Source organism: Rhipicephalus microplus, chromosome 7 (assembly GCF_043290135.1).
Source record: "Rhipicephalus microplus isolate Deutch F79 chromosome 7, USDA_Rmic, whole genome shotgun sequence".
Lineage (NCBI taxonomy): Eukaryota > Metazoa > Arthropoda > Arachnida > Ixodida > Ixodidae > Rhipicephalus > Rhipicephalus microplus.
Genome location: NC_134706.1, coordinates 22,920,881 through 22,992,969, shown reverse-complemented (window position 1 = coordinate 22,992,969; position 72,089 = coordinate 22,920,881). Strand labels below are relative to the sequence as shown.

Here is a 72,089-nt window from a genome sequence, read left to right as displayed (position 1 = left end):
AGTGCAAGGTCTCCTTCCCAGTGGCATGTATATATATTCAAGCCTGGAGCAGCGCGTGTATTTCCCTCCGGGTGTCTTGGACCACTGCGCTTGGCTTGTAGCTTAACTTCAAGATAAAAAGAAAAAGAAGAAAAATATATCATACGGATATGTGCGCCTGCAGAGGATGGAGCAGATGCCTCCGGTAGAGCAATGTCAAGGGGGGGAGGAGTCACTGAATCTGAAGGAGGTGGAGGAGTGGCAACAAGTTTAGCAGGTTCTTTAGGTTCAGCAGATGCAGCGGGTTTTTTAGGCTTCCTGGGTGTCCCGGCGGTACGTTTCGGAGGCCCAAATCTATGCCTCAGCGGAGAATGGAAATTTTTACGAGGAAGTGTTAATGAAACCTTAGGTTCTGCACTGGCACCAAACGCGCATTCATCCAGCATCATCGACAAAGCAACAATGCCTACGGCCATAGCTATAACAATACGGATGCTGAAAACTTTCGCCATTGTTCCTGCGCCTGATGTGCTGCGCGTTCTAGGAGTGACACAGACTTATATACATCTTGAGCAAATCAAAGGCGAACAAAAAAAAAACTAGAGCCTTTATTGGAAGAATATAAATCCCACTTCACACGCATCCATTTCAGCATCAAAGGTAAAATGTCATCACATTCGCTTTCCTCTCTCCGGCAGTGTAAAAGGCGAAAGATTCTTGTTCTTGCTTGAACTGCATAGTGGAAATAGTTATTATATGTATACTATTTTATGAATGGGTTCGGGCCACCATGTGTGGCTATAAACCGTACTGTTTTTTTTTGGGGGGGAGGGGGAGAGATAGTCCATATCGCGACACTCGAACGCAGAAATTTTGTTCGGTCTATCTGTCTGCCTGCCTGCCACACTAAACGATTGGGCCCCCCGGATAAAGTTTACGAACTTGCTGACTGTCCTTTTATCTAGAACTGGTGGCTGCGTTCATACTTCTGAACAAAATTCATCAAAAGCACCTGTTACGCCTATGAGGCGCAACACCAATATATAGGTATTAGGTGGGTGTGCTTTTTTTTACCGAGAAATATTCCAGCTGTGGTGGTCTTGTGGCTAAAGTACTCGGTTGCTGACCCATAAGTCGCGGGATCGAATCGCAGCTTCAGCAGCTATATCATCTATGGAGGCGAAAATGCAGTAGGCCCATGTGCTCACGTTTGGGTGCACGTTAAGAACCCCTGGTGGCCTAATTTTTGGAGCCCCTCCACTACAGCCTCTTTCATATTTGTATTGTGGTTTTGGGACGTTGAACCCCACATATCAATTCACTAGGATATACACAAACACGTATTTTTATAGACTGTTGTCTCTTAGGCTGCGCTGAAAAAACCACACTGTGCCCGAAAGAAGGCCAGCAGAAGATTCAACAGCATTTGCATTGAAGCATGCAGATATGCGGCCAATTTCATCTTTAAAAAGCAGCATATCCACGGAGTGAATGATGATGAGTGGGATGAAGCGTCCATCACCCCGTCCATGGATCCGTCCATGAGTCCGTTCATCTATCTGTCCATCCGTTCGTGCGTACATTCGTCCGTACGTCCGTGCGTTCATTCATCCTTTCGTCCGTCTGCTAGTCTGTCTGTCGGTCCGTCTATGTGTCCATCCGTGTCTCAATTCAGTGAACAATCCAAGTACCACAATCTCCCATCTCGCAATGCCTTTGGCACACACCCACTCTAGAGCGGGCACGTGTCACCGGTGGTTACATACATACATACATACATACATACGTACATACATACATACATACATACATACATACATACATACATACATACATACATACATACATACATACATACATACATACATACATACATACATACATACATACATACATACATACATACATACATACATACATACATACATACATACATACGGAGGAGTGACAGACCCACGCCACAAAAACTTCGCCCCTAAAACCTCACAGGGATTCGGTGGATGCATGCGCATAACTGGGAGGGTGAAATAGACATTTTATCACATTACTCTGTGTCATTCTGATACACACAAGGAAGAAAACATTCCTTTACTAGCCCAAAATGATGGCGGCTATAAGTCTCGCGTCAAATTGTGTATAAGTGTTCCCACTGTCAATGTGTGTCATAATATTGCAGTCGCAAATAGCTATGGAACATAGCGAAACAGACATGTGAGGGAGAGACTTCTGCGTTCCTTAGAAGCCATCAGTTTTCCATGTAAGAAGCTAGTGCGAGGTTTTTCATATATGCGTGATATTTTTTATGAGTTTTTATTCGAATATCACCGTGGCGAACAACCATTTCAACAAATACTGTGTTGAAGGAGCAGAACGTTTACACAGAACCTTCGTTATAAGTAATCTACAGGAGGCGCAAATGAATAATTTGGTTCCATGTTGCCAGGATCGCTTGAACGTTGCGTTCAGACGGCATGTAGGCTAAAGAGGGGTAAAAGGAGACATGGGGCACAACGCCACCTTTTAGACTTTGCCAGCTTTTGTAACTATTAAAATAAATACTTTTGTTTGTTTCTCTAATACAGTAAAAAGTGCTGGTCTTTGTCCACCTTTTCAAGTGCAAAAGTTAATGATTTCTCACAGATTTTGCGAGGAAAAAATTGTGCGGCTTTTGCCATTGTGTCCATGACCCGTCAAAAATGGACAAAATTCTGCTCGGCCAAGTTTTTCGATCCGTGCATAAAGCTGCTCCTGCAGCAATACAGCAACGAAAACATTTATTTTGTTACTGTGTACTCCGAGCTACATAACGCCAAATGTTTAGTTCGTTTAGTGTCCGGAGACAAGGCGGAATTTTCCAAGGGGTGAAGTTCTTTAAGCCGTGTCTCGTGCGTCCTCGATGCATGTAGTTGTATGTAGCCACCTCTCGTTTAGTTCTTGGAATGTCCACTTGTTTATTGTACTTATATATGATGAATGTAATAAGCGAAGATGCGAGATGGCGGAGTGTTCACTAGATGGATGAACGGATGAACGGGCAGACATAAAGACAAACAGACAGACAGACGGGCAGACAGAGAGCCGGACACGCGGATAAATAGATCGATCGGTCGATCGATCGATCGATCGATCGATAGATAGATAGATAGATAGATAGATAGATAGATAGATAAATAGATAGATAGATAGATAGATAGATAGATAGATAGATAGATAGATAGATAGATAGATAGATAGATAGATAGATAGATAGATAGATAGATAGATAGATAGATAAACACACAGGCAGACAGGCAGACAAAGATAGACGGACGGACGAACGAGCAGACGGACAGACAAACATACAGATAGACATACGGAGATGGACGGGCGGACAGATGGACAGACAGGCAGGCAGGAAGGCAGGCAGGCAGGCAGGCAGGCAGGCAGGCAGGCAGGCAGGCAGGCAGACAGCGGACAAACGATTCATGGCTTACCAATAAACCCCTTCGAAGGTTCGACCTACTCGTCATTAAAACCGTCGATATGCTGTGATATTTTCAATTCTTCCATGTGAGAAGGCCAAATTCTACAAAATGCCATTCAATTATTTTTCCTAAAGTGTGTAATAATAATTCAACCAATAACTCACGCTCGTTCTATTGTTACTGAATATGCGATTTGGTTAAGAGCCTCTGGGTGGCGGGGAACAGGCCGATTAGAGAAGAGGACGTTCGGCTAGCGAGATAGGCCTCCGGTGCATGACACCTTCGAGTCTGCCGGTAGGCCACAGCGGAATAAACTTAGTCCCAAAAATAACACAGTGCTGGAGGTGCTGCGTACAACACGTCAACGAACCGCGCAGCCACAGCTGTTTGAGCTTCGCGGGAGCCGTCGTCTTGCCGGCCTGCCAACGAAAACAACCGTCATTGCCGAGAGCAAAGGTAATGGCTTCTCAACCAGGCAAAGATAACTGCCGGCTCAACTTCGGTATCCCTATATAGAACCCCACCCGTTCGCCGGAAGAGCAGGATAAGATGTGGATGCGTGGCTGACAAATTACGAAAGAGTGAGCTGGTACAACTGCTGGGATCCCACCAAGAAACTGGGAAGTTTCGCGCTGTTTCTCACGGAAACCGAACTTATGTGGTACAAAAACCACGAAGATACAACGTGGGATCATTGCGCTGACGAACTCAAGAAATGGTCCAGCGACTGTGATTCGAAAAAGAAAAGCCTGGAGCGCACGTTTGCTCAAAGAGCTCAGATTCCTGGAAATGCGTACCACCTACATAGAGGAGGTTCTGATGCTCTGCAAGATCATCGACACGTATATGTCTGAAGAGGACATGGTCTGACCGCTTCTAGCAGAGGACGTGAAGAATTTTTTGACAGGCAGGGAAGACCTCACCTCCGTCTCCGCCGTCCAACGTCACTGCCGTACTTTTGAGAAGCTGAAGACCCATGGTATTGCCCCGAAATTCGGTAGGCTTGCAAATGTAACAATAATCGCCAGTGTCGACGTGAGTCCACCCCCCAACCTTGCTTCTACTATCCGGGCAATAGTGCGCGAAAAGTTACAGCGACAAAACATACTAGTCGACGACATCATCCATCGTCCGCCTACCTATTCATCCTACTACCCGACGCCATTCGCTCCTCTGCCACCATTGGTATGTGCGACGGACATTAGCGAAGCTAGAACTTTGTGGCTACGCCGAGACTCATTCGCGTCTGACCAACGGTATGACCAACGCCTTCGTCCTGGCCCCTGCCCCACAGAGGCGGGCAGTTCCCGTTCAGCAAGCTGCTCCACTCTGTTCGGTTAGGCGACCCTACACAGCGGAGCACTCTAAGCAGTGGTTCGACGAGTGACCCCTACCCGTATGCTACAACTGTGGCGTCGTAGGCCAAATTGCCAAGTACTGTAACTACCGGCAGCACCAAGGCACGACCGCCCATCGAGATCCCACCTGTCCGGCCTTGCACCAGCACCAACGTTCCCTGGAAGCCCATCTCACGAGATACCAAGGCCGCTGCGAAACCGTTCTCCAGCGTCTAACCGCAGTCTGACACCCCCTCCAGCTCCTTGCTTCAATCGGTCGCCGTCTCCTAGGTGCCGCTACTGTTTGCCGCTGGCTAAAAATTAGTCGGCGCTACCATTGGACGTTAGGTCACTGGACAGTCTTCAATTTTCACAAAAGTGCCTCCTTTAATTTGCATGTTAAAAAATAAGCTTCGTGTGCTTATCGATGGTGTCTCAACAATGGCCTAGTGGGCACAGGTGCATCCATATTCGTAATGAGTCCAACACTCAAATTCTTTCCTGGACGGAAGGTTATGTTCCGTTGGGACTGTGCTGATTCGTTTTGTAGAGTTAGGGGAGATGTCTTACAACCTTTTGGAATCTGCAGAGTGACTGTTAGTTGGAGGTGCCAGAATTTTATTTCTGATTTTGCTGCTGTCTTTCATTCAACGCATGATAAGATTCTAGGACTCGATTTCCTGAAGCTTTGTGGCGCCACTGTCGATTGCCGCACAGGAGAATTACAGCATATTCAGATTTTCCAGTAGCGTTTCTGTAAAACCCACCCTGTCAGGAAGGCACCATTTGCGTGTATGGACGCAGCTGTACCACCCTTGTCGGCCAACTGTATTCCTGTCGTCAGTTCCCTGCAACTGAGACGACATTTGATGCCACCGTAGAGCCCATTTACCTCAGCTGCATAAAGAAAAATGTTCTAATACCCTACCGTACGTTGTTGGTTGTGCAAGGGCATACTGGTTTGTGGGTGATCAACGGCTCCACTGAACCTTCGGTACTGCCAGAAGGTCTACAACTTGCTAAGGTACGTCAACTTCAAACGTTCTCCCTTTGCCATCTTTGTAGAGAGAAGCGATTCTCCGGATAAACCTGATTCTGATCATCTGCACGCCAGGGACATTTTCATATTGGCAATGATTGACAAGTCTTCTTAGCACCAACGAGCGTAATGACCGGGCGAGTATTCTGCGCAAACATGCTGGTCTTTTCAATTTAGCACAGCTACAGGCTCCACTGTCATTCCCTGCTTTTCATGTAAGGCACAACATAGATAAGGCATCCCATAGACCTCTCCTACAAAAACTATACCGGGTATCGCCTTCGGGACGTGCAGTGATAAATGAACAGGTTGGCGAAATGCTAAAGAATAATGTGATTCAGGAATAATGTAGTCCGTGGGCCGTTCCCGTAATATTGGTCAAGAAAAAGAAGGAACATGGTGAGTTTGCGTTGACTGCCACCGTCTCAACGACATCACAAAGAAGAACGTATATGCGCTACCCCATATTGGTGATGCTATAGACTGTCTTTCATCAGCCTCCTACTTTTCGTCTGTTGATTTGAGGTCAGGGTATTAGCTAATTACAATGCACCAGGAAGACAAAGAGAAAACGGCATTTTTTACACCAGATGGACTTTTTGATTTCAATGTGATGCCGTTCGAACTATGCAAGGCACTTGCAACTTTTGAGCGCTTCATGGACAACACTCTGCATGGTTTGAAGTCGGAAGTATGCATGAGTTGTCTGGACGATGTCGTGATTTTTAGGCGCATTTTATGTCAGCACGACACACGCCTCGACCTCATTCTGAACTGCCTAAGTAAAGGACGCTTGGGGCTCAACTCAAAGAAATGTCGTTTCGGAGAGCGCCTAACACTCGTCGTTGGACACCTGGTGAACAAAGGAGGCATACAGCCGGATCCCGCGAAGTCAGCTGCAGTGGAGGTGTTCAAGCAACCTCACTCAGCGGAAGAACTACGCAGCTTTTTGGGCCTCTGCTCATACTTCCCTCGATTCATTTCTGGATTTGCCAATATCGCGCACCCACTCACGTGCCTGCTTCAAAAAAGCGTGTAATTTGACTGAAATCCGGAATCTGCATCCACTTTTTTTGATTTGAAGTTTTTTTTTGATATCCCATCTAATGCTTCGACACTTCAAACCTCTGGCTTCCACAGAACTTCACACAGACGCTAGCGATGTTGGTGTAGGCGCCGAGGAGGTTCAGCGCTTTGATATCAAAAAGCAGTATTTTTCCGCCGTAGCTCCCCAAAAAAGACTATCGTCTTTAATTAAAAAAGCCGCCCGTGCTCGGCACCCAACTGGTTGCAATGCGCCAATGCGCGCTTATCTCCCACGCCTGCTTTGCTTCACGCATGGGGGAGAAGAGGCGTTCGGTGCTTGTGCGCTCACGCTTATTCTTCAGTGGGGAGAATCGTGTGTTTTGGCCTTTCACCGGAATGGTTCCGTTAATTGCCAGGGCCATGAAGTTCAACTTCGCCCGGTGGGTAAGCCCCACTTGTAAAAAAAGCGTGCTTTTCAAACACAGCGAAGTAACAAGGAAGACGACGCGGAGAATAACTGGGCGTAAGCTTCCTAGTGCGGCTGTTTTTCGCCAATTTTGTAAGTTATCTTACTCGTCTTCTGTATCTTAGAAGCAAGATTTGGCCACCACCTTCGCGGTGCACCAAGCGCCATGTCTCCAAGGCGCCTAAGCCTTATCTTAGGCTACCACGACATCTGAAAGTTTTGGCTACTGATGATGGCCATTCTTCTCAGCGCCCATTAGATGAAGACGAAGTGATGAATGCGTCCGAACAGCAAAATAATCTCGTGTTTCGTGGACCCGAGGAGGACTGCGACGGCCCCTCGACGACAACCAATGCCAACGATGGATGTGTTACTCCAAAGAAGGCGCGAACTGATAATCAAGAGAATTACAGCGATGCAATGGTCATCGAATCCGCGGAAATGAACTGTGATACAGAAGCAGAAGACAGGCCTTTCACAACAGTCACGTACAAGAAAGCATGGCCAGCGGGGATACCCGTAATATTCCAGCTGACGGACCCTAGCGCATCAGTTTTGAAAGTGATTCCGAACAAATTGTCCAGTGAAGTAGTGTCTGCTGCTAAAGAGAAAGTGCAGCCGTTTCGTGTCAACAGAGATGGCAACTTTTCCGTAAGTGTCTCTACAGTTACTGCATCCTCCGGACTTCTTGCGTTAACACATGTTGCTGGTCTTGAACTGGCACCGTATATACCGCAGTCGTATGTGAGGAACCTAGGACAGATTAGACAAGTACCAGTACAATACAGTGAAGATCAAATTCTGAAACTGTACATCCACTCCCTACGATTTCAACATCACAGAAGAGTACAACACCTTTATCGTATGCGATCGCAGCCAATCGTGCTTCTGCTCAGAAAAACAAACGTACAACAAAAGCGGCCTGTAGAGGACGATCACCAAGCGTTCAAAGGCAGACAAGCAACAGCAGGACACCGAAACCGTCAGCAACTCAGAATGACAAGGCGTCTACACCTTTCACCTCGTCAAAGCCAAATGCACAAGAGCAACGTGCACCGAAAACAAGTGATGTCGATATGGTTATATTGATGTCCTTCCTTGCTTTGAAGGCAATTCTGCGCGTATTTCAACAGGCCAATGGCCTTCCAGAGGTCAGTACAGTCAGTTCATTAGAGCCTTTAGCAGTACAACAAGAAAAAAAAAACAAAGTGGCTCTACAAATAACAACTGTTTCCGCCACATAGCTGTGTTTCAGTGGAATGCGAATGGCCTTAGGTCCAAAAGCGCAGAGTTTAGGAAGCTGGTTGCTCAGTATAGCTTCCCCGTTCTGTTTCTAAATAAAACCAACATTAGCCTTGTATTTAGGACATTCGAGTATGTCACATATGCATCAAAAAGAAATCCAGGAATTCAGCACGGCAACTTTATGCTTACGGCACGACATACGCTCTTTTGTTTTATACTCGTCGAACTCGAACGTGCCAGAATTTGTAGGGTGCGAAATCCAATTCCAGAAACTTTCTATCACCTTAACTTGTGTTTACTTGCAACCATCGACACACATCCCCGAATCGTGCCTGGTTCATTTATTGTGTAAGGCCCAGGGACCTGCCCTCATCTGAGGAGATCTTAATGCGCACAATACCACGTGGGGCAGTACTCATACCGATTCACGTGGAAGAACACTTGAAAATACCATTGATCGATGTGGTCTCGTTGTACTGAATGATGGATCAATAATGTTTTAAAGAGGTTATAATTATGCCAGCTGTCCAGATTTGGCTATAGCCTCCTCTGACATGCACGAGATATGAACTTGTGTACAGACATCGAAACACGAGGGAGTGACCATTACCCACTTCTCATGCAACACCAAGGAATGCAAGTGCTAATGAGAACATTGATTTCGAAGCTAACTGACTGGAAACTATTTCGTGAACATACTGGACGTGACTTGATGGGAGTTAATGAACTGGACACATTTATGTCCTGCATTAAAAGCAGTTACTCCCTTGCGACAAGGTTTACAGCTGTCCCAGCAGGCCACTCCAGTGTAGATGCAGACTATGAGCACCTACTAGCATTTAGCAGACGAGCAGAACGTCGCTATCGCCGCACTGGGAGGCTAGAAGATTACAAGAAGAGTCAGGCCACACACATCCAATCTAATCGACACATGCAAAAGTTAGGTCACAAAAAATGGCACGATTTCTGCAATTCATTACCCAATTCACTCCACTTCTAAAAATATGGCAAACAAACACTGCTTTAAGTCATCCAGTATCCCAGCGAAATCCATTCAGAGCATTGGCCATATCTCTTGGATTATTCAAACGTGATATTTCTAATAAGTTTTGCACAATGCTGACTGGAACTGGGCGATTGGTTCACAACACTACTGCACTGCCCACTTCTGTAAAGCAGCAAATCCAAGATGCATACGCTTTATCGCGTGGTCCACTGAATAACATGTACTCTCTCCTACAATTGCGCACTGCTGTATAAGCTGCGTAAGAACAGCAACCGGTCTCGACAACGTACCGTACTGTGTTCTGTAAAATCTAGACCCAATGGCATGCCACTTCTTCTACGGACATACAATGACATGTGGACGAAGGCATACTTTCCAATATGTTGAAGGGTGACGAGATTCGCCCGACTGCTGAAGCCTGGTAAATCACCACTTTCACTTCATTCATTCCGACCAGTCAGCTCTAAAGTCAAGGAAAAAAAGGTTGACACAAGATTAGAGTGGTGGATTGAAGCTTACAACTCTCTTCCAGATGAGATGGCTGGCTTCAGAAGACGGCGATGCGCCATGGACTGCGTCTTTGACCTCGTTACATTTGTAGAACATGATACGAGGTGTGGAAACATGGCTGTTGCGGCGTTCACAGATATTGTTACGGGGAAGATTTATTCACCGTCAGCAGGTCTTGCTAACGGCTTAAAGAGCGCAGAGTCATGCAGGCCAATGGGGGAAGCACGAGAGACCAACCCACAACAACCACGTTGTCGTCTTCCTCCTTTCGGGTGCCATTTCAGCTGTGCCGAAGCGACAGTTCCATACACGTATCAATATTAAGAAAGTCGTTCGTCTCTGTCAGCCACCTTTCTGTGCTGTACGGGCTTACCTCACAAGGAGTTCATGGTCGTACCCTTCAATGGATCACCAACTTCCTGCGTAACAGACCAATATACATTTCAACCAATAACGGAGACAGCGATCACTTCAACATGAGCAGAGGTGTACCCCAAAGAAGCGTTCTAAGTCCGTTTTTTTTTCAGTGCTGTAATGGCAGGTCTTCCAAAAGTGCTGCCCGAAGCCTTGAACATATTCATGTAGGGAGACCACATATGCATATGGAAGTCTGAAAAATCGCTGTAGATGATTGAACATTACGTTCAACAAGGACTTAAGTTATTACTTCAAAGAGCGAGGCATGCAGATTTCTCACGCAAAATCGGTAGTTCTGCGGTCCACGTGAAAGACATTGAAGAACTTCAAGCTTTTGGTGTATGGCCAGAGAATCGAAGTGACATGAAAGCATCGCTTTCTTGGTGTTACCTTATATAGCCATCTCAGACGGAGTCAGCGCATTTCTGATCTAGAAAATCAAGTGAACTGCACCATAAATGTTATACGTTGCATCACGGGAACAAAATAAGGTGGTACATTAGAGTCTCTACTCCACGTTTATTGTGCACTAATTCGACAGAAAATTTCCTACTCTGCGCCAGTTCTCCACAACATCTCGCAGACGTCTCTACGCCGACTTCAACTGTTGCAAGCACGAAGCTTACGCATATGTCTGGGGGTTCTACAGACAACATGAAGTTCTCTGACACTGGCAGAGGCAAGAGACTCCAACTTTAGAGTAATTAGAAATATGGAGACATGTCGGCACCTCTTTCGACTAGTCACGCAACACCCCTCACATCCGATCATATCCAACATCGTGAACCATGCTGGGGTGCAAATACACCAGGTGTACCAACAGAACATTTGCAGGCTTCATGTGTCGACACAATGGCAACTGGACGAATACTACCCGCAACGGCTGTTTGAGCTACCAACTAATGAAACGGCAATAGATTGGCTTCGCAGCAAACATGAAGTGTCAATCGTTGCCACACGGCAGTTGGCATCACATCATCTGTTTGACAGGTGCCAAGGATACACTCAAGTGTACACTGACAGCTCCGTCACCAAAGAGAGAGCAACATCAGCAGTTAAAATTCTGGAAATGCACGAAGAATACGCATGTCGCTTGCGCCACATCTCCTCTCCAGAACGTTGGAGCTCATAGCAATTTCACTAGTCATAAGCTATATTAAACTGTCAACGACACCAAGAAAATGAGTGTTAATTACGGACTCTCTGGCAGCACTCGCTTGTGTGTAAAATGCCACTTCAAGACACATTGATGTGCGTATAATATAAGCGATACTAAAAGAGCTTTCAGAAGATACAAAGTTGAATCATCGAGTGGCATTTCAGTGGGTTCCCAGTCACTGTGGAGTTAAGGGAAATGAAATGGCGGATGAGTTGGTGAAAACCGCTCATAATTCTACGCAAACGTGCCTCATTTCGTTATCTCTATATGATGGAAATAGAATTTTAAAAACAACAAAACATTAATTATGCCTCTCTACCTGGTTCACAGACAAAACGAATTAATCGATCCTAAGTTATCTTGATCCTAATCTTGAATACCAATTAGACCGTGACCTCCCAAGACGTATCGACACACTGATACATCGCCTACGACTCTGAAATGCTTACACAAAGCACTTCCTGCTTCTCATTCAGCGTTCAACATCGTCAGCTTGTTCATGCGGCCACGACGACGAGGATATCTGTCACCTCTTGCTCGACTATCCGTAGCACGACCCACACCACAGGCGACTAGAACAGGAACTCCTTAAGTTCGATCCCAAGTGGCCATTCGCGTTGAATAAAATACTAGGTCCATGGCCATCCAAAACAAATGGCAAAGCAATGAAGGCGCTGCAACACTTCTTCGCAGAAACGAAGATTTGTGACGACTACTGAGCGGACAATCATTAAACGTGAGCGTGGCGTCTACGTGTTTGTTCTGCCCATAGAACTTTTGCTCTCACCCATGTAGGACTGTATATACGTAAATGTGTTTGTTTTTTATTATTTTTCTTTATTTGTACCAATCAAGTGAAAAGGGGTAGCCATCGCCAAGGAACGGTGCGAAAAATATTTTCTTTATTTTCGATTTAAATAAAAAATAGAACTGGTGCACCCGTTAGTTCGCACTCATATCTGTACCTTCTGTACCTGTGATTACGTTTCGTGCGTCGTTTTAACGCGATAGCAATTATAACTACACTCTCGGCTGGTTGTCACCGCCAGCGTCGGCGCCATGCACCGTGTATATATACCTCTCTGTGTGCTTGAAAATAGAAAAATAAAAAAAACCTGGAAAAGATGGCGCAATGAGCGCAGGCCACTACATCTCGCGGTGGCGTGCGCTTTGATTTGACACATGTACATTGTCTCGCTTAGAGGATGGAAGCGAAGCTCTCTCGCATGCTTTTATCTTGCGGTGGGGAGGAGGGGAGGATCATACATCTTGGCTGGCCTCGGGCTTCACCTGGAATAATTTTGTTGTTGTTAGCGGGCGCACAAAGGTCACTGCATTCATTGCAGACTCCAGTTGCGAAAAACGCGCGCTTTTCAGACACAGCAAAGTAATAACTGAAACGCTTGTTCGCGTGCATTCGTACCTGTCAGTACGTTTGGTGCGTCATTTGTGCCTGAGAAACACGGGACATGTTACGATCTACTTTCCATTCTGCGCGTAAACTTCCAAATGGTTGATATCGCGTTTATTACTTCATCGTTGCAGCAAAGCTGTGACTTTTCGTTTAAACAATGCGCTAAGCTTCAAGTTGTAAACCTTGCTGGCTAGCTCTCATCCTGTGTGTGTTGTTTTTGTGCGTTATTTGCGCGTGAGCAGCGCGCTGCATGTTTCGATCTGTTGGCCATTCTCAGCGTTAGATTCCAAATTATTGCTATCGCATTCATTGCGCTGCCCTTGCGGCGAAACTATGACTTTTTTCGTGTTCCCAAAGATGCTCTCAAGAGGCGCATAAAATAAGTTTTGACTAGGCTCAATGCGTCGAATCCAAGGACTGGGGTTCTTAGAATTGCGTAAGGGCCCACAAAAGTAATCTCAAGACTTTCTGTTGTAAAAGCTAAAGGAATGAATTTTTTCAACCTGTTTTGTTTCGCTCGACGCAGCGTCTCGATTCACTTCACAGGTTGGGGCAAACTGAGACATCTGGAGCATTTTTTATATAAATTCAAAATAATGTTTTGAACGGTGACAACATATCAACATATTTCTGCAGCACACAAAGGAAAGTTTCTTCATTAGTGTTTAATTGTGAAGAGGGAAATATTAATAAATAACTAAATATTTCTAAATTTTTGTCATGGTTTACTCCACTGTGCCCTACGTGCCGCTTTTCGAAGTGTTTCCGTGGTTGCTGTAGTACTGAAAGGCCCCACTGAACGCTTGAGCCGCGAACGCTGCAACACGAGTGCGCCAATTATTTGTATAAATCTTGCTATAAAATTGTATAAAAGTATAAATCCATCTATCCAAAATACATCTAAAATCCATCCATTCATGTGTGGACGCGGCGGCAATGCCAAATTGCATCGCTCAAACCCCTTCTTGTTTGCCGTCCAGGTTATGCTTGGCATGCTGCTTTCTTCAACTGGACCAACATGGGGCAACTCATCAATGGATTTTCAACGCCTACCCACGAACACTGGACATACCTGGCCTTATCATCGGGCACCGGATGGCGTTGGCGGTCACTTCCCAGCGAACGGCGCAACATTGTCCGAGACCATGACGTCACGGAGCTGCTACTCAAGAGACTGTCTTGGCGAGGGATCCTTCAGTGGGCGCGGCGGCAACGTCAAAATGCATCGCTCAAACCCCTTCTTGTTTGCCGTCCAGGTGAGAAAGCGATTTGTCAAATGCTTTCGTAGCAGTAATGTATGCCTGGTTTTGCTGCCGTGCCCACCCCTTTTGCTTGAATGGTTCTGTGATTTATCGCCTTCCTTGCGTTTGTTGCTGCTGCTGGCGGGGGACGTCGAGACTCATCCTGGGCCTCGAGACACTGTGCTTGAAGAACAGCTCAAAATAATTGCAAAGGATATCCAGGAGATAAAAAACGAAAAATGGTGACCAACCAAAAGCTTGCAGCTATAGATAAAAAGTTAGAAAAAATAGGCAAAATGGAAAAGCAGGTACTTGAATGCGTGGAAAGGGTTGATGAACTTGAAATTATGGTAGTATCTTTGTCTAAAAAAATTGACGAGTTTGATAACAGAGGCCGTAGGTCTAACCTTGTTGTGTATGGTGTCAAAAAACTTGAAACAGAAACGCACCAGGATCTGCTTGACGCTGTTGAAAAATGAATCTTTGAAGATAAGATTGGAATAAAAACGGCTGGCATAGAAATAATTCACCGTCTTGAGGGACGAAAGGCTACTGGCAGTCCTAAAAACAGACCTGTAATCTTAAAGTTACTTGACTATCGGGATAAAGACAATATACTTAAAAATTGCAAGAAGCTAAAAGGAACGGAATACTCAATTAGCGAGGATTTCTCGCTCGTAGTCATAGAAATTAGAAGAAAGCTCTGGGAAAGAACAAAGGAACACCGAGACCAGAAAGACAAAGTTTTCTTGTCTTACGATAAAGTCAGAATTATTAATCGCCTGTACACCTGGAATGACCAGAGTAACGACATAGTGGAAGTCGCAAAAAACGAAAGCAGGGACAACGAACAAGCCGGGCGACCTCGAAACCGCCCTCGACGCTAGTTGTGCTTAACGTTAATGCGCGCAGCCTTATCAATAAAATCGAACACTTTGAAGCAAACCTGATTGCACTCGAACCCGGCATTATTTGTGTGACTGAGACTTGGTTACATTATGATATTGGAAACTGTGAGGTGGCTCCACCGGATTATTTCATCATACGAAAAAATAGACCAGCTAGAGGCGGTGGTGTCACCTTGCTCCTAAAACAATTAAGGCATAAGTCACGCAGTGATGCCAGACGTTTCGGGTGTAGAGGCGGTCTGGTGTAGGGTTCAGCTAGGCCAGAATAAAGTCTGTGTTGGTGTGGTATATAAACCCCCCCCCCCCCCCAAGCCGAAGCGTCATATCTTGATCAGCTTCTAGATTATATGCAAGGTCACATGACGGGGAGTGGCATAATAATGGGAGGAGATTTCAATCTTCCCGATATTATTTGGAACTCTCTATGCCCATCGAGTGTAACAAACAATATATTGCTAAGTCTTCTGTTCACTTCCAACCTTACCCAAGTTCTTTCTCAGCCTACTCGTGTGCAGGGCACTTCAAGCTCCATCTTGGACCTCGTTTTTTTTGAGTGATTTCTTTTTGAAAGGGAAATACAACGTCGAAGTCCTTGAAGGAATATCTGACCCTGATATGGTTTTGTGTACGCTAACACTTCCAGAAAAAGTTGCTCAATGTGGTACTAGAAAGTCCGTGTACGCCTTTAACAGAGCAGATGACGATGCCATTATGACCTACCTAGCCCATGAGTACTACAACTTCCATGAACTGGTCTCAGACGGCTCGGCTGGCTTAGACGAGATTTAGCTCTTGTTCAAAGCACATGTTATGCACTGCTTGAGGCAATATATCCCACAAATTCAAAAGAACACTAACAAGTACAACCCATGGATCACGCGAGATGTAGTTCACATAAAACGAAGAATAAAGACTGAGGAAATCTAATAGGGTCCTCCCGGACCCGGACTTCCACCTAAAAATAAATTAATTAAACAGGCTGCTAAAAGAAGAAACAAAGTTAGCAAGGCAGCACTACTGCAGTACAACGCTTAGCAACTTTATCCAACATTCATCCTAAAAATTCTGGCGATATAATAGATGTAAAAAAAGCAGTGCAAAACCACTGTCACCCAAGTGAGAAAAGCAACAAGCAGAAACGTTTGACGTTTTTTTCCATTCCGTATATGCTCCTGACAATGGCATTGCGCATGCCTACAGGCCAGAAAATATAGAGAGAAACGAGACGAGACGCTGAGGGAACCAGTCATAACCGAAGCAGGCGTGTTTTCACTCCTATTGAAGTTAGACGATAAGAAGTCCACCGGCCCAGACGGAATCCCGAACTGCTTCCTGAAGCGCTACGCCGAAGCCGTAAGCAAATACTTATGTCTGTTTTACAACAAGCCAGTTTCAGAGCAATGCCTGCCAGCCAAATGGAAAATGGCAAAAATAGGGCCTTTCTACAAATCTGGTAATCGTTCTTCTCCGTATAAATATAGGCCTATTTCCCTCACATGTACTTGCTGCAAAATTTTAGAGGATATTATACTAAAATCTATTACCCTGTTCGTCGAGGAAAACAATGTTCTCTATCCCCATCAACATGGCTTCAGGGCTAGTCTCGCTACCGTTACCCAGCTTGTAGAAATCCTGCATGATCTCGCTAAAGGAATAAACGATCAGACACAAATAGACATAGTTCTACTAGACTTTTCAAAGGCATTTGACCGTGTCTGCCATGCCAAGCTTCTTCAAAAACTCAGACATATTCTAGGGAATGGACCAATCTTCCGCTGGATTAAGTGTTATTTAACTGACCGCCGCCAATTTGTCCAGTTAGGCGCCAGCACTTCTGAAGTTATGCCGGTGCTTTCTGGAGTACCTCAGGGTTCAGTTTTGGCTCCTATCCTGTTTTTTTTGTTTATAAACGACATAACTTGTAGGGTTCAATCTAAAATTAGGGTTTTTGCAAATGACTGCGTCCTGTATAAAGAAATGCAAAGCCAGCAAGATCAAATAAGCTTGAACAATGATTTCGCCTTGTTAGCACAATGGAGCGAGAGTTGGCAAATGGTCATCAACTTCGATAAAACAGTTGTAATGACAGTAACAAAAAAGAAATCCAAACTTACTTTCCCGTATGGCTTTGATAGCATCATCCTTAAAACAGTCACACAGTACAAGTACTTGAGCGTCGTCATATCGTCAGATCTCGGATGATCGGCGCATGTAGTTCACGTGACTGGCAAAGCGATGCGGAAGCTAATGTTTTTAAAGCGGGCCTTGCGATACTCGACAAGAGAAGCCAAGCTCTTGGCCTATGCGATGATTATACGCCCTATCTTAGAATATGCGAGCGTGGCATGGTTCCCGTCTACCCAAAAACACATAGCCACTGTTGAGGTGATCCAGCGCAAAGCCGCGCGTTTTATTTGTAACAGATATAGGCGCACCGATTCACCTACGCAAATGCTGACAGATATTGGCCTTCACACGCTGGCCAGTCGTGCGATGCTATCCCGACTCAAATTTATGTACCTAATCCTACACAACAAACCTAAAGTAGATTCGAACGCCTACATTTCTTTCAACACTTCCAGAGAAACCCGTCACAAGCATCACCTTACACTGCAAGAATATTTATGCACCAACAATACTTTTACTTCTTCGTTTTTCCCGCGGGCAGTGCGAGAGTGGAATGCTTTACCCGAGACGGTGGTTGTGCAGCCCACTGTAAACAAATTTTACGAACTTGCTCGCCAAGCTGATCTATCAGCTACATGATAGCGACGCTATCAGGATTGTACTGATCATTGTCCTCCCTGCCAGTACATTTGTGGTTTAAAAAGGTGGAAGTCGGTGCCAACTTTGTATGTTGCATGCTTACCTTTTTCTTTCTTTTTCCTGTTCTTTTTTTCAGTGTGTGCACATGTGACTGAGGCCCGTATTCACGAACGCTCCTTCACTCAAGGGCTCCCCTCGACTTTACGAAGTCAAGGTGGAGCGTGCTCCTCCACTCAAGGGGCCGCTGCGTTTCATTAACGCTCCTCCACACTTCCTTCGCCAAGGGAGACCTTGGAAATGCTCCCTTCACTTGAGTGAACTGCATGCGCCGAGAAAAGCGCCTGATAACGAGAGTATTCCCAATTGTGGTTAAGAATCGCCTATCTATGTACATTAAGAGAACGCCTTTTCTAGTTATTCTTTTTTCTAAATTGACATCACAGCAAAATACGTGCATTTAGAGTGGTAGTGTTGTTTCCCTAAGCCTTGTGCTGATAGAGTTAGCGAAACCCTCCTTCAAGTCTGGCAACAATCGAACCAAGGCAGCTGAACGAACAGCTGATGGCATTTCGTCTGCTGCTCAATGTGTCTACCTGCTTAGTTTATTTTGTCTTGTATGCGTCTATTAATTGCAGTTTATATTTACGGTAGTGTTTGCGTGTGTGTCGTTTGAGAGCCTACTTTCGCCGGGGTGACTAACGAACTACGTGATGACAGGAAGTGCAATAGATGGTTTGTTGCTTTGTTTACTTTCGCTTTACTGAGAGCCTTCTGATCACTAATGTAGCCACTGAATGTATAACGCGGTGGAATGAGTATTTTTTACTATATATCACATTATGTTGGCGTGCTTTTAGCATTCACCACCGCATTATGTATAAGGATTACTCGTACGTAAATTCGTTCTCGCTACGGGAGTACGTGCACAGTTCCTAATTTCAGGGGCTTGTGCAATGTTTATTTTTCTCATTTACTGCGAATTTCACCTTGGCGCTTTCGTAGTCGTTCCTCTGCGTATAATAGGAAATTTGAAAGACATTGCTCGCAACTGATATTCAAGGTTATACCAGGGTAGCGTTAAAAACTAGGCATGTTATACTCGTGGCTGAGCGTTCGAATTAGACTGCTACGCAAGTTAAGAAAAGCGATCGTGTGCCTTTCTTTCACTATTGGCGAAAAATACATTTTAAAGTTGTTTTCTTCGTTTAGTAACATATATAGTCGGTTAACAGGGACTGGTGTGTGTGTGTATGTCAACTTTAACATTTTAAACTTCCAAGAAATAAGTTATTGTTTTTGCATTGTTTTTATAATTGCCCTGCATTTGTGGATGCGTCTAATTTGACAGATCCGCATAGAAGTAACCTTTAAATTTGTGTAGCTTCCGTCTCCAAGTTCACACAGCGGCAACGTCTAAAATTTTTTTCCCGTCTCCTTCATCTGCATGCTCAGAAGCACAATCGTTAGTGCATGAATGACTTTCGCACTAATGTTTTGGATTTTATTTGCAATATAACTACTGGAAATACCTGTTGAAAAGGATCGTGGTGTCTGTGCTGCATTCCAAAGCCCCGGCACAACATAAATTATAGGGGATGTTTTATTTTTTTCGAAATCATAAAATTGAAGCCGTCCCTGACTTTTGGCGCTGTTCTGTTTTAAAAACTATCCTGTGGGTTCTCTCAACCTTCGAGAAAGTGTCGTCAAGAGCAGCGTATATTATTCTGCTGATTTATTGAAGACCAGTGCAACAAAGCGGTGAAAACTGCTGAAGAATATTGCAGTCATCGCGGATACATCTGGTCAGAACCCTGTAAATAAAATATCCGCTATTGCTGCATCATTAGCAAGTCTACCAGTTAGAACCACGCCATCTCAGTTCCGTGGAAGAGGAGTTGTGCTGCTTTATATAAAACAAGTTTAATTTTCCTAGAACTGCTTTCCTGTAGAATCGGAGAAGTGGTTTTTGCAGTCCTGTCTCATCATGAAAAGACAAACACGACGATAATTATGTATTGATAAATGAACAAAGCAGAAGTTGTGAATGGCAAATGGACCTTTATTACATGTGGCTGATTAGGAGCAACATGGCAAACATAAGAATGCAAATGAAAAGTGTTCATCAATCAAACATATGCAACCTACACATTGTAAAGATAAAAAACGAGCTCGGAGGACATCATAAATAAGATTAAGGAAGTATACACCATAGCGCGCCTAATTCAGTGTAGCTGCACGCATTCACTGCTGTTTTTGTGCTTTTGTATACAGTCGTGCAAATTCTGCAATGCATTAATAATACGGCAGATTCTAGGAGGCCTTTTCTCTGTGTTCTTCTGTCGGCAGCTGGTCCCCTGCACAAAAGAGGCAAGAAATAATGTTAGAAAAACGTAATAGCTTGGATACAAAAGCCGCATTTTTCTTTAATTCTAGCTGTGCACACATTCATTAGTATGTCTCGCGTTCAAGAACAGACATGGTTGAAGTATTGAGCTTTGAATATTTTGACACATGTTTGGCTCAGGCACTTGGGCAGCTGACCAGGCATATGGGTATATAATTTGATTATCTAATTGCACAAATCAGTGCCATAGCCAGCAATTCTTCTTAGGGGAGTAGGAATGGGGTTAAATTAAAAAAAACAATCTCATTATGTATTTGCTGTCTTCATATTTCATATGTTGGCGTTTTCATACGACACTCGACGCACTTTTGCGTACATGCAGGTTTCACACAGCATGATCATCTGCTTGATCCCCTAGATGTGTACTTGGTTGTTCATTGGTATTGTGAGCTGCATAGACACTGTATAAAGAAGCTATGTTTCACGCGTAGTAGCTACAGCAGCACACTCATTGCGCCCAATGTATTGTGTTGTGCTTTTCTTAAACTGTCTTTAATAGTAATCTGACCGAGGCAGGAAAAAAATAGAAAAAAACAGAGGAGAACTTACCTTCTCATTGGTACAGATGGTCGTCTTACGGAGGTGTGATTCGTCGTAAATTTCGGCTAGGGCAGCAAAGGTTCACCGGAGAGGAAGCAACTCTAAAGTACGGTGAACCCAGCGCATCAAAAGTTTTTTTGCTATGCCGCTTGCTTGTCAAGCTTTCGCACCACGCTTGAACTGATGCGGTGTGCGAGCTTCATCAAAACACTTCAAAGCACTGGAGTCCGCAGTAAGTCATGGAGCACTCGCACGAAGAGTATACGCACACCCGAAGGCAGGTAATCCACTGGCTCATGCACGGAACGCAACACATCACGGCACTGGTGAGTGCTCCTTTTGACACCACGCCCACTTGTCCCGGCGCCACAGTAGCCGTTGCTGAACCGTTCGAAGACAGCGCCGTAGTAAACGCGCACCGTCATTATCGCAAGAACGCAGCGGTGGCAGCCTATTTGATCGAGAAACGCCGTCAAAGTGAGACCGGCTCCGCCATGGACGCGATGCTGGCGCAAATATTTCACTCGAGGGACGATTCAAGGTAGCTCGATCGCTTCCTTGACAATCTCGAGGAAACGCTCAAGATTTTTTCAAGTGAAGGAAGCGTTTCAAGTGAAGGGCGGTTTGTGAATGGGAAAACGCTACTTAAGGAACGTTTCGAGTGAAGGGTCAAGTGGAGGAGCGTTTGTGAATACGGGCCTGAGACATGTGCCTCGTTAATAATGTAGGTCCAAAATTGTTATCATTTTATACCATGATTTTTTGCACCTATACAATTGTATAAGTTTGTGAATATCGAATGTTTGTTGACACTTTCCAACCCACTCCAGTAAAAATCCCTGACGAGATTGACAGTATTGTTAAATAAAATAAAATAAATGAAATCTTGCAATGCTCTCTACTTGATCAATATATCTGAACGAGGGCATTCATTTCGTGGCCCAGGGAATCAAGGAAGCTTTCATGGAGAGTTTACACGTTTATTCGGCTTGCACAACGAAAAGTTTTTGACGTGGCGAACCGCTGCTTTCCAATCTTGCCACCTCTGCCCCTCGCAACGTTAGCGTGAGAAATATTAGAATTTCTTGCGTGCTTTTCAGTGTTTGGATATTTCTAAACGTAAATGAAAGTTCACAATGAAGCGGACCGACGTGCCTATGATAACGAAGGAGCGAGAGACAAAGCGAAAAATGAACACTAGATGAGAGCATTGCGAAAAAGGTTTCCCTTCGCCAAGTCAAGCAAGTGTGGCTTAAAAAAAAACAGTGGTCCCGTCTTTTCCAATGGAGCGTCAGATGACGCTGCGCCATTTTAACAAAGCCTTGACGCCTGTTTAAGAACGAAGGAAGCCTCCGATCGAGGCGTCCGATGAATAGTGGGAAGACGACTTGCCGGTATAGTTGGTACGCCAAGGTATGGCGTATATTGAACGAAAGGAAAAATTCGACAGACCGCATGTTGTCGGAGAATCGGTTACTAGCTTATAACAAAAAGAGCATGCACCAACAGATGCCAGAATGAAGACTATGGTACATCTTGGAGTCCAGTGACTTCTAGAACGCGTTAGGGAAATTCTCATTGTAACCCGGTTTTTCGCAGCAGTGCGATGATGGCTGTGCTCATACAGCTCTACCTTTCTCTTAACTTGAAACGCCTCACCAAGACATGAGATAATAGTACATTTTGACAGGCCTAATTTGTACATAATGTCAACTACATAGCGCAAAAAAAGCAGTACGCAAACAAGATTCAGAAGAGATATAAATGACTTAAAAGGTTGCAAATAGCAATTTTTTACCCTTACTTTATTACTTACTTTATTGACCCTTACTTTATTAATCTCTTGTACTGCATTTCCTTATTATTTTTTGTCAACCCACGATTGTTACGACATCAAACCCATTTCGAAATGGGGGCTCCAGCGGTCAGAAACAGCTAAGGAAACAGCAAATCATTCGCGTAGTGGCGTATACGTAACTGTATACATCTATATACTGAGTCACAATGCGTGTGTTACATATTCGCTGAGGTAATTGAAACATATTTACAGTAGCTTACCTCCTACGTTGGCAATATTTGCTAAAATGTTGCAGGGATTGCTTGAACAGCCGTCTTGACAGACAGCTGTTCAAGACTCCATATAATCGGCCGCAAAAAAAAAAGCTTGGTGTACAATAACACAGTATCGGTGAATCTCATATGGGTACTGCACGCATATTGCATACGCCTTCGTACGAGGAAAAGTATTTTTAACTTCAAAAGCGGTTGGTGCTAAGCATTTATTTACTTCAGAAAGGAGACCACGTATATCAAAAATAACACAGTTTAATATGTACAATTCATTTCCTCCTTGGAGCACACAGCTGCGGCAAGCAGCTTTTCTCGGTTATTAGCTGGCACCCGCTGCTGCATTTTCAGCAGGTGTGGAAGAGGCAGGTGTGCCAACAGCATCAGGCTTGCCGGGGTCAGCAGAAGGGGCAGTAGCATTGGCAGTGCTAGCAGCGCTAGCAGCGCCAGTAGTGCCGGAATTTGCAGCAGCAGCACCATAACCGCCATACCCATAGCCGCCGTAACCACCTTGCATGGCGCCGTACATCATACGAGAGTTTGCGTACGCACTGAGGCCAGATGTCAACCCTGATATGGCAGTACCTGCAATAAATGTTACTTCATGAACTATTATTTTTCTTTTTATTTTTAGAGAGTTGCATTTCAATGAAAAATGAATAACATGTACTAGGCATAATCCATTCGTTATCCACTTCCATAAATACTGAAATTCGTTATACTCACCAAGAGAGCTTTGGTACCTACCACATAACAATCAAGTGTGTCGCACTCCATGCTCTTGCTTTCGAAATATTTTATACTAATGTGTTTCAGGGGCCACCAAAATTTCATCTTAAAAAGATTTGTCACAGATATGACACTGTTTAAACGTACATGAACACAATAAAATGAATAAACCAGAAGAAAACTTTATTCAAATTCGCAGAAGCCGCGATTGGACCCGTGACTACCTGGTCTGCGGAAATAGAAATTTGAGATAGAAAATTCATAACTTGACAAGTTGAGCGCTAAAAGACAGAGACATGAGAGAGAGGACAGCACAAGCACATTGTGTTGTCCTCTCCCTCATGTCCCTGGCTTTTAGCGCACAACATGTCGTCAAGTTTCGTTTACCGACACGCCTAAATAATCGCTCTCAGAAAATTCAGGCGGACGCAAGATGAGGAAGGCACGAGCCAACTCGCCCAAGCTGCATCCCTAAACGTAAGCGCTTTTGGTGCACTTTCCCATAATGTTTCAGACGCGCCAAACATTTCTCGTGCTCCGCGTCCTTCCCTGGCACCTCAGCTCCTACGCAGTACCGTGAAATCCTTGATTACTATCGAAACTCGCGCCGTCTTTACCCAGAACCCACACGGGGTCTCTCTAAAGCGGACGAGCGACTTTGAGACGCTTGCAGACGAACACCTTCTTGTGTCCTGCAGCCGCCCAGCATTTCATGCCGGGTATACACGGCTACTGTGCGCACTGTGGGGTGCTGGCCGACACGTACCACATAATTGCAGTATGCCCAGCTATACCTCTTCCTTTTTCACCCCCCTTCCCTCTACCCAAAAGAGAAGCTTTGGAGGAGTTTCTGCTCGGCTGCTCCACCCGGGATGCTCAGCGCTCCTTGCTGGCCCACGCCCGAGCAGCGATGACCTCCAGTAGACTTCTGGAATAAGGAGACCACCCAAGTGCATTTGTAGTGCAACTCTCTCTGCTTTTCTTAATAAATGTTTCCCACCACCACCACCAACTTCTATCAGTACCTGCGTTATTCGCTTCTTGGGGTGGTGCTGCCACCTCGAAGTGATCAGGTACGGCATTATGACTTTAAATAGCACTGAGAGAGGACGCTACGGTAGACTCTCAGCCCTACGGCGCCTTGACGCACATTCGAATCACCGCTGGCATGAAAGAGTCATAAATAGAGGAGGCTTTGTACATACGGACGCCACTTAGTTGGCGTTGGCCCTATACTTGAAAGACACTGTAGCGTGGCCTACCAAATGAGCCCAAACAATGTTTCTGAAGCTAATATTTGAGCCAGAAACAAAGGCTGCAATGCCTACGCGCTGATTTGACACAGTGACGACGTAGTTACGGGATGTGCATTTCGCATTTTATAGGTGCGAGTTCCGTTCTTTGTCCTACGCGTTGTGCTGTCGTGTGCAGTCTAGGGCTGCTTCTATAGACATCACACACTGCCCAGGCGGCGCTGCAATAAATGCCGCCCCCTGCAATAAACGCAGCCCTCATCACCGCGCTGGCCATACCTGGATAGTGCAAGGAAAGTCGTCCGAAAGCAAACGTACACAAGGGCCCTTCTCTTTCGTTGTAGTTGATGTGCAGTTTCTAGATAATTCAAAGACCTGACAAGCTTCTTCCTTCCGTCCTACCTCGCTTCAATAAAGTAGGAAGCCTATCAAAGCGAACTGCGGGCACTATAGAAAAATATTCAGTCAATTTGATGAGCTGCAACTCACATTTTAAGTGCAAGAGAGCACCGCATGACACAGAGTTCGAGGCAAACACTTCAACGCTAATTTTGTAACGCCTAAATGCGTAAATTTACGCATACACATGTTGCCAAAGCGACGAAGTGCTCCCACGAGCAATGTATCTTTCAACAAATGGTAGCAAGCTCATTTTGTCCTACATGAATGGTCCCGGTGGTTTTCGTCTTCGCACTTGCATTGTCCATCTATCTGTTACTTTTTGTGCATTGAACTTTTTTCTTATTAATATTAGAATGCACCATTGATGGTTGTCCTCCATATCTATGTATCGCGAATGGGAATACATGCGTGTCCACTTTCTTGGTGAAGGACAAAAGAATAACCAAGGTCTACGAGACAGCTCCTGCAATCGCGGAGACCAATGGCAAGAGAAATGTGATTGCGGTCTTGGCCTACATTTGACGATTTAGCTGTATAACGTACGTGCGCACAAGCACTTGTCATAGCCGGAACTTGGAGCCTTCGAAGTTTACGTTCACGATGTTGGGTGGAGGACACCACCTACAATGTTTGGTAGTCGCGGTGTCTGTATGCTTATCATGCGCGTCGTCAGTCTCCTGGTGTATAGTGCGAACCTTGGTTAGAGGCTGTGTTGAGCTTTATAATATAAGTTATCACGGTTTTTCATTAAGCTTACTCAAAACAGTAACAGTAGACCTACACTATCATAATTTTTCATGGGTCTGGCTGTGGAGAACGCCAGTAATTCACAAAGCCAGCACATTTGTAACAGCCCGTATTCAGCACTCGTGCCGTTCTGCTTCGTGACAGCTACGGAAATCGGTACAACTCAAGTCCTTTACGGCCGGGGCAATTTAGAACGCAACAGTAGCGTCAACTGAGGTCTTTTGTTGTTGTTGTTGTTGAGCATGAAACTGTTGCGTCTGTTCTTGTTTACGCCGTCGTTCTGATGAGTGAACCAGCAAGCACGACATGACGGTTCGGTGATGCGTCCGTTAAGCGGAAAAAAATTCATAGCTTTCATATGCGAGCATTTCTTGGCGAACTTAGGCGGCTTTGAGCGTATCTATCTATCTATCTATCTATCTATCTATCTATCTATCTATCTATCTATCTATCTATCTATCTATCTATCTATCTATCTATCTATCTATCTATCTATCTATCTATCTATCTATCTATCTATCTATCTATCTATCTGGCCGCCTACGACTTTTAGCTCTCCTGGCCATTTAGATAATTGTATCTATGCCAAACTTGGTATGGCATAACATGACTGTATGAAGAACATATTTGATTAGTCGGAACAAGAAATTCATGACATGTATTTCATGGATGTCATGATTTACATTTCATGGTCCTGCAGTTCATACAGAGGTTCCATTCACACGGATTGTTAAAAAACTGGTATGTTATTACATGATTACACTGCAAACACAAGTGACACACCCTAACATAATCATGAGATGCATGTCGTGTAATAACATGACTACATGCCACACTCATGATGCACAGGCGGTCATTTCGCTAGCTTCACTTATACCAAATTTCATATACCGGGACTTGAATGGAGGATGAAAGTATGAGACTGGTGCAAACATGATTAACGTGACATGCGCTCCATGTAACAACATGACTACATGCCATGCTCAGTATACGCTCACGGCCATTTCGTAAGCGTGACATATACGAAATTCGGTATCATGGTACGTGAATGGACGACATAGGTAAATGACACATACAAACATGATAATCACGTACGTCATGCGTGTCATGTAACAACATGACTACACGCCACACTCATGATGCGAACGCGGCCGTTTTGCTAGCTTCACATTTGCCAAATTTGGTATTACATGACCTCAATGAATGACGAAGATATGTGACTTGTGCAAACATGATAATCATGAGATGCGTGTCATGTGACAACATGGCTACATGCCACAGTCATGGCGCCAATACACCTGGACGTGACACGGTGCGCGTGCGCGCCTGCGTTCGTTTCGTTGCGTCACGCCGGCGTTGCCACGCCAGTCGCCGGTCCTGCCTTAAGTGCCAACCACTGGCACGCGTATGCACGCGCCTACTCGTCAAAAGCGTCTAGTCGCGCCTGTGGAGGAAAAGGGCGCGCAACTACTGGCACGCGTCGACCGCGTTGACGCCCACGCGTTCAAGGCCGATGCACAATGTTGCTTAATCTTTTGACTTAGAACTGTCCAAGTTCAGCACAGAACGGCACGTTCTCAACTGGAGCGGGAATGTATGTTTTAGAGGATATGAGAACACGTTAACAAGTTGATAGTGCTTCAACCACCACAGTTTAGGCTATTTTAGAAGTAATTGACATTTCAGTGCCCAAAGTAACTACAGCGGTATGAACCAGAAATCAACATCGGTGGTTGCGCCGCTCCCGCGAATGAACATTTGCGTCTAGCATCCTGTACGTCTATCATAGGCGTGTGCAGGGTTCTCCTTAAGGAGGTGGGGGGGGGGGGCAAAAGTTTGTCCCAGTGCCCCTCCCCAGGGCTTACTTAGCACCCCCTCCCTATTATGTTAATATATGGAGTTGACATTGAGCTCTCCCCCCCCCTCCTCTCTGTGGTGAATGAGGCGTGGCTGCCCTCCTGATAAGGTTTAAAACCACCGGGTTTCTATACCTGCCCTACCAAAGTTACTAACAATATCTTGCATATGCTGGAACCTTCAGTATATTTACCAACATAGTTTATATCAGTCAACTTAATATTCACGCCGCAACTTCATGATCTGACAAATTTAAGTCAGTCATAAGACTACAATTGAGGCCAGAGTAGCAGGCTTTCGGCGGATGTGCATGTTCGAAATATCCTCTAATGCAACAAAGCACACCTGGTTCTTATTGATACAACTGATATTGGCCATAAGATAGGAACCAAATACTGCGTAGAATGCCTTCGGGCATTTTCCATAGTCGAATTGTGCTCTAATGCAACTAACTATGCCTGACACTTCATGATGTGACAGATATCGGTCATAATATTGCAACTTACCCCTGTATGAAAGACTTCTGGGCGTTGTCTTTAGTCAAAGTATTCTCTAAAACGACAGACAACACCCAACTGTTCATGAAGTCGCAGATATCGGCCATAATATTGGGACTGAACCCTGTCTAGAAGACTCTGGACGGTGTCTTTAGGCAAAGTATTCTCTAAAACAGCAGATGACAGCCAACTGTTCATTAAGTCACAGATGGCGGTCATAATATTGGAACTGAACCCCGTATGGAAGACTTCTGGACGTTGTCTTTAGTCAAAGTATTCTCTAAAACGACACCCAACTGTTCATGAAGTCACAGATATCGTTCATAATATTGGAACTGAATCCTTAATGGAAGACTTCTGGACGTTGTCTTCAGTCAAAGTATTCTCTAACACGACAAGCGACACCCAACTGTTTATGAAGTCGCAGATATTGGCCAAAATATTAGTCCTGAAACCTTAATGCAAGATTTCCGGACGTTGTCCTTAGTCAAAGTATTCTCTAAAACGGCAGACGACACCCAACTGTTCATAAAGTCACAGATATCAGTCATTATATTAGAACTGAAACCTTAATGCAAGACTTTCCTTCTCCCGCTTCCTTCTCTAGGAAGCGGGAGAAGCGGGAGAATCCACTTTCCTTCTCTAGGAATCCAGTTAGTTACTCTTAATGACCAGCGGTTATCCTGTCTACGTGCTACATGCCCGGCCCATGTCCATTTCCTCTTATTTATTTCAACTATGATATCCTACACCCCCGTTTGTCCCCTAATCCACTCCGCTCTCTTCTTGTCTCTCAAGGTTACACCTACCATTTTTCTTTCTATTGCTCGCTGCGGCGTCCTCAATTTAAGCTGAACCCTCTTTATGAGTCTCCAGGTTTCTGCTCCGTAGCTAAGTACCGGCAAGATACAGCTGTAATATACCTTCCTCTCAAGGGATAATGGCACTCTACCTGTAATAATTTGAGAGTGCTTGGCGAATGTGCTCCACCCCATTCTTATTCTTCTAGTTACTTCAATCTCGTGGTTAGGCTCTGCGGTTATTACTTGCCCTAAGTAGACATAGTCTTTTACAACTTCAAGTGCACTAATACCTATCTCGAAGCGCTGTTCCTTTCCGAGGTTCTTGTACATTACTTTCGTTTTCTGCAGATTAATTTTAAGACCCACCTTTCTGCTCTCCTGGTGTAACTCCGTAATCATGAGTTGCAATTCGTCCCCTGAGTTACTCAGCAATGCAATGTCATCGGCGAAGCGCAGAAAACTAAGGTATTCTCCATTAACTCTTATCCCTAACTGTTCACATTCTAGGCTTCTGAAAACCTCCTTTAAGCACGCGGTAAATAGCTTTGGGGAGATTGTGTCCGCCTGCCTTACACCCTTCTTGATTGGTATTCTGTTGCTTTCTTTATGAAGCACTATGGTAGCAGTTGATCCCCTGTCGATTTCTTCCAGAATCTTTATATATACTTCATCTACGCCCTGATTCCGCAGTGTCTGCATGACGGCGGATATTTCTACGGAATCAAACGCCTTCTCGTAATCTATGAAGGCTATGTATAGTGGTTGGTTATACTCTGAGCATATCTCTATTACCTGATTGATAGTATGAATGTGGTCAATTGTTGAGTAGCCTGTTTGAAATCCTGCTTGTTCCTTTGGTTGATTGAATTGTAATGTTTTCTTTACTTTGTTAGCAATTACCTTTGTAAATAGCTTGTACACTATAGAGAGCAAGCTGATCGGCCTGTAATTCTTCAAGTCCTTGTCATCTCCTTTCTTATGTATTAAGATGATGTTAGCGCTTTTTCAAGACTCTGGTACGAGGTGTCTCCCGTCAGGAGACACCTTGTAAACAGGGTGGCTAGTTTTTCTAACACAACCTGTCCTCCATCTTTCAGCAGATCTGATGTTACCTGATTCTCACCAGCAGCTTTGCCTCTTTGCATGCTCTCCAAAGCTTTTCTGACTTCTTCTATCATTACTGGTGGGGTGTCATCTGGGTTACTGCTAGTTCTTATCGTATTAAGGTCGTGGTTGTCTCGTCTACTGTACAGATTTTTGTAAAGCTCCTCCACTATTTTGACTATCCTATCCATATTGGTAGTTATTTTGCCTTCTTTGTCCCTTAGTGCATACATCCGACTTTTCCCTATCCCAAGTTTCCTCTTCACTGCTTTGAAGCTTCCTCCGTTTTTCAGAGCGTGTTCCATTCTCTTCATGTTATACCTTCTTACATCGCATACTTTACGTCTATTAATCAACTTCGAAAGCTCTGCCAGTTCTATTTCGTCTGTTGTACTTGACACTTTCATGATTTGACGCTTCTTAATTAGGTTCTTCGTTTCCTGGGAAAGCTTGCCAGTGTCCTCTCTAACTACCCTGCCTCCAACTTCCACTGCACACTCCGTAATGATACTCGTCAGATTATCATTCATTGCATCTACGCTAAGGTTGGTTTGCTCACTAAGGGCCGAGTACCTGTTCTGCAGCGACACTCTGAATTCCTGTACTTTCCCTCTCAGTGCTGGCTCATTGATTGGCTTCTTGCGTATCCGTTTCTGTCGTTCCTTCTTCAAGTCTAGGCGAATTCGAGACCGTACCATTCTATGGTCACTGCATCGTACCTTGCCAACCACTTCCACATCCTGCACGATTCCTGGATGTGCAGTCATTATAAAGTCTATTTCGTTCTTATTTTCGTCATTAGGGCTCCTCCATGTCCACTTGCGGTTTTCTCGTTTTCGGTAGAAGGTATTCAAAATCCGTAAATTATTGCGTTCTGCGAATTCTACTAGTAGCTCTCCTCTGGCGTTTCTAGTGCCGATGCCATAATCTCCTACTGCCTGGTCTCCAGCCTGCTTCTTCCCTATCTTTGCATTAACGTCGCCCATCACTATAGTATACTGTGTTTTTACCTGACTCATTGCCGATTCCACGTCTTCATAGAAGCTCCAACTGAAGCGTCATCATGGCTGGATGTAGGCGCGTAAGCCTGTACTACTTTCATCTTGTATCTTTTATTCAGTTTAATTACAATACCTACCACCCTTTCATTGATGCTATAATATTACTCTATGTTGCCAGCCATGTTTCTGTGAATTAGGAACCCCACTCCCAGTTCTCTTCTGTCTGCCAAGCCCCGATAGCGAAAGACGTGCCCATTCTATAGCACCGTATAGGCCTCATCTGTCCTCCTAACCTCACTGAGCCCTATTATATCCCATTTAACACCCTCTAGCACCTCGAATAGTACAGCTAGACTTCCCTCACTAGATAAGGTTCTAGCGTTAAACGTTGCCAAGTTCAGGTTCCAATGGCGGCCTGTAGTCCAGAGATTCTTAGCACCCTCTGCTGCATTGCAGATCTGACCGCCGCCGTTGCCTTTCGTCAAAGAATTCTCTAAAGCGACAAGACACACCCAACTGTTCATGAAGTCACAGATATCGGTCATAATATTGGAACTGAACCCTGTATGGAAGACTTCTGGACGTTGTCTTTAGTCAAAGTATTCTCTGAAACGACAAACGACACCCAACTGTTCATGAAGTCACAGATATCAGTCATAATTTTAGAAGTGAATCCTTAATGAAAGACTTCTGGAAGTTGTCTTCAGTCAAAGTATTTTTTAAAATGACAGACGACACCCAACTGTTCATGAAGAAATCACAGATATTGGCCATTATATTAGAATTTAAACCTTAATACAAGACTTCTGTACGTTGTCTTTACTCAAGGTATTCTATAAAACAACAAACGACACACAACCGTTCATTAAGTCACAGATATCGGTCATAATATTGGAACTGCACCCTGTATCGAAGACTTCTGGACGTTGTCTTTAGTCAAATTATTCTCTAAAATGACAAACTGCACCGAACTGTTCATAAAGTCACAGATATCGGTCATTATATTGGAACTGAACCCTGTATGGGAGGCAGCCGAAATGTTCTCCAATGCAATAAAACACACCCCAAACATTATGATACAAAAGATATTAGTGATTAGATTGGAACCAAGCACAGCGTGGAACATTTGCGGATGGTGTATTTTTTTAATTTCAAATAAGGCAGCCCAATGTGAGGCTACTGCAAAAGTGGCGTACATATATACAAAATGAAAGGATTTAAACAGTAATATCACAATAAGTGTGCCAAGGTAAACAAATATCACTACCCTTGAGTGCACCCCGGTAAGAAATCAGAGAAATAGAAGATTATTATAATACAAGTGCCTCCAAAAAGTCAGACACACTGGTATTAAGAATCAAAGCAAGTAGATCAATGCAGTGTTTCATAACTTGATTTGAACATGTTAGAGAGCACTACAAATTACTTTTAAGCTGGATGGTGATTGCGGATCAGTGCTGTGTTGAAGGCTTCAGCACTTTGCTGGTAGTTCAAATATTCTTTAACCTATACAAAATGCATCTGACACTTCTTGATGAGACAGACATTGGTTTTGAGATTACAGCCAAGCACTGTGGCTTTCACATGTCAATTGTCAAAATACCCTATAATGTAATAAAGCATGCCCAAAACTTTTGATGGGACAGATACCGATCATAAGATTGCACCAGAGCACCGTACAGAAGTTTTGGCAAGTTTTTTAACACAGCTAAACTGGATATGCTTAAGTGCATGCATATATAAAATCCAAGTTATTGCATATATTAAAAACCTGAAAACAAATGAAGCCCTCCTTGGAAACACATAAAAATATTCAATGTTAGAAACCATCGAATAATATCTTCAGCTCATCACAGTTTGGAGGAACAGATAAATACATGCACAGTTCTGAAAGGTCTCATAAGTCACATGAGGTACTTTTTGCAGTCCTTCTATATAAAATGCAGTACCATACTAGTGCACATTCATTCATTCTGTGCATATATGTGGTGATCTTCTCTTCCAACGAGGGAGGAAGACGAAGTGATTCGTTTACGGAACACATCTTGCTCCCCTTTGTGCTTTTCTGGATTTTTCGCCGCAGTTGTGGGGTCTATCGCCCCATATATCGTGGTGATGGATGTTCAACCTCACGGGGCACCGTCCGAGTCCGGTTCGACCGCGGGGACTGCTTCGAGGAAGCGAGGAAACGCGTCTAGTGAGAGTGATGACACTGAGCTGTACTCCGCATCAAGCGACAAGTCCTCGGACGGCGGCTTCCAACCCGTCCTGTACCGCAAGGCTAAACGACGGATCGTCAATGCATCTTCGGCATCAAGCACGACAACCGTGAAAACTGCCCCTCAGCGATGGCCTCACAATCCTGTTTGTGCCACTGAAGGCTACCGACAGTCTACGCGGGCTCAACAGGCAAGCGCTCTCTGTGTATCTCGAGAATATTACGCCACATCAGATCAAAGAAATACGTCTAAACGCAAAAAAGAACATCTTGGCAGTCGATGTGCTGAACCCACGTGCGCTAATCGCGCTCCAAAAAGTAACGCAACTGGGTAACATCAATGTCAAGTCTATAATACCAGCTGATAGCACCACTTCAACAGGAGTCATTTATGACAACGCCACTAAAATTCCAAACTCGGATCTTTCAGTGCTAATAAAACCGGCAAATGAAGATAACGTCATTGTGAATGTCAGCCGCCTTGGTAACACACATTGTGGGAGAATTACGTTCTAAGGGGACTGTCTACCCTCCCATGTGAAGGTTGGCCACTTTAGTCACCAGGTCCGACCATTTATTTCAAAACCTATGCGATGTAATAAGTGCCAGAAGATCGGTCATGTGCAGGGAGCGTGCAGAAACTCCGAAGTGTGCCCCCGATGCTCAGAACCACACACCGACGACAAATGCAGCGCAACCATACTAAAGTGCCCTAATTGTCAAGGTGCCCACAGTGCATCTTCCAAAGACTGTCCACGCATAACGAAAGAGTTTACTATTCTTAGACAAATGGTGCGAGACAGCTCTACCCACAAAGAGGAAGCGAAAAAAGTCCGGCGAAGACGACGACGTCACCGTCGAGGATCTTCGCGAAGAACGCAGTCAACTACAAGAAGTAAGCCAACGCATCTGGGAACGGCGCCCACTGCAGGGTACACCACGGCGAATGCAGACGATGGAAGACAGAGAACAAGTAGATCTCTCTCTACTGAAGAGTGGCCGCCACTTACGCGCACCCAACTTGTGGAAGAACCACATCAGAAGCCGCATTCATCAGAGCAAGCTGCGACAACAGAGGAGCAGCGGAGCTTGGATAAGCAAGTGATTGCTCTTCTGCGACCCATAATTAATGCCATTCGCACGGTGTTAAACAACATGCGCACAACGTCAGCCAAAAGTGCACTTCAAGTACTGGACGCTCTGAGTCCAGTACTGGCGGCTCTTGAGTAGATAATGGCCCACCAGCCACTGTCTTTCAGGAAAGAGGTCAAAAAAGCAACAATTTTTCAGTGGAATGCACGGGTACTGAAATCACGCATTGCTGATTTCCGTCGGTTCGTTTCCACCAATATGTTTCCCATCATCGTCATCTGCGAACCAAATTTATCGAGCGCTATTAGACTCTCCGGATACGAATCATTTATGTCGGCTTGTTATAGTGGAAACAGCAAGCTCCTGCTGTTTATTCGACGTGACCTGACCTACATTATTCGGCCTGTACCACCTGACAACGACAACCAATATATATACTTAACAGTCAAGAAAAGGGGTCTTACTGTCACTGTTGTCGGTGCATACCTGTCGCCATCAAGTAGATTTGACCACAGAAGACTAAGACACATTCTATCATCACTCCTGGCCCATGGGGGATTATCGGAGAATTCAACGCCCACCATACACTATGGGGGACCCCGAAGATCAGCGCAAAGGGTAAAAGTCTGATAACGTTTGCTTCAGACAACGAGCTGCGCTTGTTAAATGATGGCAGCCCAACATTTTTACGTGGCCCTGGATACAGCAGTTGCCTTGACTTGGCTTTTGTTTCTCGAGGTCTCGTCAGATGTGCCGGATGGTTTGCGGACATAGAAACACATGGGAGCGACCACATTCCCACATATGTCAAGATCAGAAGATTATCACCTTGCAAGGTACGCGAAACTATCCAAAGAGTGGACTGGACCAAGTTTGAATCTCTCATGGAAGAACGCTGTCAAGAGAACACCTCATTTGACTTAGAAGAGGTGATCAAGTCCACAGTGCAAGACACAGTATGCACCCTCACATGCTCTTCGAGAGTAACCGAATTTGATGTGGAATTACGATGACTTCGGGCTCTCCGACGGCATGTGAAACGAAGGTACCGACGCAAGAAAGCAACCGACGATTTACGAATCGCTAGACGTCTTCAGAAGAAGATACAACGCCGCATAGACAAGCTCGAGTCACAACGTTGGGCAGCCTTCTGCGCTTCGTTAGATCCTCGCAAGCCTTTATCACACTTGTGGAGGACAATAAGAGGGCTCCGGACATCTCCCATTCAGCGGTCTCCATTCAAGGCTCTAGCCCTCTCTCAACAGAGATCGGAGGTCGACGTGGCAGAAGAGTTCTGTGCCAACTTATCTGGTCAACTCACAGATCCCAACATCTCCACGCTCTCAAGTGGTGGCACGACATCACACGATCACCACATGGACAAATTTTTTTCTATTCATGAGCTTAAAGCAGCACTGGCTTTGTGTAGACGGACATCAGCACCCGGGCCTGTTGGAATATCATACAGAGCACTGTGTCACCTTGGTGAGTGTGCGAGAAGTGCCCTCCTCGAGATATACAACGATTCGTGGCGAGAGGGCAGCCTTTCAGTTAACTGGAAGACCAGCCGTTTGGTTCCATTACTGAAGCCTGGCAAGTCACCATTGGTGCTCACATCATACCACCCGATTGCACTGGCTAGTTGCTTGGGCAAAGTGATGGAGAGGATGGTACTTGGACGGCTAGAATGGTTCCTGGAGCATCACAACATCTACCCGAACGCTATGACGGGATTTCGCCGTGGCCGGTCATCAATTGATAGCGTCATAGACCTGGTCAGCTACGTGCAACACGAAAAAGGCCGTAAGCGTCTCTGCGCTTCTTTATTTCTTGATGTTAAAGGGGCGTACGATAACGTCACACATAAAGCTGTCCTCACCGCTCTCAAGGAGGTAGGAGTGGGTGGTCGGATGTTTCAGTGGCTACGCAGCTATCTCTCTGAGCGATCCTTTTTCGTGAGAACCGAGGATGGTGGCACTTCGCTACATTACAGCCACCGTGGTGTTCCCCAGGGTGGCATACTTAGCCCTTTACTATTCAACCTGACGTTAGTAGCTCTCAATGAGCATCTGCCAAGTACTGTCAGATTGTCAATGTACGCGGACGACATCTGCGTTTGGACGTCTGCAGTAACACGTTTACAGCTGCAAGAGCGAATTCAGAGAGCTGCCACTCAAGTTGCTATTTACCTCCGTCAACGAGGTCTGGAAATTTCCTCTGAGAAGTGTGCACTAGTGGCATTTACGCGCAAACCAATGCATAACTACAGCGTTCTGATAAACAGCGAAAGAATACGTCACCTCCAATCATACAAGTTTCTAGGTGTCATAATTGACAGAGACCTCTCATGGAGCTCACATGTATCATACATGAAAAGGCGATTGACAGGCATCTGTCATTTGTTCAAGTTCTTCGCTGGAAAGAACTGGGGAATGTCCACAACTGCTATGTTGTGACTATACAGGATTCTTTTCCTTGGATTCCTTCGGTACAGCCTACCTGTGTTAACCAACGCAAGTAAAACAAGCATACGAATGCTTCAAAGTGTCCAGGCTCAAGCACTCCGGATTTGTTTAGGCTTGCCCCAAAGTGCGTCAACAGCGGCAACTATCGCCATCACAAGGGACAACCTCATCAAGACCCACATTAATGCGGAAGTGCTAAGGACACATATACGACAACTTGCTCGAACCCCTCGACATCACCTAACCTCTCTACCAGTGGTCCGACTATGCACATCTTACTGCAAAACAGTGACCGCACATGGTGAGTCGATCCCAACTTCGTTCTCTCCTGCCGCTAGACCTGGGACTCCGCTATGGTGCCTCGCTCAACCAATGATTAGTATTAACATACCTGGCATCCAGAAAAAGGCCAATTTGTCGTCATCGGCTCTTAAACAGCTCACACTACTTCTCTTGTATGAGAAATATCAAGACTCCACACATATCTACACTGACGGATCGGTTCAGCCGGACAGCTCTACAGGAGCAGTAGTGATACCAAGGTTGGCCACGACAATTAAATTCAAGACATCTCACGCAACAACATCAACGGCAGCAGAATTGGCAGCACTTCGTGCCGCGTTGCAATTTGTAGTTGATCAACCTACACGCAAGTGGACTATTTTCTGCGACTCGAAGGCGGCACTGCAGTCACAACTATCAGCCTTACGCCATGGACCACACGAGCAGCTGGTACTAGAGATAGCAGAGGTTATACACCACCTGACTGAGAAAGGGCACGAAATTACATTTCAGTGGTTGCCCAGTCACTGTGGAATCATCGGCAATGAACGGGCCAATTAAGCTGCCAGCTCAGCCCACACAAAAGATCATAAACTGCGACTACCACTTTCTAGGACAGATGCTGCACGAAAGCTCCGCAGACTTGCTCGCCTGCAAACCACATCGCAATGGAATTAGCTACACTTCAAGCATGCCCGACTGTACTCGCTTGACCTAAGTCTTCAAGTCCCGTCGATGCTTCGACGAGCAGACCAGACACTGTTATGTAGGCTGTGGTTGGGCGTTGCGTTTACCAACGCCTACGCTTTCCGTATTGGGATGGCCGACACCGCAGCCTGTGGCCACTGTGGCAAAGAGGAAACCATTCAACATATTCTTTTTGAGTGCCTAGCGTATAGTAAACAACGACTATGCCTTCACAAGGAACTCAACAAATTAGATGATCAACCTCTGTCGGAGCAGGGAATTCCGCAGTATAGTCAGGATGCGACTTCACAGAAGAGGGCCCTGAAAGCGCTACTAAACTTTTTGCGATCGACCGGCCTTACTGAACGGTTGTAGCTAGGACGCCCTTCCTGTGTGTGTTTTCGTTTTTTTATGAGTGGGCGTGCGTTTTTTTTTCTCCCTATCTCACCCCTCTTTCTTGCCCCTACTTCCCCACCCCCAGCGCTGGGTAGCAAACCAGATGCCAATATCTGGTTAACCTCCCGGCATTTCCTTTCTCACTCTCTCTCTCTCTTCTCTTCCAGCTATTGTGTCATCGTGCAGCCGATTTCAAATCAGATGCTTCTCACAAGGTTTTCAGTTATCTGTCCAGCTGTAAACAGAACGCGCGTTATGTTATAGTAAACTGTAAAACGACGGAGAAGCGCCATTGTATGCCTATAGCTATGAGTATCAAAATGAACTATAAATTAAGAATGTGTGTGTTATAATGCCTCCAAACAACGTATGTGCTGCTGAGCGTGGCAGAGAAGCAGAAGAAGCGAGAATTGAAATAGCAGGCAATACCAGCAGCACTTAATCATGCAACTTTCTTTTTCGATCACCACAGCAACGCACGCTCGAATTTCTGTCTTGTACGTGAATGAAAATGAGACCGCTGACAGGTCAATGTGTCAGCGTCGCTGGTACCCGACACGAAGTCACATCTCACTGCTACCAACCAGCGCACGCTTGTTATTAGCTTGGCAACGCACGAAAACGATTAGCACCAAAGCCAACGAATGTTTCTGCGTCATACAATTCGCGAATACACTTATATAAGTACGTACGTTTTCACATCACGAAAATGTGTTGGCTAGTGTGAGGTTCGCTTTCAGCGATGAAGAATACCGATGTTGAAAACAAACACAGTGCAGATAAAAACTCCTCCGTATGAACTACGCGATATTTCGGGCGTCGTATATGGTGTGTATGTTGCGACGGAAACTACCGTAGAGTTTTTTCAGCCGATGTGTCTCGCATGTGCTGGTTCATATGAACTAGATGGTAGAGGCCTGCGCTGGATGCAGATGACACCGATCTGAATTGCCTCCGCGGTAGGCGAGGGCTCACGCTCAAACCTTCGAACCTCCGAAGTCTGTTTACACTCGTTTTTAGCACAAAAAGTCACAGGTCAAAGCACAAGAACACCGCCATGCTGCTTTCGCTCGGCCGACGATCGCACTCGGGACCGGTGCTAGCATAGCCGGCCGGCATTCGCTGGATTTGTCGGCGTCACTCGAACTCGGCACGAAACCGCGTCACGCTGTTAGCACTCGCAGTCGTTCGTCGTTTCGTTGTCGTTCCAGATTACGAAGCGGTCATTCAAGAACGTTTGGAGTAGTTTTCATGCTTGCTTTCAGCACTCGGCTGTGCCTTCGAAGCGGCGGCCATTAGGCACAGCATTCGGAGTCATCGCGGCCTCTGGTTGATTGGCGCGTGGCCTCTGGTTGGTTGGCGCCGCTCTACGCGTGGTGACGTAGTGTACGCGAGGCGAAATATCAAGCCCGGCTTGATCCCTCGTGCCTGCTCCCGTATGCCCCTCCGACGTCGACGCCGAGAGGCGCATTTGGCGCTTTTGACGCGTAGACGCGAGCGTTCGCGTGCCAGTGGTTGACACTTTATACTCGCAGGCGCGCATCGCGATGCGTTGCTCTGACAGATGCGCGTTTCAGCGCGTCCGGCGTCCTTCCGCCTCGAAAAGATGCAGACGCAGTGCTGTTTGGGTAACGTAGAGAGTGTGAATTGCAGCATGTCACATTTCGCGCCTGTTGGCGTCGGGCCGCGCTGACGGACGCTGGTTGCGCCAGTCGCACCTGGCGTCAGACTATTGAATTCTCAGGTTGTTCTAGCGTATAGCGTCACTGTACCCAGCGTGGACGTGCGCCAACGTTACGTTGGAGTATATTGGGCTCTTCATGATGCACTCATGGCCGTTTTGCTTGCTCCACATATCCCAAATTTGGTCTTACGTGACGTCAATGGATGACGAAGGTATAGAACTGGTGCAAACGTGATAATCGTTACACGCGTGTCATGTAAGAACTTGACAACATACCACGTTTATAGAGTTTTCGCGGCCGTTTCACTAGGTTCACGTATACTAAATTTGGCATTACGTTACGTGAATAGATGGAGAAGGTAATACATCCAAACATGATTATCTTGACACAGAAGACGTGTATGGCATAATTTACCTCCACCTCGTAACGTTGTGGATATCTTGAAGTGACATGTCAACCTTCCTCGATCGTGCTTCGCATTTCATCGATTCCTACTGTACGTGGGATCTGCCATTTTTTTTCTGAGTTTTATTTGCAAAACGCGCCTAATATTTAGTTTATTGTTTAATTCGTCCGCTCTGGTAGCACCCGGTTCAAACAGTGCCTAAGTGCCTGGTTTCGCACTCCTTAAAACTGCGTCGACAGGTAACGCGACGTGTCTGTGAAACTCCATAGTCTGAAGTCTATAGGGAGGACAGGCTCAAGTTTGCGCAGTGCCATTCACCGCTCTAGCGAAAAAAAAAAGGCAGACCTCACATATATTGAGAACCGGTGATTTGCGAAGCACGAATCAGAAACGTTGATATGTCGCTTTAAAATCCGCGCAACGTTAAAAGGTGAAGATAAATGATGCTGTATATGGCTTCAGGTTCATGATTATCATGTTTCGATGTGTCGTTTACCTCCGTCATCTATTCACATCACGCAATACCAAATTTAGTATATGTGGAGCTAGCGAAATGGCCGCGAGCAAGCTGTTAGCGTGGTATGTCGTCATGTTCTTACCTTACACACGTATCAGGATTATCATGGTTGCACCAGTCATATCATCCATTCACGTCACGTAACCGCAAATTTGGCATATCTGGAGCCAGCAAAACAGCCGCGAGCGCATCACGAAGGGCCCAATATGCTCCTATTGTTACGGGAGAATAACTTTACTTTATAAAACGAGGAATAAACTCGGTGGTGGACAAGATGGCGCCCAGTTGGCTCACAGATCTGACCACATCGTCCTCCTCTTTGTCTTCTTCGTCGTTCTCATCCTACCGTTACATGATTTCCCCGGCGGCTGGAGCACCGACCCGGTGCTAATCAGGAGGCACTGGAGTAATACGGTTTGAGTCGCGTAACATGCACTACGTCAGTGTGAGGGTGAAGGATGGCGGGGTCCGTAGGGGTGATTTCGTATGTGACGTCAGTTACTTGGCGTAAGATACGGTAGGGACCTGAATAGCGTGGGAGTAACTTCTCCGAAAGTCCAACGCGGCGCGAGGGGAACCATAACAGAACGAGATCTCCGGGTGTGAAGTGGACGTCACGATGGCGGGCGTCGTATACGCTCTTCTGATTGTCCTGGGAGTCCAGTAAGCGTCGTCGAGCAACTTGGCGTGCCGCTTGGGCCTTCATTATTGCATCACGAGCGTACTGAGACTTGTCATTTAGTCCGGCCGGCAGGAGGGTGTCGAAAGGTAGCGCAGGGTCACGGCCGAACAACAGAAAAAAAGGAGAGAAGCCAGCGGTGTCGTGTCTGGAAGAATTGTACGCGAATGTTACAAACGGTAACGTAGTGTCCCAGTCGCGGTGATCGGCGGAGACATACATGGAGAGCATGTCGGTGAGAGTGCGATTGAGGCGCTCCGTTAGACCATTTGTTTGTGGATGGTAAGCAGTCGAGAGCTTGTGTTTAGTGGCGCAGGAGCGGAGGAGGTCATCAACCACTTTGGAAAGGAAGTAGCTGCCTCGGTCGGTAAGGAGTTGTCGAGGGGCGCCATGATGTAAGATGACGTCCTCCAAAAGGAAATCGGCCACGTCAGTTGCACAGCTGGTTGGAAGGGCCCGTGTGATCGCGTATCGGGTAGCATAATCGGTTGCTACTGCAATCCACCGATTACCCGCAGCTGACGTAGGAAAAGGGCCAAGCAGGTCCACGCCAACACGGTAGAATGGGTCTTGTGGGATGTGCAGTGGCTGAAGACGTCCGGCCGGAGGGGCATTTGGTTTTTTCCGTCGTTGACAAGGGTCGCAGGCTGCAATATAACGGCAGACGTCGCGGTACATGCCAGGCCAGAAGAAGCGCCGGCGAACTCTGTCGTAGGTCCGTGACACGCCGAGGTGACCCGCTGTAGGTGCATCATGAAGCTGGGCGAGAACAGTGTGACGCAATTGAATGGGAACGACGAGTAGTCTTTCGGGGCCGTCAGGACGCATATTGCAACGGTACAATACACCATCATGTATTTCAAACATTCGAAGGGAAGGGTCGGGCCTCACCGATGTGAGCCTTCGGATAATACCGTCCAAGAAAGTATCTCGTCGTTGCTCGATTCCAATGTCATGAAACGCGGATAGAGAGAAAACGTCGATAGGAAGGGTGGTTTTAGAGGAGTCGCCGTCTGGAGGGTCGACAGGATACCGGGACAAGCAGTCCGCATCTTGATGCAGGCGGCCGGTTTTATACAGGACTGAGTAATCAAATTCTTGAAGGCGCAGCGCCCAACGGCCAAGACGGCCTGAAGGGTCTTTAAGGGACGAAAGCCAGCACAAGGCGTGGTGATCTGTGATTACTGTGAATGGCCGGCCGTACAAATAGGGACGAAATTTACCGACTGCCCAAACAAGTGCCAAACATTCCCGTTCGGTTATTGAATATTTTCTTTCAGCAGGCGAAAGAAGGCGGCTGGCATAAGCAACAACACGGTCTCGTCCTTGTTGTTTCTGGGCGAGGACTGCACCGATGCCATAGCCACTTGCGTCTGTACGAACTTCTGTTGGAGATGAAATATCAAAGTGGGCGAGGATAGGCGGAGACGTAAGCAGACACACTAGATTTTGAAACGCATCTGCTTGCTCAGGGCCCCAGATGAAGCCAGCGTCTTTTTTGAGAAGTTGAGTGAGAGGGCGTGCTACGTCGGCGAAGTTTTTAACAAAGCGGCGGAAGTAAGAACAGAGGCCAACGAAACTGCGAACGTCTTTGGTACAGGTTGGTACAGGGAAATCTCTTACTGCGCGTATTTTATCTTGATCAGGGCGAACCCCCACGGAATCAACGAGGTGTCCGAGGACAGAAATTTCACGACGGCCGAAGTGGCACTTTGCCGAATTGAGTTGCAGGCCCGCCTTACGAAAGACAGATAAGATTTTCGATAGCCTTTCAAGGTGCGTCGCAAAAGAAGGCGAAAAAACGATAACGTCGTCCAGGTAGCACAGGCAGATGGACCACTTGAAGCCGTGCAACAGAGCGTCCATCATACGTTCGAATGTGGCGGGCGCATTACATAAACCGAATGGCATCACTTTAAACTCGTAAAGGCCGTCGGGAGTGATAAACGCCGTCTTCTCACGGTCCATGTCATCAACGGCAATCTGCCAGTACCCAGAGCGGAGGTCAATGGAGGAAAAATATTTTGCGCCGTGAAGGCAATCCAGGGCGTCGTCTATGCGTGGTAAAGGGTAGACGTCCTTCTTCGTTATTTTGTTTAAATGGCGATAATCAACGCAAAATCTCCAGCTGTTGTCCTTCTTCTTTACAAGTACAACAGGGGACGCCCAGGGACTGCATGAAGGCTCGATGATATTCCGAGAAAGCATTTTGTCGACCTCCTGTTGGATGATGCGCCGCTTTGCATGGGAAACACGGTAGGGTCTCCGATGGATGGGACTCGTATCGCCTGTATCAATCCGGTGCTTAACAACGGACGTCTGGCCGAGTGGGCGGTCGCCAAGGTCGAAGATGTCCCAAAAAGATGCAAGCAGGGAACGCAGGTCGTTAGCTTGTTCTTTCGGCAAGTCGGGGGCGATCATCTTGGTTAACACACTTTGGTCTGATGGAGGAGTAGACGAAGTTTTTTCGGCACTCGGGATGCTGTCATAACTTAGAGTGCAAATATGGCACTCTGCCGCCGGCACGATCTCGGCTAGAGATATACCACGAGGGAGGACTTGTGTACATAGTGAAAAATTCACTAAGGGTAGGCAGGATGCATTGGCCGTAATAGTGATGACGGTGTGAGGAAACGCAACGTTGTGCGAAAGCAGGACGTCAACATTGGGGGACACAATATAAACACCGTCTGGGACAGGTGGAACAGGGGAGACGCCTATGTAAGCTACTGTTCGTTGAGGGAGACGCAGGTGTTCTGTAGAACAAAGCCGACTTGGAGGGCAACTTGGAGGATCAACAACATTAGGTAGAGCGAGTTGCACTATACCGGCAGAGCAGTCTATCAAGGCCGAATGTTCAGACAAAAAGTCTTGGCCCAAAATTATGTCATTAGGGCAGTGTTCTAAAACATAAAACAGAACTGATGTGTGGTGTCCGGCGACGCTGACGCGAGCTGAGCACACACCAATTACGGCGACTTTTCCACCATCGGCCGTTCGGACCACAGGAGTTGGGCCAGGAGTAAGGACTTTCTTCAGCCGTGCTCTAAGGTCAGCGTTCATGATAGACACGTGTGCGCCAGTGTCAATGAGGGCTGTAGTAGGTACACCGTCGACGTCAACATTGATAAGGTTCTGATGTGCGGGCAAGGTCAGTAGAGGATTTTGGGATCGGGTCGGTATTGCAGCATCACCTCCAAGAGCTGCTCCCGTCAGTTTTCCGGAGGTGAACGCCGGAACGAGCTTGGGGACGGCGATCGGCGGGATGGGGGCGAGCGGGAGAAACGGCGTTGTGGCGAAGGGGAGCGGCTGGATCGGGGGCGCGAGGAATTCTCAGGCGTTAGCGGCTCTGTTTTCGGTGATGAGCGTGAATTCCAGACAGGTGGGCGATGGGGCGGAGGGTGAGGCCACGGAGCAGAGCTGGACCAAGCACGGCAGTGACGCGAAATGTGGCCTATACGACCGCAATTGAAGCATATCGGCCGGTCGTCTGGGGTGCGCCATACCGCCGGGTCGCGATAATGTGGGCTGGCAGAAAAACGTCGGTTGGGCGGAACAGTCACGGGTGGATTTGGTGTGGCGTAGTCTGGACGATGAATGGAGCAGACGTTTAAGCCGGCGTTGGCCAGTTCTTGCCTCACGACGGTCTGTATGAGAGAGACGGTGGCGTGATAGCTTTCGGAGTTGGGGGAGGCTGACACGAGTGGAGCTGCGGCTTCTATTTCCCGACGGACAATACGGACAACGTCACCGGGACTTTCCGTAGAAGGCAGGCGAGGGTCTTCGCATGTGGATGTTGCAGCCGTGTTTGGAAGCCGGGCAAACTGGTGGAGAACACGGCGGCTCTTCGCTTCTTCAAAGCGCCGGCATTCAGAAATAATGTCGTGGACCGTAGATGAATTCTTGAACACAAGAAGGTGAAAGGCGTCATCTGCTATGCCCTTAATAATATGGCCAACCTTATCGGCTTCGGACATCTGCGAGTCTACCTTGCGGCACAAAGCGAGCACGTCCTGAATGTACGTGAGGTATGATTCGGTGCACGTCTGAACTCGACGTGCGAGCTCGTTTTGGGCGGCGCGTTGACTTCCCACAGGCCTGCCAAATAGCTCCCGGAGCTTTTGCTTGCATAACTCCCAGCTAGTCAGTTCTTCCTCGTGCGTCTCGTACCAGACCTTTGCGGTACCTCTGAGATAAAAAATCACGTTGGCCAGCATGAGCGTTGGATCCCATCGCATACGTACACCCACTCGTTCGTATGACTTCAGCCAGGCTTCTACGTCAATGCCATCAGTGCCAGAAAAGGTACCTGGATCTCTCGGGGGCTCCAAGATGAGGGTTGACGGTCCAGTTGGAGAAAGCACGGACGTAGTTGGAGAAGGCACGGTAGTCGGGGAAGGGTCGGCATTGTTGACTGCAGTCGCCATGGGGGAGACCACTAGGCGCCCGCTACGAAGCTCCGTTTTGCGTGAAGTGAGTACCCCGCACCTCCCACCAATGATGTTACGGGAGAATAACTTTACTTTATAAAACGAGGAATAAACTCGGTGGTGGACAAGATGGCGCCCAGTTGGCTCACAGATCTGACCACATCGTCCTCCTCTTTGTCTTCTTCGTCGTTCTCATCCTACCGTTACACTATGTAGCATTGACACGCGCGCACGCTGGTCACAGCGACGCTGGTTAGGCAAAACGCGAGCACTCTATAGTCTGACGCCAGGCGCGACCAGCGTCCGTCGGCACGGCCCGACGGCGACCGGCGTGAGATGCGACATGCTGCATTTCGTGCGGATGCGTTACGCAGACAACACTGCGTCTCCCTCTTTGCGTGATGGAGGAATGCCGGACGCGCTGAAATGCGTATGCGTCCAAGAAACGCACCGCGGCGCGCGCCTGCGAGTATACGGCAGGACCGGCGCCTGCCATGGCAACGCCGGCGTGACGCGGCGAAACGATGCCGACGAGCACTCGCACCGCATCACGTCGAATTGTGTTGTAGCCTTAACCTTGGCATGTAGTCATGTTCTCACATGACGCGCATCTAATGATAATCTTGTTTGCACCTGTCACATACCTTCGTCAGCCATTGAAGTCACGTAATACCAAATTTGGCATATGTGAAGCTAGCAAAACGGCCGCGAGCGCATCATGAGCGTAGCATGCAGTCATGTTGGTACATGACACGCATCTCATGTTTATCATGTTTGCGCCAGTATGATACTTTCATCGTCTATTCACGTACCGTAATACCCAATTTCGTATATGTGACGCTTGCGAAACGACCGCGAGCGCATCAAGAGCGTGGCATGTAGTCATGTTGTTACATTACATGTATGTCATCATTTTCATGTTAGGGTCTGTCGCTTGTGTTCGCCATGCAATCATACGAGTTTTGCACCATACCATGTGAACGAAACCACAGCAAGAGCTGCAGAACGTGTTACGACTAGTCAAATATGTTCTTCACACAGTCATATTATGCCACTAAGTTTGGTATTGATAGAATAATCTAAACGGCCAGGAGAGCTAAAAGTCGCTGATAGATAGATAGATAGATAGATAGATAGATAGATAGATAGATAGATAGATAGATAGATAGATAGATAGATAGATAGATAGATAGATAGATAGATAGATAGATAGATAGATAGATAGATAGATAGATAGATAGATAGATAGATAGATAGATACGCTCAAAGTCGCCGAAGCTCGCTAAGAAATGATTCGCATTTAAAATCACAGCATAACCACGGAGTAAATGATGATGAGTGGGGCAAAGCAACGGTCAGCCCGTCCATGCTTCCGTCCGTCCATTCGTTCTTGCTTCCGTCCGTCCGCGCTACCATCCGTGCATCAATCTATGCGTCCATCCGCCTGTCCATGCGTCCGCTGGTGAGTCCGTCTGTCCGTCTGTTCGTGCGTCCATTCGTAAGTACTCCCGCGCGTCTACCCATCCTTTCGTTCATCTGCTAGTCTGTCTGTCCATCCATCTATGCGCCCGTCCGTGCCTGCATCTAGTGAACTCTCCAAGTACCGCCATCTCCCATCTCGCAACCTTTTGGCACATACCCGCTCTAGAGCGGGTATGTGCCACTATTGGCTACGTACATACGGAGGAGCGACAGACCCACGCCATAAGGAGCTTCGCCCTTAATAACTATACATGCGTGTTTTGCTAGTTTGAGCAAACATAGATGAGTTAAAGGTGGCACAGGCAGCGTGAGCAAGGCCGTTTCAGTCTTTTCCTGCTCGTACAAACAAGGAGGCTTGGAATGCAATGGTTTGGGTACGTGCTATTACTGCTTGAAGCGAATGTGACGAGTCAGTAATGTATGGTGGATGATTCAGTCAACTAAAATAAAACTTATGAAAAAGAGAGAGGGCCGCGAAGTATAGGGGAATGGGGGGGGAGCAAGAGTATCCAAACCCGTTTCCGTCTTGAGAGATGAGATTCTGATATCATATAAATATATGAATAGGCTGAATGAAGGAGCCTGATAGCACAATTTGGAAGCAATTCGAGTTGATTTTTAATGTATAGGTAATATGAGTTTCATATGAAACATGCATACTCGAGCCTAGATCTGACAATATGCAAGCATCTTCACGTGAGGCAAAGCACGGTAGAATGAATGTTTAAGAAACCCAAGTGATTTATTAGCAGTTGAAACGTTGTTTCTAGTGTGACTACCACAGGACAGATCACGAAATATTTGAATGATTAAACTTGTTATATAGAAACCTTATGGACTGAACAAGTAAACTTTAGACGGTCACGGGGGTGAGAAAAAGAAACAAGTTTACATTTAATGAGATTAGGTTTGTAAGGGTTAAATTATGCTCAATTCTGATATCAGTGGGATGTGTTCAGAAATATTTAAAAACATGTATTGCTATGCAAAATAAAGTAACAGCTTTGCCGCAAAGGTGTAGCAATGATTGCTGCTCGCAACGAATTGAATTGTCATGCAAATTATGGCAAGCAGGTCGAAATGGGCACCGCATCGCCAACGCACAAATGACGCATGAAACGGGCTGAGATGTACAGATGAGCGTGAACGAGTACCTAAGTTGTTATTTCACTGTGCCTGAAAAACGCGCCCTTTCACAAACGGAGTCTGTGCGGCGACGGCAGGGACCTTTGTGCACCCGGTAACTACAACACAATCGTTACGGTGAAAGCCCAATGCATACGCTTTTACCCACCGCGTGATAAGGACGCGCACGCACGGAAGTCTACCCCTCCCCTTTCGTGGGGCAAGTACGAGTGGGATATGAGCGCATGAGTGCGCGTCGTCATGCTGGGAGGAGTGGGACGCTGAGCTACGCCAATATCGCTCTTAGCCCCATCTCGCTGGCAATGAAAACTCACTGACATTTCTCACGAGATCGGCACCGCCAGCGGTAAGTCATGTATACAAACAGCTCTCCTTTCGCACGTTGAAAGACGTGCGCCTTCGTGGCTGAGTGGCTATTGAAACGTGTTCGTAAGCGAGAGGTTGCTATTTTATTTCCGCGCCGGAAAATATTTGCTGAACTATTTTTTCTTGCTTTTCAATAGATATAGATACCTCCACATATACGAAGCATGACGGTGACGACCGACGCCGACGGCAAGAACTAGTCCCTAGTGTCCATATAACTGCTATGGGCATAAAACTGAGGGTTTTAGTGGGCACATATCAAAATATGACAATTGAGCATTCATGCTGACGAATTGTAGAAAAGGTTGCAGACATGAAGCGAATAATGCACTGATGTTAGCCACAGCGCCAAATAGCTGAAGGAAAGAAGAAAAGGAAATCACCAATCAGTCCTAAGACCACTTGCAAACGTGCGCATCGCTCGACTCGAAAAAAAAAACTCGCAGAGGCACCTTGTGGTAAAAAAATGCTGCCCTGGAGAGTGTTCGTCATGCTTTGACGTAGAAAATTGGTGTGCGGGGCCGATTTAGTATTTCAGGGTGTGCATGAATCATCATGATGGTGATAGCGGTAAAAAACTATGAGCTCGCCTATGCGCGTACTCGTGCGCGTACCACGTGAAAAAGCTCCCGAGCCACGGCGCGGCTCGGCTAACCCCAGAGAGCAGAGAGCAAGGACAAGTTCGGGCCACCCCCCGGCTGCTCGTTCTGACCCTCCGTGTCCGGGCCTCGTCTCGGCGTTGAAGTCCTCGGGTGCGTCCTGGACTGGGCGTCGCCCCACCTCGCCCCCACGTTGGTCTGAAGCGGCGTTCGTCACGGCCAGCTGCTGTTCTGGTCTCGGAGCGAGACGCTGTCCGAGGTCTGTTCGCGGCAGTCGGCGATACGCTGTTCTCGGTGGTGTACAGGCAAGCCCAGGCGTTGACCACAGTAGTGGGATGACCCTGGTGGTTATCTTCTAGACCGGGCCCCGTGCCGGTACGAAGTCCGCAAGCACAATGCACACCGCTTCCTGACTATCAGAGAGCTCAAGGTCAAGCACAACGTTCACGCCCGAAGAGTAGAATGTGAGTGGACGAACAAGAACATTAACTCCCTTTCGCGTAGGACCGTGAACCTGTGTATATATGTGTGAGTTTATGTTGTGTGTATCCCTTTGTCCGCCTTCGTGTATATAAAAGTCTCTCGTTGTCCTAGAACGTCCCCTGTCCTCATCTGGCTAAGCTGTGCCCACAGTTGCCCACAAATTTTGGCGAGCCTGCCAGGATAGATCGGCTTTACCTTCTTGCCGAGAGCCAGACGGGCGGGACGAACCGATGGATTTAGAGAAATTGCACGCGATCGGAACGGACATGGGTCTAACAGGATAGGCACTGCAAGAATGGGTTGACGCGGAGCGCGTAATCGAAAGGGACCTTCGTGCGCAAGTTCGTGACGAGCAGCCGGGGCGTGGCCCGAACTTGTCTTTGCTCTCTGCTCTCTGGGGTTAGCCGAGCTGTCCCCGTGGCTCGAAAACTTTTTCACGCGGTACGCGCACGAGCACGCGCACAGGCGAGCTCATAGTTTTTTACCGCTATCACCATCATGATGATTCCCGCGCACTCTGAAATACTAAATCGGCCCCGCACACCGATTTTCTACGTCAGAGCATGACGCACACTCTCCAGGGCAGCGTTTTTTTACCACACACCTAAACGTTTGCATCAAACAAGAAGGCAAGTGCCATCTCCTGGTTCTTTTAAGAGTAAAGCACTTCTGGGTCCCAGATTCTGTGTGCTGTCTATGCTGCCATTGTATGCTGTCATGTTGTCATGTAGCATGTAGTCATGTTTTACATGCCACATATATTGATTGTCATGCTGAGGCTTGTCATTCGCCTTCAATGCCAACTGACGTCACGTGATATCAAATTTGGTATATGTGCAGCTAGGAAAACGGCCACGACTGTGCTGTGAGCGTAACATGTAGTCATGTTTTATGTGACACGCATGTGTTGATTATGAAGAAGAGGAATAAAGTTTAAGCTGAAAGACACGGAGGTCAGCCAGTTCTTATACCAGCTGGCTACCCTGTGCTGGGGAAAGGGTTTAGGGGAATAAAAGAACTTAAAAATAAATGTAGCGAAGAGAGAGAGAGAGAAAGTACGAAAAAAATTGCGACAGAGGAGAGGCAACATCAAAGAGTATAAGACACTATAGTCTGTCTCTGAGGCCAGTTGTCCGCAAAAAGCGCAGCAAAGCTTTCAAAGCCTTCTGGGCTGAGGATGGGCTCAGCCAATGACACAGAATTCTATGTTCCGACAAAGGCAGATCATACAGACTATCCAGAGCTGCAGTCAGTTCTTGCCTTTGCGCGTTGAAATGGGTTCACTCACACAGAAGGTGCCCGAAGGTTTCTTCGCAGCTGCACTAGGCGCATGTAGAAGAGCTGGCCATTCCAATGAGATAAGAGTATGCGTTCGTGAAGGCCACTCCAAGCCGCAGCCGGCATAGAAGAGTCTCCTCAGCTCGAGATATCCTTGAGGGAAGACGAAGCTGCAGATCGGGATCCAAGTTATGCAGGCGCGCGTTTGTGAAGTCTCTTGAGTTCCACTGTACCAGTGTGAGGTCACGTGCAAGCTAACAAAGTCTTGTAGCTGCGTCGGTTCTTGAGAACGGGATGGCTGTGTATTAGGTACCGTCATGTGCAGATCTAGCAGCCTCATCTGCGCGGTCATTACCATATATACCGCGATGAGCTGGTATTCACTGATACACTAAGCTGTGCTGTTTCCCAATTGCTTGGTGATGAAGAAGCCTTATTTCAGCTATTAACCATTGTTAGGTCCCTGGCGAAAGGGTGACATAGGACATTGAAGAGCTGCCTTTGAGTCAGAGAAGATAGACCAAGTTCCCGAAGGTTCCTCAGCTACAAACTCCAGAGCTGCACGTACGGTGGCGAGTTCTGCAGCTGTCGACGACGTCAGATGCGATGTCGTGAATTTTATTGTGATGTGCATCGCGGGGATAACCAGCGCCCCTGCTTAGCTCACTGGAGACACAAAGCCATCCGTGTAAATGTGAAGACGTCTGTTCTGCTTCTCTTGCAGGAAGAGTAATGTGGCCTGTTTCAGGGCTAGATGGGACAATTTTCTTCTTTTGGACGCCAGGAGTTGTAAGAAGGGCTTTGAGTGGGCGTAGACGCCATAATGGTATCGGTGGCCATGCTGCATGCGTGAAGTGCAATGGAAGCACTGCGCAATGCTGAGCTACTGTTGTGCTGAACGCTGAGTGGGGCCTAGAAGTTCGAAGGGACGCGAGGTGATGAGATGGAAGCCGAGCGAAACGCCTTATGTGCATTCTCAAAGTGTCTATGCAGATGTATGCGTTGGCTGGATAATCACGTGCAATGATGACTGTCACTGCTGTAGACGCGCATCTCCGGAGACCAAGGCAACTTCTCAGTGCTTGGGCTTGGATCGACTGCAGGACGCGCAAGTTTGTTCTTCAGAGTCCGCAAAGCACGGGTAAACTATATCGCATATAATTGAGGAAAAGAACAGTGTAGAGTTGAAGCATTGCTCGTACCGATGCACCCCACGTTTTCCCAGCAAGAAACCTCAGCACGTGGGTGATAATGGTGAGTTTAGTTTTCATGTGGGCGATGTGAGGGCTCCAGAAGAGGTCGCGATCAACTATGACTACGAAGAATCGGTGGGTCTTCACGTAGTTGATCGTGTGTCCGTTGATTTCGATAACATATGGGCTCATCGCCTTATGCGTGATTGCTATAGGCGTGCACTTCTCTGATGACAGCTCTAGTCGCCGTTCTTCCAGGTACTTTGTCGCTAGTGTAGCCGCTCTCTGAAGCCGGGCACGAAAATGAAGGCGTGTTACGCCTGACGCCCAGATGCAAATGTCATCTGCATATATTGATAGATGGACAGATTCTGGTAGTGCGTCAACCAGACCGAGGAGCGCAAGATTTAAAAGTGTGGGGCTAAGAACACCACTTTGAGGCACACTACGACAGATGCAATGATTCGTTGTTGTGCCAGCCTCCATCTGTACAAAGAAAGTTCTGCCTTTCCAATAGCTGTCGATCCTTTGGTAAACCCGACCCCCTAATCCAACGTTTTCCATGGCATCCAGAATGGCTTCATGGGATACGTTATCGTATGCACCTTTCACGTCCTTGAACAACGCCGCAGATAAACGTTTCAGTCTTTTTTGATGCTCAACAGGCGGTACCAGGTCAATAACGTTATCAATTGCGGACTGCCCACGCCGAAAGCCCGTCATAGCATCAGGGTATACCTCGTGGTGCTCCAGGTACAACTCTAGGCGAGTCGAAATCATCTTTTCAATCACTTTCCCGAAACAGCTGGTAAGAGCGATGGGGCGATAAGAGGTCAAGTCCAGAGGAGATTTACCTGGTTTAGGCACAAGAACGAGGCGGCTGGATTTACACGAATGAGGGACTAATCCGCTGCTCCACGAGTCGTTGTACACGGATAGAAGGGCCCATCGAGCTGCTTCACCGAGGTTGCACAGAGCCATGTACGTAATCCCATCCGGACCTGGCGATAAAGATGGTTTGCATGCAGTCAAGGCCACTTGGAGTTCTTTTAGAGAGAAAAAGGTGTCCATTTGTGAATCTCTGGAAACAGGGGCGTTTCTAGGTGACGCGTGGTACACGCAAACGCCTGACCGGCAATTTTGATGCAGAAATCTTCTGCTACTTCAATTTCGTTGTGGCCATGGTGGAGAGACAGACACTTTAAGGGGCGATGTTGATGTGGCGATGTTCGTAGGCCACGAACAATGCTCCATGTCTGTGTCAAAGGCTTGTGTGAATCCAACGATTCGCACAGAGATTTCCACCGAAAAGACTGAAGTGAATTGATTCGCCGCTGACTTTTTTTCTCTTGGCGCCTTGCCTCCCTCAAATCGTGAATGGACTTAATGCGCCTATATCTTCGTTCTACACGACGACGGATCGCTCTGAGCCGTTCGAATTCCGCCTCATGTTGACAATATTTTGAAGTGTGCTTCATATGATAAGTCACTTCTTGAGCAGCACCTCTGATCATATCCTCGAGGGTGTAAGAGGAGGCGCTTCATTTTCTTGACACCTCTTTTCCGTCAGTGACCTGGACTTTGTCCAGTCGATACGAGTCGAAGTGTCGTAGTTTTGCGATTTTTCCAGGCCCTTGATCTTTAAATAAGTTGGTATGTGGTCGCTTCCACGAGTTTCATAGTCTGCGAACCACTTAACCCTTCCATTTAGGCTTCGTGACACAAATGTCAAGTCAAGGGAGCTGCTTATGTTTGGAGGTGTCATTTACCGGGGTCGTTCATTCACGTGAAGTGATACCAAATTTGGTATATGTGAGCCTGGCGAAACGGACGTTTGCGCATCATGAGCGTGGCATGTGGACATGTTCTCACATGACGCGTATCTCATTATTATCAAGTTTGCACCACTTACACAACTTCGACATTTATTCACGCCCTGTAAAACTAAATTTGGTATATGTGATGCTAGCAAAACCATCGTGAGCGCTCTATGAACGGGGCTGGTAGTCATGACTTACATGACATGCATGCCATGGTTTCCACGTTAGGGTCTGTCACTTTTCTTCGTCATGCAGTCATATCATACCATACAAGTTTAGCAATATGCCATGTGTGCAAACCCACCGAAAGTGCAGAGAAACCATGAAATATAAATGATAACATTCATAACACTTATGTCAAGATTTTCATGTGTGACTAATCACTTCTCGTCATAGAGTCATGTTATGCTATACCACTTTTGGTATTCATACCATTATTGAAACGGCCAGAAGAGCAAAATGGCGCAGATAGATAGATAGATAGATAGATAGATAGATAGATAGATAGATAGATAGATAGATAGATAGATAGATAGATAGATAGATAGATAGATAGATGGATACATAGATAGATAGATAGATAGATAGATAGATAGATAGATAGATAGATAGATAGATAGATAGATAGATAGATAGATAGATAGATAGATAGATAGATAGATAGATAGATAGATAGATAGATATAGTGACAGACAGACAGACAGACAGGTTGATAGATACACTCAAATTCACCGAAGTTCGCTAAGAATTCCTTGGCATTTAAATTGAGGAAGCACATGTCAAGGTCACTTGATGTCAATGAAAGCTGCGCAAAAAATGAGTTCATGCGTTGTACAGAGCAACGGAAGCGTCGGTTACGAAGTTTTCGCTCGTTTAATTACAATAAAACATTTCTAACATCCCACGCCCAACTCCGCCTTTGCACTTGCCTATATTTTCTTCCTTTCAAAAGAGGGCTCACACCTCAAGTGAGAGCTACCATGCACGGACATGTTCACCCATAGTCTTTCCGTAATGAACGTGGCATGCTCTCCTACACGTTCATTGAAGTAGCGTCCTGCTTGTCCCATGTACGAACGAGCGCAAGAGAGCTGAATTTGGTACACTACTTCTATAGCAGCTTTGAAGAAAATTCTGGCATACTTTTTACTACAACCACCTCGTCACCACCCGTCCTCGCAGAGGCTTGGGCACAAGCCGGTGAGCTTCTTGGTGCCGAGAAAACTAGACTTCAATACGGTGTACCAAATGCTGCTCACGAGTGGTGCACTCAGAAGTGGTGTACCACTCCAGAGTTCGTAGCGTTTTGAACTAGTACGACCCGGAAACATTGTCAGCATAATCGTGCGGCACTTCACTTGTTACCTTAACAGAAACATGATTGTCACTTCACGTGAGTAACGGCAATCTGTTACAGTGCGCACGGCAAACTGGTGTTTGTCTGGGTTGGCTCTACGCGCAGAGGCAATGGTGTGCTGGCTGTAAGAAACAACATATTGTCATCGGTTAGCAATTTTCTGGTGCCTTAGAAACAGTTAGGTGTTTCATCGCTCTTGATTGGTAAAAGCATTAAGCAAACATCAGCTGTTAGCGTATCAAAACGGCACTCAGCGAGATCTAGGTAACAGTCGTTCAAAAACACTGTTATTTTCAGGTGCTTAAAAATTTCTAGTCTATGCTAGCTCACTTTTGAACATTTATGGACAGCTCTCCTAGATCACAAGATAAGCTTATTTTTAGGCAGTTGCGACCATTCTATTCTAAATTGTTCCTAAAAACATAGCAAGGAAAGAACAGGTCAAATAGTGCCAAGTTATCTAGTCCCTGGACCAGCCGGCTACTCGGTGCCGCGGACTGGCTACTCGATGTGAGGAACGAAAACTAATAAAAAAGCCCGTACTAAACAAAAAGAAAGACAAACACAAAGAATGAATATGACACTTAGTTACACGGAGATAGCATTCAGCAATTGACAACGTTGTACAAAAAGCACTGCTGCTGCTATAGGGACAATCTTCCTGCACTTCAAAACTGCGGCTACATGCTTCATTCTACTCGCACGTTTTACTGGTTTAATTCGGCTTGGCACTTCTGGCGCGTCTACAAAAAGGCTCAGTAATATAAAGCACTGCTGCAGTGAAAAAAAACACCGTACCGACATGTGCGGCTGTAGACCCAGACGTTTGAGAGGGATCACCCGGTACATCAACTTCGGGAGGAGTATTCGAAGGCGGTGAAGATTCAGCAGATGCAGAAGACGCAGCAGGCTTTGAAGCATGTGAAGGTTCAGCGGCTTTCGCAGGTTTTTTAGCCGATGAACCTTTAGGTCTCGTGGGTGCTGGTTTCCTTCTATAGTAAAAATTTTTACGAGGAAGTGTTAGCGAGACCCTTGGTTCTGCACTAACCCCAAACGTGCCTTCGTCTAACAATATCGACAAAGCCAAAACCCCAACAGCCACAGCGAGAACATTACGAAGGCTCAGAACCTTCGCCATAGGCAATGTGTCTAATCTGCGTTGGAGGTTTGCGTAACAGTGAGCCAGCCTTATATATATCTTGATTCTGTCAAAGGTTAACAACAAAAAAAAAAACAGTCGCTTTATAGTGTGACTTGAACTCGCATGTTATTATTACTTTCTGCATTCAAGATTGAACGTCAGCAAATCTGTTTTCTCAATCCAGCACTCTAAAAAAAGGCATGAGATTGCGCTACACTATTCGAATGCATTAGCGTAAACAATTAAAATATACTTGTCGTTTGGTTCTTTTTTTTCTCAAAAAGAGCCAAGTCCACGTTGTGTGAGTACCTCCTAAAGAGTCAGGGGTACAAAAATATGATGTGGGGTATTTTTTTTCTGTTGTATGTTGACAGGACATTTTATTGAAAGCAAGGCACGCTGCTTACTGCAGCGCGACAAAATAAAAATGTTTACAGCTTTTTTTATTACCCAATATTTGCTATTTTGGTTAGCGACGCTCCGAGAACCACAGAGCGGCACGTGCAACTAACGATATCTCGCGTGTAAAAGGGCAGACCAACCTGTGAGGCACTTTCACGCGGCTTGCCTTGTCTGTCACATGTGAAATGCGCTGCGAGTTATATTTATTGCGGAAGTGAAGACTTCCTATAGAGTCTTCCACACGTTCACCTTGTGCACTGATTCATGACCCAAAGCCGAAGAGGATGCTGCTGGCGAATGACGGCTATGACGTCATTCGCCAGCAGCAAAAGCCGAATGACGGCTATGACGTCGGAGCTTAGCTCGGTGTGTCGAAGCTCGACCATGGTGGGGACGCTTCGGAGGCTAGTACTTTCCTGAATGACGCTTTGCATAATGTCAGTGTCACGATGTACGCCAGTCAGTGCAAGATCTGGCCGGCGAACATTAAATTTCATTTAAGTTACGTTACAAGCTTTAATTTTTCTTCAGAAAGGGTAATTGAAAAAAGCATGTTCGAAAAATTTTTTTCGTTTCCGTGTAGAAGCAGCAAGTTTTATGGCGATAGCAATTATATGGACACTATCCGCTGAGTTTTGCCACCGACGTCGGCGTGAACATCGCCGCCATTCACAGTATATATATACACATCTATATATGTATATATAAAAACGCAAGAAATAAACAAAATCTTGAAAAGACACATGCATGCGGAATCGAACGTACTACCTCTCAGTCGTGAAACACGCGAGGCGTTGACCACTGCGCCACCGAGGAGCACGTCCTTCACTGTTCAAACGGCAAGCTATTTATATCTACCACTTACCGCTGCTCACGGACGTCTCGGGGGGAATCATCGCGTTTTCAGCATTACCAGCAAGATGACGCAATGATCGCGCGTCGACGCATCACGCGGCGGCACGCGCTCTAATCTTCAACGTGTACTTTTCCCCACTTGGAGGAGGCGTGCGATGCTCTCTCGCGCCTCCTTATCTTGCGGTGGGGAGGAGGGGAGGATCGTATGACTTGGCTGACCTCGGGTTTTACCTGGAACGATTCTGTTGTGGTTACCGGGTGCACAAAGGTCAGTGCAATCATTGCAGTCTTCGTTTTCGAAAAGCGCGCGCTCTTCAGATACAGCGAAGTAACAACTGAGATGCTTATTCGCATGCATCTGTACTTGTGAGTATGTTTCATGCGTTATTTGTGCGTGACAAACGCGGAGCACGTTTCGATCTGCTTTTCATTCTGCGCGTGACCGTCCAATTTGTTGCTATCGTGTTCATTGCTTTGCCTTTGGGGAAAAGCTGTGACTTTTTATAAAAGATGCAAACTTAGCCTATTCAGCATTTGCACAACGTATATTATTGGGATAGTCACCTTCTGAGATGCCTTGCTGGCACCAGTAATCTACGTGTTCAACTGTGCAATTTACAGTATGTGTCACACATCTCTCCTCACTTAGGGAAGTCAAACTAAACCGACACACAGACACGGTAAACGGCTCATTATTAGATTAAATGGAATATTTTTAACAAGCGTATTTCCTATTTCATGGGCATGAAGTAAATCAAGAAAGATCAGTTTACAAGTGCTTAATGTGTCCACCCGTGTGTACGGCTGCGACGGTCTCTTGGCCACGCATCAAAATAGAGCAAGCCAGCTTGTTAGAAGCGAAGCTCCTCATGGTTCACGGCAATCCCTCGTCTTTCGGGCGTATCCAGTAGCGTCCTCTTTATCATACAATAGGTGGCGCTGTCCCATAGAGATAGACAGACAGCATACCCTTATCGTACAATAGATGCCGCTCTCTTATACTGACCGACCGGCCGACCGACCGACCGACCGACCGACCGACCGACCGACCGACCGACTGAAAGACAGACAGACAAACAAACAGACAGACAGATAAATGGATAGACGGATGGACGCCTCTGTACTCTCATCATCATTCACTCCGCGAATATGCTATGATTTTTTTTTACTCTTTCAAGCTTATTTTGTAAATACGTCTCAAGCAGTCTACTTATGCACTTTCTGTACGCGCTGCTCTATTTTGGGTGGCGAACTGGACATAGTTAACTTTAGGGTAACCCCCTCCCCGCTGAAACTTTTCTTCTTTTTCTTTTTCTCTCCAACTTCTGTGTAAAGTGGGCTACCATTTCCTCCAGAAACCTCGTATTGTAAATGGCAAGTACTTATTGGGTTCTTATTTTCGGTACATTTTTTTACCTTTAAGCCTGTTCTTATCGGTATCGGAGATAACAAATATAGCTGTAAAAAGTGGGTGCTGCTTCGTGGGGATATTTAATGCACTTCTCGTAAACACTTAGGCTTCTCAGTCGACGTAGTGCGTTTGTATACATACGCAATTGTTGGAAATAATGCTTCATAAATTGCTGTATTGATCAGAACAATTTCATTTCGTGGGTTTTCATTTGTAGTTAAATTGCCAACAAATACAATAGAGGTGTAATGCTGGTGAGTGCTATGCATAAGCGCGCATAAGCACGCATAAGTACGCAGTTTTAGTGTGAATCGCAAGCTCACCTAGACCGTTGCTCAGGGTTGGCATCACTATCGAATCTTTCATCTCCCTTCATGGGCTCTTGCTCTGGCTTGGCATCACTATTGAATCTTTCATCTCCTTTCATGGGCTCTTTTCAGCTTTCAATGACTCCACGACACTCACATTATACGAATAAAGAAAGTAGGAGTTAGATTGAGGTTTTCGAAAAATGATTCTCGTGATTAAAAAGAAATCTCCATATAGACTTCGTATGGCCTCAAGAGAGCCTTTACTCCACCAAGAAATTCAATGAAGCCTTTACGGAGAGGATCATTGTTGATCTATTTCGTGTCGCTAGCACAGCACACTCCTTTAGTTAAAATACTTTTGTGTTCTGCAGGTACAGTTTTATATTGTAGTGCAGAAAAGGAAAGAAAATGGGCATGGTTCAGGGGCCAAGACTTTTACAGTGGACCGTGGAAGAGTTTGTTCAAAGTCAGCTCTATGAAACAAAATTCGTCGTTCAAATATTTTCGTCAATTATACTTTAACGCGACACAGGGAAATGCTAAAACGGAAAGTTTTCTCGTTGAGTCGACATAGAAGTTATTGCACATTTAAAGAAAGCATGCGGAATTCCCTCATAGAAGACAGCATAATTTATCCATTACTAAAAAAGCATGTCCGATGTATTTATTCTTCTGTTACATGCATATCTACCACTGCATATTCGTAATTATTATACTAGTTGTCATGTATGTTAGACGGGGTAGTAATCATAACTAAACAGAATGCTACCAAGGAAAGAATAGACCCCCAGTACTTTACTTGGCAGAGTGTCTGTTCTCATCAATAAAATTTCTTACGAGGAACAAAAAGCCCTTAAATTTTCATTTCTTTTGTTATCAAATATATGCTTCGATAAATCAAGTACGTGCGCACAGCTGTATTTCTCAAAATAGTGTTGTCAAGAATTTATTTCTGAGTGTGAAGTTCTGTCTAGCTTAGCATCAGCAGGCGATCGTCAAGAGCAGTAAGCTTTCATTTAAATATAGCTTGCCCTGATTGCGACGTCAAGAAGCTGCAGAGCAGTTTATCATCAGTATTCACTCGTGCAATCTCTCTAACATTTTTTATGAGCCTTGTTCTGTCTTTCGCTAATATTTGCGAGTGACTCCATGATTGATTGAAGCAGCGCATTTGAAATACCCTCCGTCAACCATAAGTTTGCATATTGTTTTTACGTTACTATCGTATTTGGTCTTCGCTGACGTGTCGCACTTGTTGTTTATGTAACATTAACGTCTGCCCATAAAGTACGCTTTAGGACACTTTATACTGCTGATAATGGTGTTTATTTCAGAAAATTATGTATATAAAAGATTTATATTGATCAACTTATCTAAACTTGAAAACTCGCAGAACTACCAAGCAATCTTAACCTTTTTCTTAAGAAACATAGTCCATGAACACATTTTTTGACCAATGCATTCCTATGTGGATATTTTTATATGCATAATATTAGAAGTTATCAAACCAGTGGTTTGCTGTGACTGCCTCTCATGCATATCAGTTCAGAGCGTCTGAAACTGAGTTCACGTTGCCTGTGCCTAGTCTGCATCTTGTTCATTCTGGGTTTACAGGTAAAAAAGAATGCAAGACAAAGATGTTTGAGATTTGCAGGAGCTCTCAGTGATGTTAATATTTCAAAATGCAAACTAATAAATGTGAAGCACCACAAGCACCATCTTCTGCACTTCAGGTCAGCATTTTTGTATGATGCTATAAAAGCTATGCAAGCAAGATTTTGTTGTTTTTTCGGCATTTCATTTCATATATTTTACCCTCGAGGCATCTAAAAGCGTTGCATAGGATGTAGGGTATACAAAAACAAAAACAATGCAACAAATACAACATACAGGTTCCACATATTAATGGAAATACGTGTTCAAACAAACTAACTCATCACAGCCTGGAGACGCATATGGTTAGTGCAGCTTTGAACGATGAAGCATCCTCGCTGCGTCCTATGAAGATCATATGAAGTTGCCAGCATGACAACTGTGAAGCAGGCACTTCCACTTAGTGAGCACCCCCATTTAATTCGCATTTATATTCCTGCTACGCCTTATTGAGCTTAACAGCCCAGGCTGCATAATCAAATGGCTCTGTGTAAGCCCATCTTGTCATTGTACAGGTTCTGCCATACAGCGCGTATGCTACGTGTTGTCGTTGCGCTTAGTAGATTGCAGAAAATGCACGTAATTTAAAATTTGCAGTCACATTTCATCAATATTACAATGCGTTTAAGTGACAAATGCAACTAGGTCTTTCTAAGACAACCTCCAGAATGCTGCCTGAAGAATCTGCTGAAGCCTTGGGTATAAGTCGTTTAGTAGGGACAAGGAATCTAAGTAAAGTAAAGGAATTTTGGGAGTCATGATTATGTAAATGGGAAGAAAGTGAAGTGGATGAAAAGCAAAGTTGCCGCCAGCCGGGACCAAACTAGCGGCCTTTGAATAACATGGCGCCTCAGATGTCCACCCACTGCACTACAACTTCAAGTGGGTGGGTTTTCTACCCATCTACTTTATTCGCTATTTATGTACATATCAACTTGGGAGTGTTAGTTCCTATATACTCTGCGCCAACTTTTTGTGGGAGCACAACGAAGGCTACGAAGCCTAAGCACGCCCTTTTTCACTGGGCATTTGCGTGTAGTCCACGAAGACTAGTTTTTATATACTGCTTAGAGCATAAAGGAAATATAGGAACCTAATATATTGTCGCGGTGTAGCCAGAACAAAAGACAGAAACAACTAGCGACAACAAAAGAGCGTGTTTTTGTTGTTGTTTTCTTCTGCAACTGGCTCGTACCCAAAGTAAGATATTTGCCGATTAAAGGTGAATTTGCCCGATACTTTCAGCATTGCGTGTTTCAGAATCAACTGTGCAGCGAAGGCCTGCTTCTTCTTCCTTTTTCCAACCTCCTGTCCCGCTACCCGGAGTCTGCGAAACACCTCCATCGTCATCCTCTTCTACGTATATACACGTGTCATTTGCCCCTCCTTATAGGCATGGCCCGGTGCTACATCCCAGCTACCGTTGTGGAAAAACGCAGTGTATCACTGACATATGGCTTCATGCATACCACATGTACAAGCTCAGACCATTGCTGTTGACGCCTGGTGTAAGAGGGACTGTCACGGACGACCTCGTAGATGACGTCACTTAACTTTTGCATTACTCTATACCGTCCGCAGTATCGCCTTAAGAGTTTCTCAGACAGTCCTCGTCTTCGTATGGGTGTCCACACCCACACTCGGTCACTGGCTTCGCAGGTTACTGCTCTCCGGCAGGCATTGTAGCGACTTGCGTCGTAATGTTGTTGCTGGCGGATTCCCAAGCGTGCGAGCTGCCTGGCTTCTTCCGCGCGTTCGGTATATATGTCGGCGCCCGTTCCATTGTCGTCCCATTCATGTGGCAACATAGCATCTAGGAATTTCCGTACCTCCCGTCCGTAAACAAGGCTGAATGGAGTCATGCAAGTCGTTTCTTGCTTGACTGTATTGTACGCGAACGTAATATAGGGCAAGATCTCGTCCCAATTGTTATGTCAAACGTCCACGTACATCGACAGCATATCTTCAATTGTCTTGTTGAGGTGCTCTGTCCGTTCGTTCGTCTGCAGGTGGTAGGCAGTGGTCTTTCGATGACTCATTACTCCTAACATCAAGACGTGCTCAAGAAGAGCCGCCGTGAATGCAGGCCCGCGGTCTGTTATTATGACGGATGGTGCGCCATGTCGCAGTACAACATATTCAATGAAAAATTTGCCTACCTCCACTGCTGTGCTTCGTTGGATAGCTTTCGTTTCGTCGTACCGGGTAAGGTAATCCGTCACGACGATAACCAAGCGGTTCCCTCCAGCAGAAGTAGGAAGTGGACCTAAGATATCCATTTCGATCTGGTCGAATGATGTACTTGTGACCTGAACAGGTTGCAGCAGGCCGGCTGGTTTCATTGGAGGAGACTTACGTCGCTGGCAGTCCAAACAAATACGAATGTGTTGCTTCACGGCAGCGGTGAGCCTTGGCCAGTAATATCTTTGATGAACTCTCGCCAATTTGCGCGTGTAACCTAAGTGACGAGAAGTCAAGTCGTTGTGACATGCTTGAAGTACTTCAGTGCGGAGAGCTGCCGGGATGACAAGCAAGTAGGTAGATCCGATCGACGAAAAATTTCTTTTGTATAGGACGCTGTTCTGTACGGAAAACGACGACAATACTCTTGCAAAAACTCTGGGTGTGCTCTGAGATCGCCCTTTCCAAGTAATTAATCAAACCAAGACACTCAGGGTCGTCACGTTGTTGTTGTACGATGGCAGACGTATCAAGGACCCCACGAAATGCAGTTTCATTCTCATCAGGTAGGGAGGCTGACTGTATTGGTGATCGAGACAGGTGGTCGGCGTCCATTGGTCGCTTCCTTGACTTGTGTACGACCGTCATGTCAAACTCTTGCAGCCTTAGGCTCCAACGCGCTAATCGGCCGGTGGGATCTTTTAGATTAGTTAACCAGCAAAGGGAGTGATGGTCACTAATAACTTTGAAGTGACCGTCAAAATATGCACGCTGTTTTGCGTTTTCTTTTATTAGTTCTTGACACGTGTTTGTTTCCGGTTGTGGGCGCGTTCATATTTTGTTATATCACGTTGTTGATGATGAGAGGGGAAGTCGGGAATGACGTACATGCGTGTGATATATTTATTAGTGTTCGCTTCGAAATAAAATTTTGAGTTGCTAGTAAGCGCTTGTCTGTGTCATCTCCGAGTGTGTGTATTTTTGCGCTTGTTTCATTATGAGGCCATTTTTCCATTTCGTGACCTCTTGTGATTCTGAAGGGTTACTTGGCCTCCTCTTGAAGTCATCTGTCGTAGCGGCATGCCTTCTCGCATAGGTGCACCTTGATCTGAAGCAAACACGAGCCATTCTTTTGTTACTTCCGAACAGCTGCGTCAGTTTTGATGAACAGGGTACGTCTCATCTGAAAAATTGGGGGAAAAAATCATGAGGTCCTCTTCTTTAATAGTCCATCTCTTAAGCAATCGCTTTCACCAATTTCCAACAGAACACACAGTAGAAACATTTATGGGGAAATAATTGGTTATGCATGATTATGGGGATAGCAGCACCTGCCCAGACGTGAATAAAATACTTGTTGGACTGCATGATGCCTTTTATTATTAAAGTATTGTGCAGTCATGAGAGATCCCCTATAATAAAAAAACGAAGACAAACAATTTCGAAAAAAGTCTCTTTAACGTCGTCCATCCTAGAACATATATTCTCTCAATTGAAAAAAAGGTAATTTTCTACTGATAGCATTCTGGAAGCAGCATTGGCGCAGAAGCACTGTTTAGTGTCTTTGTTTTCTTCTCTTATGTACGTACCTTTATATTTATAATATTTACTGAGGTAGTCAATGCACCTTCATTTACGAAGCTTATCTTTGTCGTGTAGCTTCTCTTGTCAATAGATTGTTTATTTTAAGGCTCATTATTGAGCAGTCCTGCGGCTTAGTCGTGCAGCTGACTGTTTAAACGATGAAATTGGTAATGAGCTCTGGCTTCCAGCTCCACAAATCAGCAAGCTGATAGAACAGGAAATAAGATTATACAACATTTAGGGGGGAATATGGTGGCAGTGAAACTGTTTCAATGCTCAATCTTGCTCCAGATGGCAGAAGTTGGCTTTTTTCAGGAGGGCAGCATTTATAAACTAAAGAAACAATTTTATTAGCTGTTTAAGTTTTCAAACAAACATCAGTGATGCAGTACAAGCACTATTCTGGTCCTATAGTGAAAGATTTTCTAAAGAACAGCAGCCAAAATATCACAGCATTGAGAGGTCTACAGAACGAAAATTCATAAAGATGTTGCCAATAAAAGGCGAAACGAATTCAATTTATTTGTTTTCTGTTGATGCTCACCAAGCAGAAGCAGTAGCACATTTGCAGTCTTTTAATCGAAAAATTGTTCTCAGCGGCCCAGCAGTAATTCTTTGAAGCCACATTATTAAAATATAATGGAGCTTTCTGTGAACAGCGTATTCAGCACTGCTGACATTTTCTAGGAACAAATAGCTGACCTGTAAAAAAAGCAGTACATAAATTAGAAATTTGATAAACGTAACACATGTTTGGAAGCTTTGAAAAAGTCTCTACTATATGCAGTGGTCGTGGTGCCAACAGAAGGATAATCTTGCCATAACAAAACAGCATCAATTCATCAAAATATTCATTGTACATTCTACGAAGTACTTGTAGGACTGGTAAAGCTATGCCTTTGTTGTAGAAAATTGTGATTAAAATTCACAAAACCCAGTGAGTATTTAGGCACAATTATTTCTTGTAAACAGCACTTTTTGTGTATATTTCATATAGTTGCTGTTGGACAACTGGAAAATTCGTGTTTTTCTGTAATTTATAAATAGTCTGACAAGTGGCACTCACTCCATGCAAGAAAATTGAACAGATATACGTAACTAATGATACATTTAGATGATGATAGATCATTTACGACAGACTGTACAATGAAAATACTGCAGAAATGAATTACATTTAAAACAGCATCGCTCACCAACGTTGAGTACTTATTGACTAACCACAACTTTCAAACTGTGCCAACATCTGAAATGACAAGTTTCTCAATATTGATATATGAAATCCTGAAGTCGCTGAAGCTAAAGCTGCATCATATTATTTTTTTTTTCAAAAGTATATTTCCACTAAAGTAGACCCAACAATACCTAGGAACCTTATTGTGTCAAAGCATTTTGTAAAAGAAAAATATTAATACAGGCGCGGCTGAATTTAAATGGTAGATGACCTATGACTTTCTCCCATCCGGCACCAGCCTTCATATCTATTTTATCTTTTAAATATGACCGCACGCAAAAGTTTATAATTTCGAAATAATTAGTAAAGCACACCCTAAATCGCAAGGCGCATTAGCGAGATGCACTCGTCGTCAGCGACTGGCCGTTCCGCCAGAAGCGAACGAGAAATGGCCGCGCACCACACGTCAACGTACACAACCGGCGGCTGGACGCTTGTCCTTCGGACCGGGTCGTTTCAGTTAATTTCAAGTTTTCCCCGAAAACAGTGTATCGCTAATTTAAAAAATACTAACTATTTTTACTATATTATTGTACTTGCAGCCGTGGGAATGCAACAGGCAGAACACTGCCTGCGCTGGCGTCTGCAATGCCTGTCATCTATCGCTTCCGTCGGAGGAGCTCCACAAGAAGTGAACGAGATGTTACAACGAGACTGGACTTGTACACTTCACAATGAATTCACTTAGCAGAATGGAGAAACTTCATGTGTATGTAGAAAACTAAAAGACTTCGATGTCTCACTTTTGTCTTTCGTTGTTGCTGTGACTGCAAAAGCAATTACACATTGGTAACTAACTACTTTTTCGCGAGTTCTTTTCTGCGCAATTTCTGCTCACTGCGCAGAAAAACAGGTGAAAAAAGTATTTCGCTTGGCGGAAAATAAACAAAAAAGAACAATGTTTGAACTGGGGACAAAAAGTTCATCTGATTGGAGTATTTGAGTGGATCAACCGTTCATCCAGCAAGGTAGAACTGTGAGGACTAACGGTTGCCCGGTAAGGTGTAAATGTGGGGATTAAAAGTTTCTCTACAAGGGGCCAATGTGAGGACTAAATGTTTGTCCTCTGAGGTGAATTGTGGGACTATCGGTTACTCACTAAAGTGTAAATGTGACGACTAAAATTTAGTCCCTTGAGTTCGTCGGTGGGGACTAGCTGTTAGACCCAGTGCCGTTAGTCTTAAAAGGATCATTGGTTGTGGCAGCCCCATTAGTTCCTAAAAAGACAAACCACACTCATTTTTAACACCCTTTGCCTTAGAGTGTAGAAATATAGCTGGACTTCGACACAGTTTCTACCCTCTCCTCTAGGTTTGGTATCGAGTAAGTTTGGTCTCGAGCTATGGCGTTAAGACGCAGATAATCGATGCATGGCCTCGGATCTTTTCCCTGCACTTGAACCAATATTAAACTGGACGTATAGTCATTCTCACCCGGTAATATGACTCCCAACTCCAGCATTTTATCGATCTCCTCTTTCATGATCTGCTTTTGCACAGGAGAACAACGATACGGCTTGCAACGAATTGGCTCCTCACAAGTTAACTCGATATCATGTTCAGGCACCATCGTGTTTCCGGGACGGTCCTAAAACACGTCTTCAATTTCAGAAGCAATCCTTTTCAGGTCCTTCTTCTGGCCATCACTTAACCTATGCTCTAGATGCAACTGCTACAAGTTACCTCCGATCCCCTTTCGAGTACATCACTCGAACTCAAAATTTCTGCTCCCTCTTCTTCTGAAGCATTCAGCAGCAGATATATGACCGCTTGGCGTTGAACGTATGGTTTCATCGAGTTATTGTGGTAAATTTTGTTCGGCCACTTTCCTAACTTCACTTCATAATTGGTATCAGAAAGCTTCGATATTACTTTGGCCAGCCCTTCCCAATGAAACTCAATCTTGTTCTTTTTGGAAGGCCACAGCAGCATTACCTGACTACCTACATCAAAAGGGTGCTTCTTCGCCGATTTGTTGTAGTACTCCTTTGACAGCACTTGTGCAGCCTTTACGTGGCTTTCCACAAGATCTTTCGTTTTTCCAAGCCTCTGAAGCAGGTCAAGAACATGCGCAACTACATTAGGGGTCCTCATCGAATCCCTTCCAGAATTGGCGTAACATTCGCAATGATGTTCTCAAACTCCTGCCGTAGACAAGCGCTGCGGGGATAAAACCAGTGCTGTCATGAGGAGCAGATCTTAAAGCGAACATAGCGGGCGGAATACACGCTTGTCCGTCGCATTTGTGCTCGTAGCAAAAAGCTCTCAGTATCCGTTTCAGAACGGAATGCACACGCTGTAACGGATTACATTGCGGGTGATGGATCGAGTTGTGCACTACTTTTATTCCACATTTATCCAACAAGGTAGAGGTAAGGCAGCTGGTGAAGACACCGCCATTGTCGCATTGAATTTCAGAAATAAATCTGACGCGTGCAAATATAGATAGCAGTGCATCCACGGCATGAGGGCGATTGAGCTCCTTAAGTGGTATCGCTTCCAGGAATGTTGTGGCTACACAAAGGGCCATCAGGATGTACCGACAACCTTGCCTTGACTCTGGCATTGGCCCGACGATATCAATTCCTAGGCGCCGAAAAGATTCTGCGATAATTGGCACAAGCTTCATGGGTGCCTTCCACTTGTCCGTGGACATCCCCGCTCTCTGACAAGTGTCGCATGAGCATACAGTCTTCGATATCTTTCCAGCATTTCGGCCAATTATTCTCAAGGGAAACTCCGCCTTGGTCTTTTTTATGCCGAGAAGCCCTGCCCACGCGTTTTCATGCCCCAGTTCCAATAGTTGGTGATGATACTTTTTTGGCACCAAAAGCTGCTCATACTTGCTACCTTGCACATTTGTGTAGCTCCGATACAGGAGCTCTGCCTTCTCAAAAAAGGCAACATTTTTTTTCTTTTTTCCCAAGTTTACGCTTTCTATTAGCGCTTTAATCGAGAGGTCCTAACGCTGCTCTCGAATGAGCATTTCTCGATCCACCCTCGACAGCCCACTCCAACTTTCCGCTAAGGCGAGAGCGTTGCACCCCTCTCGCTCTGGCTCAATGGTGCCATGTCATCTCCTCCACCGACGCAGACCGCGCCAGTCGCTTCGGCGATGGGCCGCTCGAGTGACTGCTCAAATGACTCACACGGAGAATTTCCTGTCCGAGGTTCCGTCGACTCACCGCCAAGGTTACACAGACCAGCAGCTTTTGAACTTGGTGCTTCACCACATTGAACAAGATCAAGCTTCTGCGAAAGTTTCCGCGCTTTCGATCGCGGGAGGGCCATGTATGCTAAGTTGGAGAAGAACGATTTACCCTGCTCTTCGAGAAGCAGCTCTGAGTTATTATAAAATAGATAAGGAAAACGATCGGGAAGCGCGGCTGACACAGCCGCTTCGGTGCGAAGCTTACCGAACGGGCCTTCAATGCCAACCATAGCGATTGGTAAGGAATCACTCTGCTGCTCGGCGACTTGCCTGATCCACGCGCATTTTCCTGTAGTCATACGGAGACACCAACGAAAGATGGACAACGTCCGTGGTTGCCGCTGAGTCTCGAAGTGCTCGACACGTTTTCCCATTCACACTAACTTCTTGGAGATATGACTCTAACAACCGCATGTTCTTTTCCGATTCTAAAAATCTTGCGAAAGCAAACTTTTCTTACAGTTTATCGCGATGTGCCCTTCCTTTTTGCAGTTGTAGCAGATTAGCGGCTTTCGTAATTCAAACGCCCTTGTAGTATCAGTACGTTGTTTAGGGACCCCACTTGATTTCTCCGCTTCCGTTTGCCCTTCCCCTACAGTGTCCTTCGTAAGAGACGGGTCAGTCCTGAAATTACGGTGCGGAGCGGGTTTTCGTTGACTAGGTTTCTTTGAAGAGCCCTCTTTTCTTTTATTCTTTTCAACGCGCACTGCCCTGCTATGCAACTTTCGGCGGGTATAATACTCCTCAGCTAATTCTGCTGCCTTGTTTAGCTGTACTTCACCAAGTTTGTCCTGCAGTCAAAGCTTGACATCCTCCTCGATGCAGCGGTAGAATTGAATTAATGCAATGCACTCTACCACTTTATCGCGATCGTCATAAACACCTTCGTCCTTGAGCCATTCAATTAAACCGACTTTAAGACGATACGCGAAGTCAACATATGACACATTCCCCTTTTTAGCATACCGTAACATTTGCCTGAAAGCCTCGGGTGACAACTTATAACGTCTCAAGAGCACTTCCTTAACCTCGTCATAGCTCTCAAATGGTTCCCTCGACAAGCACGTTATCACATCGGACACTTCACAGGGTAGAAGAGCTAGCAGGTTCTGCGCCCAAAGGAACCGCTCCAAAGCGTTTCGCTCACAGACGTGTTCAAACTTGACGAGATACTTCGCCACGTCCTCGCCTACTACGAACGGCGGCAGTTGGTCCCTATTTCTATAACCGCTGACCTGAACTGTCGCAGAAGCTACGCTAGGCGCCTGAGAACGTTGTAAGTTTGCCAATTCTATTCGTTTCAACTCTAGGCGCTCCTGTTTCTCGGCCTCCACATGGCGTTCTCGCCTTTCAGCTTCTTCGCGTTCGCGAACTTCTTCTTCTCGCCTTTCAGCCTCCTCACGGCGTGCTTTGGTATCCGCCCAGGCCTCATCGACTTCTTCAGCCGACACTCCTTCATCCTTCATGATCTTAACGATCGCTTGCTTTCATTTCGCACGGCCCAAAGTAATGCCGAGTTCCTCACAAATTTCAATGAGTTCCTTCACTTTAAGGTTCTCCATCGTTCACATTAGCCTCTTCCTGTTTGCCCCTGGTAAGAATCTTCTAGCCGTACCCACGATAAGTCTACCAGCAAGACGCGCAAACAATTTTTAACACTGCCGTGTTTACACCCTTCGCACTTCGACTTTGCTTGAAACGATCAAAGCTCACTCTAATGCTTCACACAGCCCTTCTCTAAACTACTATAATCTCTGCTATAGTAGTCTGGTGAACTGAGGGGAAAACATCAGGTACTCACCGCATCGATGTCGCTGACGCCGGCCGATCCCGCAGCTGCCAACCACTGTTACGAAGCCGAGACACCAACACGGTCCCGAAGGCGCCACTGCTCCGAACTCCGCTGACACAGTCACCAGCTGTTTGGTAGCGTGTGTTACTCAGCTCATGACTGTTTCTGCGCAGACCTGATATACGAGCGGACGAGACGACGCTGAGTTAAGGCAAGGTTTATGTACAGCATAGAAATAGAGTCGTTACAAATTCGGCACTGGGGCCGAAAGCTTAGGGACTCGAAGAGCCGAGATGTCTTCTCTGACACATAGGTCTACTGCTGGCGACGCGCCGCAGGGCTTTTATTATAGGCAC

At 45.8% G+C, this 72,089-nt stretch overlaps 1 protein-coding gene and 1 long non-coding RNA gene across 2 annotated transcripts in view; both read right to left on the bottom strand.

Moving 5' to 3' along the window:
• LOC119179678 (uncharacterized) overlaps nt 1-508 on the bottom strand; it is a 3,033-nt gene extending 2,525 nt beyond the window's left edge. The window contains exon 1 of the mRNA XM_037430799.2: nt 146-508. Within this exon, the coding sequence (XP_037286696.1) occupies nt 146-491 (346 nt within the window). The 5' untranslated portion in view covers nt 492-508. The remainder of the gene's footprint in view (nt 1-145) is intronic.
• A 22,675-nt stretch (nt 509-23,183) lies between these two features.
• LOC119179335 (uncharacterized) lies at nt 23,184-57,119 on the bottom strand. Its single transcript, XR_012884623.1, has 2 exons — nt 56,761-57,119; nt 23,184-23,573 (listed from the first exon to the last, which is right to left on the bottom strand). It is a non-coding gene; the product is annotated as an uncharacterized LOC119179335 (long non-coding RNA).
• Between the last annotated feature and the right edge of the window lie 14,970 nt (nt 57,120-72,089).